This window comes from Dasypus novemcinctus, chromosome 7, assembly GCF_030445035.2.
Source record: "Dasypus novemcinctus isolate mDasNov1 chromosome 7, mDasNov1.1.hap2, whole genome shotgun sequence".
NCBI lineage: Eukaryota > Metazoa > Chordata > Mammalia > Cingulata > Dasypodidae > Dasypus > Dasypus novemcinctus.
In genome coordinates this window covers 103,512,850-103,584,938 of record NC_080679.1, presented here as the reverse complement: position 1 = coordinate 103,584,938, position 72,089 = coordinate 103,512,850, and positions in this window count along the sequence as shown.

The window sequence follows — 72,089 nt, the reverse complement described above, 5'->3', positions numbered from 1 at the left end:
CCTATTACCTTTGTTCATATTTCAAAGCATACCTGAAATCCCATCTCTTTCATGATGCCTATTATAATAGTCAATCAATATTGATGAATAGATTGCTATATTCAAACCCCTAGGTCTGGTTAATGTGTGTTTAATTATCTTTTCTCCCTAATTTCACAGGTAAAATATTCACAACAGTAATAGATCTTGTGCAACTACCAGCAGGAAGCTAACTAGATGATTGATTAACAACACATGGAGTCATTTTTCTACTCCCAACAAATATTATTCCTACTGGCAGAATATCTGTATTTCAACTAAGATAATCTAACTTAGCTGCCTATCTTACATCATTTCTATGATAGAAATTCATTGTCACAGTAATCAATTGTTTCACTATTTTTATACTGTTTAGTTTTATTCTGTACTACCATATCCTTTTCTCTCTTTTTAAAATTCAAAATTTTATCTAAGAATGAAAATTTGAAACCACAAATCCGATGTTAGGAGCTAGTAGCTGTGTTATGAAGTCTACAAAGAAAAAACAGTTTGACCAAATGAACTGAATTGATAAATTAGTGAATGTTATATCTCTCTACATCTATGTCTCTTCAAATATGTGTCTTATACATTTTAATGGAATGTAAGAGCTTAATCTCATTTCATTTTTTACCTATCCCCCTCCTGCTGCTTTTTCATGTGTGAAACGATTTTTCTCTCCCAGGTGTCTGATAAGGAGCATTGAACAATACTTGTCTTCTCTTTCTCATTTGTCAAGAAGCATGGATATTTTATTAAAAGAATAAATAAAAAAGGTCTTTTAAAAGGCAAATAAGGCATGACAAATCAATGAGAGACTTTTTGTTGTTGTTAAGTATTTCTTTCATCTTTATACCCTTGGAAATGGAATTAAGAATAAAATTTCAAGTTCATAGCTCAAAGTTACTTTGCTGTTTTTACTTTTGTTATTTCTAACAGAAATATTTTTAATGAAATGAAACCCACCCAATTAAAATATATAGAGAATTGGAAAAATAGACTTTGTCAGAATAAAAGGAGTTCATATTACCCAAAAACTATAGTAAAGAACTACATGGTGTGTAATTGATTGAAAATAAACATTTAGAAGTGGTCTTATGAGTGTGTGTATGTGTACATCTATATGTTAGGCAATGTTGTTTAGTGGATCAAGGAAAATTTGTGAGTAAATCATTATAATAAAAATTAAGAAAGTTAAGGCATTTCAGTATGATATAGTGAAATGAACAGAGGCTTTAATGAGTAAAGGTCTGTATATCAAAAGTTGTGCAATTATGTATAAGTCATTTACGCACTTACTGCTTTTCTATCTATTAATTGAGGACAGTGACATCTGCCTTCTATGCCTGATAATTACCAAAGAACGAGTGAAAACTCATGAGAAAACTTTTTATAAATAGTTGATAAATTGGGCACAATAATATTCTAGATATTATAATGCCAATGTTTTAAGTAGTAGAAATAATAATAAAATGATAATGATAATATAGTTAGCAATAATTGAGAGCTTGATTCACCTACTTATTAAGCCCTTTAAGTGTAATATTTCATTTCATTCTTACAGCAAACTTATGGTATATTTACTGTTATATTTCTTGTTTTAAGAGGAGGTAATTGTGGCTTAATGAATTAAATCATTCCCTCAAGTCACACAATGTGAAAGTTGCAAAGTCAGGGTTAGCCCTTCACTGGGTGACTGGCAAGACCAAGCCCCATACCATTGAGCTTACTGCCTCTTTCACACCTGCTTTAATCTCAGTTAGAACCTCTATCTGAAAAGTTCCCATTGCACTTTGCACATCTCATCCTCCAGAACTTTCCAAATTGGACTGTAATTATTTATATACCTATCTTTCTCCTCCACTAGACTGTGAGCAAGTTAAAAGCTGAGCTGAAGTCCATCCTGCCACCATCTTTGTAACCCCAGAACAGAGCCTTATGCCAAGCTCCTAGGACGGAATAGTAACTATTGGCTTAATGACTAGTTGAACACACTTCCATAAATATTTTTTAGTCAAACCCACATCAACAATAGGTAATGATGACTATCACATTATATGGGTAACCCAAATATGCATTAGAATCCTTATAAACATTTAATAGTTAAAAGAAAAAAAGAATCATTTCCCTCCTATTCTCAAATTAAACCACAACTTTAAAAACTTCAAATATTTTGGGTTGCCTTAAATTTTTTTGTACTTATTTTACTCACTAAATTAATGGATCTATTTGTGATTCGACTAGCTGTTATCTCCCTAATAACATTAAAAAAAAACCACTTATATGATACTTACTCTAGATTAAGTACTGCTCTTCCTGATTATAAATTTAATCCTCATAATTATCCAGAGAAGAAGTACTAATCTTATCCCTATTTCACAGAACAGTAATTCAGCAACTTGCCCAAGATCATACAGCTTGGTAGTACATGATTTAAATGCCTGCAATCTTGACTTCTGAAGCTGTGCTCTTGACCATGCTACTACCTTCTCTCTGTTTTTTGGTGTCCGACACTGTGTCAATTGCCTACTTGTGTGAATCTCACCCCAGGCTTCCTCCCAGCATTTTTTTTCTTTTTTTTGAGAAAACTTTCTCTACAATAGCATCCCTCCCCTTACTTTTTTTTTTTTTTTTGCTTTGGTTTATCAAGGTACAATTTACAGTTAATAAAATTAACCATGGCTCAGTGTTCAATCAATAAGTTTGACAAACATATACAGTTGTATAACCATCACCACAAACCAGAAATAAAACATTTCCACTATCCATAAATGTTCATATATGTCACTTGTCACTGATTCCTAACCTCAACCTCAGACCTTGGCAGCTGACCTGATTTCTGTCCCCATAATTTGCCTTTCCAAGAATATCACATTAATGGAATTATACAGTTCATAGCCTTTTGTTTCTGGATTTTTTCTAAAACAATGTTTTTGAGATTTATCCTTGCTGTTCCATGTATCAATAGTTTGTTACATTTTATCAGAGAATTTTAGAATTTTCAATTTAAGTGTTTATTAATAGTTGGAAGGCAGCTACAAAAAACAAGCAAATAAAGAACAACAGCAACAAAGCTAACTGAATATGCTTAATAGTGAAAGACTAAATGTTTTCTTTTTAATATTGAGATTAAGGGAAGAATGCTCACTTCTAACATTTCTATTCAAAATTGCAGTGGAGATTCTAACCATTGAAGTTAGGTATGAAAAAGAATTAAAAGGCATTGTAAGTTTACTTTTCAGTCAACATGATTGCCTATAAGAACATCATATAGAATCAACAAAAAATCTACTATAACGCATGACTTTAGCAAGATTGTAGGATACCAGTTCATTAAAAGTCAACTATTAATAAACACTTAAATTGAAAATTCTAAAAATGTCAAATTAAGATTGAAATTAAAATAATTAAAACATGAATTAGGGATAACTAACAAAATACATGCCAGTTTTGTAAGCTAAGAACCATTAAACTCTGCTGATAGACTTAAAGAAGACATAAATAAAGGACAAAATATATCATTCAGAGATCAGAGGCTAGATATTGTTTTAAGAAGTTAATTCTCCCCAAATTGGTCTACAGATTAAATTCAATACCATAAGTGGACAGTTTCTATAATCTATATGAAAATGCAAAGGACCCAGATGAGACAAACTATTTTGAAGAAGAAAAAGAAAATTGGAGAATTTATACAATTTACTGCAAAACTACAATAATAAAGACTGTGGTATTGGCTTAATAAATATAGCTATATAAGTCAATAGGACAACATAGAGAGTAAAACAATAGAGCTACATACATGTGGTGATTTGTGGCAAAGATACTAAATTATAAATTTATAACTTTTTATCAGAGTTCTAGAAAAATTAGACATTTATTATGTAAGAAAAGCAATCATCTACTCTTACATCATAGCACACATGAAAATGAAATCTTAATGGTTCAGAAACCTGTGTGCAAAAGTTAATTCTATAAAGCTTCAAGAAAAAATTCTAGGAAAATATCTTTGTGATCTTTGATTAGGCAAAGTTTTCTTACCTAGGATATAAAAACCACAAACCACAAAAGAATAAAAGAGGCTTTATCAAAGTTTAAAATGTCTGTACTTAAAAAGCATGGCTTAGAAAATGAAAAGACAAACTGGAAAAACATTTTTGCAAAACACCTATCTGACGAATGTCTTGCACCCAGATGACATAAGGAATCTTTATAATTCAATGTTATGTAAGTACACCACCCAATTTAAAAATACGGGAAGGTTTTTTCTTTCACTACTGAGAATTATGTAAATCATAGTTGACTTATACTTCAGACTCATACTATAACCTCAGAGCCCAAAAGTATATAAAAGGGGAGAAACATAATTTTCTGAATTCTCCATTCTGATTCTTGAACATTCAATCAGGATTTTCCATTCCCCTTTTCTGGACCTTGTTCTTTTAAAAGTAATCTCATCCAAAAATATATTTGGGGTGGTATAAAAATTTTATTTGTGTTTGCCTTCTCTATGTAATTCTAATTATTTCCCTGCTAGAAGGTACAAGTATTGCATGATTGGTTTATACATGGAATATAAAAAGTAAGATAGGTTTCCAGCTCTATATTTTAGGTTAGAACAGGAAAGCAACTGAGTTAACAATAATTTTAAACAATGTTTTAAATACCATGTTTCCTTCTTAGGAAGAGAATCAGAAATAGCCTTAAAAGTTTAGTATAAAATTATCTCAACAACTTAAAAATTTTAGAAATCTGAGTAAATGTTTCAAAAATTACTATGCACATGGTTCCATTTGACTTTAGTGTGCCTCAAAGATTTTCAATAATGCTTAGACACTCTTATGGTTCATTCCATTCCTCTAACTAAATCCTACTACATATGCTGTAACCATACTCTGGGATAGCTAAATTAATAAGGGAGTTGAATTTTTAAAATTCAGAATACAACTATTAGAAATATGAAAACATCATTTGGCTTAATGTTAACATTTATGTTTATTTATATTTTAAAAGTATATATATACATTTTCATAGATTATTGTCACACAAATCTTATGTACATACTGTGGGCTTTTTCAAAGAAAATGAGCAACCAAACCACTCAGAGATCAAACATGGAAGAGTAAATCTAGAGGATTAAAATGAAAATCTGGATTTCCCTTTATATTATTCAAAATAGATGAATTATCATTTTTAGCAATTAAGTTGGAAATATTACAAGTAAAATCGTACATTATTTTTTTCAGATGATTTCAAGGTTGTGTCATGAATATTTTGAGTATCTAAACTTTTCTTTCCTGATCACAGAAAGTGAAACAAAAGTTAAAAGTTATTCAGTATTACTCTCTGGGTCCATTGATTCAATAAAGAATTCTTGACCTATCTTTTGTGAGTCAGCACTCTGTTAGAAATTGGGGATTTAGCTGTGAACAAAGCAGTGTTATTACTGATTTCCAGACCTCACTTATACTTGTAGAAGAATATAAGCAATTATAATAAATTAAGATGGTCATCAGAAGTGCAAAGAATTTTGTAGATGACAGCATAGTAATACGATGTAGTCTAGGGAATTGGAAAAACCATATTAGTTGTTGAACATTTCATAAATTGCTATTCTAAAAGTTTCCAATAGTACACAGCACATAGGAAACACAACAAATATATGTAGCATGAAAATTAAATTATTTAATTTCCTGGAGCTCAATATACCAAAAAGTTCTGTTTAGACATTAAATATGATGGGTTTGCTACAATATTTACCTCAGTTTAGTGACTATGACTTTGAATTTTGGGAAAAAGAAGTGAAAAAAAAGATGCACTTTAGACAACTTTCTTAGCAGATAAAGGGGTGAAAAGGAGTCTTGTGAAGCATGCATAGAAAATGAGAAATTCCAAAGTACTTCTGTTCTCTGCTCTCTACTTCAAATACAGCCTTATTTAAAAGATGCCAAATTTCTCAGAATCAAAAAGTAACCATTTACATATGATAGGGAATACATGATGTCTGTAACTGCTGCAAATAAAGAATTAGAGGAATCCAGAATATGATAGCCAGGGTAAAAACTGCTTAGATTTATTATGGCACCCAGAGATCATTTAGGCAAAGGATTTACAAAATATTTCCCACCAATCACTGATGGTGTTAGAGGTTATATCATGAGGTTTCCATCTGACTTATCATGTTCATGAACAGAAAAATGATAATAGATTTTGATTACATACTGTGGTGGGTTGAAGTTGTGTATACTTCCAGAAAGACATGTTCTTAACTCTATTCCATTCCTGTAGTGTGTACCGACTGGAAGTAGGACATTTTGATGAGGCTACTTCAGTGAAGACTTGACCCACCTCAATCAAGATGGGTCTAATCTTCTTTCTGGAATGCTTTTTAAATGGAGTGAATACAGAGAGAGAGACAGATAGACAGAGAGATGGAACACACCATGGAAGCAAGAAACTGAAATCAATGAAACCAAGGAGAGAAGGGAGAGACAAGGAGACTCTGCTATGTGCTTTACTATGTGGCAAAGAAGCCAAGGATCTTGTGCAGCCAGTCTTTAGGAAGAAAGAATGGCCTTGCTAATGCCTTGATTTGGACATTTTCTGGGATTTTAATGGAAAGCAAGTTAATTCCCATTGTTTAAGCCAAACCATTTCAGGGTATTGCTTTGAACAACCTAGGAAACTAAAGCACCTTTTATAAATTTGAAAGTTAAGACTAATTTTGGTTTTTACAGAAACTTCTATATTTTTCAATAATTATTTTACTCTTAAAGAGTTTTCATGAACTAGTCAGTATGTCTCAACTAACAGGTAATAGGAAGAATATATTTTTACATAATAACACTCATTTGCATGCTGCAGTTATTAAATTTGCATTTTTGATTATTCATATTGAGCTTCATTGTGTCTTCAATTCATTAAAATTGGTCAACAATTCAAAAGTATTCATTAGAGCAAATAGTAATTAAATTGATTAATATCTGAAAATTTAAGTTTTTAAAAAATTGCTAATCAATTTGCTCCTTTTTGCCTTCGAAACCAATAAATCACCAATTATAAAAGTGACAAAGTCATTGAAGATTTTGCAGTGGTTTAAATAACATATAGAGACCTCACTGATAAATCAAACTATTTTTTCAGAAATTATTCACCAATTCAAAACATGAAATTGATTAACTTTACTCCATAAGCTGGAAATGAACACAAAACTATAGAGGCATCCTTCAAAATTATACTCATCTCATCAATAAGATGTGAAAATTCACTCTTCCTGAGAAGCAAAGCAAGCTGCCATTAATTTTTTATCAGATTATTATATTGCACATTGAATGATATCAATGTATTTTACAATAGATTACCAATTAAGAGCCAGTGTTTGTTTTAGCAAGTTGCTTTGTAACTGAACAAATTTTCTGATCTTCATATATGTATGAAGAGAAAGGCTCAAATATTTTTTACTGTTTATCTCAAATAACCATGCTGCAAGAGAAAAAATAATTATATACTTAAAAATTATTTTCTAAGCTTCAACACAGTTTTGAAATGGTTGTGTTGGGTTTGCTATTGAAAGAATATGCACATATGTGCATATCAGCTATATACATATGTGAATATCAATCCACATTATATTTTATGCCATAAAATGATTGTTCAATATTATTCCTCTTTCTCTTGATTTAGAGCCAAAGGGAATATTAAAAAGGTTGAGTGTGATTAAGTCAAAGATGCTGGGTCTTTTCTGCAAGCTGTCTAAAAACATTTGCCCCAAGAACTGTACTCTTACTTGTTTAAGTAATTAAAAATTTACTTAAAAGATAAACGAAAGTACCCTCCTCAACTTTCAAAATGAGGAAAAACCAACAAATTTCTTTATTACAAAGATAATGCCAGAAAATGAAAGCCGTTATGAGTGGCTGGAGCAATTGGTATATCTAGCAAAATTCAGTATATTGAACATATTGTTTCATGGTCAAAAGTTCATGACATAGGAACAAAATATTACATTTTTAAAGAGGATTTCTTATAAAGACCTAGTTTAGGAGCAAGTTACTAACAGAGTTTGTCACTTTCCAAAATTGATTTGTTTCTTCTCTCATGGATGTACTATTGAAAATAATCATAAGATACACTAAGCTCTTCTCAATAATCTAGGAAACTTCTCTGCTTCATAAAGGACATCTACCAAAATATCCTGCAGCTAATGTCATACTTAGTGGTGAGAAACTAGAAACATTGCTTCTAAAAACAAGAACAAGGAAAGGAAGTGTCTTCATTCCTATTCAATATTGTACTAGAAATACTAACAAATGCAATATGACAAGATAAGAAAATAAAATGCATAAAGACTTGAAAAGAAAAACAAAACTGCCTTTATTCACAGATAAAATGATTGTTCATATATAAAGTATCTAGAATGAAAAACAAAAATCTTGGAACTAATTAGCAATTGTAGCCAGAAGGCATTCAAGACACAAGATTAACACACATATGTCAATTTTTTTCCTATATAAAAAGCAAAGAATGATTGGAATTTGAAATTAAAAACACAACACCATTTACATTATAACCCACCAAAGAAGAAATAGGTATAAATCTAACAAAATATTTGCAAGATCTATATTAGGAAAACTATAAACTCTGATGAAAAACACCAAAGAGCTAATTAAATGGAAATATAGTTCCTGTTCATGAATAGGAAGTCTCAATATTATTAATATGCCTGTTTTTTCTAACTTGATTTATAGATTATGTGCAATCCCAATTAAAATCCAGCAAGCTATTATCTTCTTTTGACAAAATGATTCCAAAATTTATATGGAAAATCCAAAGACACAGAATAACCAACAAATATCAAAGAAAAACAGTCAGAGTACTGACACTATCCAAAGTCAAGACTTACTTTAAAATTCCATTAATCAAGTGTGGTACTAGTGAAAGAAAGATCTATTAATTAAGGAAACAGAATATCAAACCTAGAAATAGACCATGTACATATTGCCAAAAGATCAAAGGCAATTCAATGGAGAAAGACAGCTTTTTTTTCAATAAATTGTGCTGAAACAACTGGGCATCCATATGCAAAAATTAATATGGACACAGATATTAAACCTATCGTAAAAATTAACTCAAAACTGGTCAAAGACATAACTGTAAAACAAAAAGATAAAATTTCTAAAAGACAACATAGGAGAATATCTAGGGCACTGGGTTTGATCCTGACTTTTCAGGTATAATACCAAAAGCATAATCCCTGAAAGAAAACATTGATAATGTGGACTGCATTAAAATTGAAAATATATGCTCTATGAATGACACTGGTAAGAGAATGAAAAGACAAGCCACAGAGTGGGAGAAAATGTTTGCAAATCATATATCCAATGAAACACTTGTATCCAAAATATGCTATGAACACTTAAAATTCAACAGTAAGAAAACAGCCAAATTTTAAAATGGGCCAAATATCTGAATAGATAATTGGTAAAGAAGATATACAGAGGGCAAATAAGCATATGAAAAGATGCTCAACATCATATGTTATTGGAGAATTATTTCAAGTCAGAACAATGAGACACTACTACAAACTTAGAATAGCTAAAGTCTAAAATACTGACAATACCAGTTGCTGGTAAGGAGTATGGGCAATAGGAAATCATTGCTTAGGGGAATGCAAAATGATACAATCACTGTGAAAGACAATCTAACAAACGTATATAGTCTTACTATATGATCCAGCAATCATTCTCCTTGATATTTACCCAAAAGTGTTGAAAACAAAAACTTATGTCCAGGCAAAACCTCATGCATGAGTGTTTATAACATCCTTTTTGTATAATTGCCAAAAATTGGAAGGAACCAAGATATCTGGCAAAAAGGGAATGTGTCAACCAACTGTGGTAAATCCCTGTAATTGAATATCACTCAGTGATTTTTAAAATGGCCTATCATTTTATAAAAATAGACAGGAACCTTAAACCCACCCAATTATTAACACTTTATATTAGTATTATATATTTGTGATCATTCAGGAGAAAATGTTCTCATATTTGTCCTGTTAACCACACTCCAGCATCCACCACTGGATTCTCTATGATATATAGTCCCATGCTTTGCACAATCCATTCAAAGTGTACACTCAGTGGCTCTCATTTTCATCAGTCATGCTGTCATTATCTCAGTCAATTTTAGGCCATTCTTTACTTCAAAAGGAAAATAAAAAATTCCATACCCCTTTATACCTCCTATTGTTGTCCCCTAGTATTGGAAAAAATATCTTCTTGCCAGTACTGCAAAATATTACAAAATTATCATTAACTCTCATCTTTGTATCACCATATTATTAGCACTTTGTAAAAAAAAGAGCATTCTTTTATTTATACTATTAACCACAATCCTCATCCATCACCGAAATTACTGTTTTACATTCCCTAGACTATTCTCTAGTTTCCTTTCAAGTGACATTTACTTCCATAGACTATCCCTTTCAGTCACAATCACATTTGTAAATCAGCTGTGTTATAATGTGTTATTCTCAACTCTATTCATTTCCACTCTTACAATTAGCCTTACTAATAAAGTTACATACATTAAGCTATTAAGCATCATTTCCCATTCTCAACCCACTTTGTATTTTCTAATAACATATACCTTGAGTTTATCTCTGTAAGTTTACTCATTGTAATTGGTTCATATTAGTGAGGCCATACAATATTTATCCTTTTGTGTCTAGCTTATTTTACTCAAGGTAATAACCTCTAGGGTCATTCATGTTGTCATGTGCATTCTGATTTCATTTCTTCTTAGAGCTGAATAGTATTCCATTGTGTGTATATTACACGTTTTGTTTACTTCTTCATCAGGTGATGGACACTTGGGCTGGTTTCATATTTTAGCACTTGTGAATAATGCTGCTATGAACATCAGTATGCAAATGTCAGTTCACATCCTTGCTTTCAGTCCTTTTGAATATATTCCTAGTAACAGGATTGCCGGATCATACGGAAGTTCTAAATTAAGCTTCTTGAGGTACTGCCAAACTCTCTTTCACAGAGGCTACACCATTCTACATTCCCACCAACAGTGAAGGAGAGTTCCTTTTTCTCCACATCCTCTTCAGCACTATATTTTCTTTTTTTCTAATAATGTCCATTCTATTGGGTGTGAAATGGTATCTCATGGTAGTTTTGATCTGCATTTCTCTAATAGTTAGGGTTGAGGATTTTTTCATGTACTTTTTGGCCATTTGCATATCATCTTTGGAAAAATGTCCAGTTGTGTTTTTTGCCCATATATATATGTATTTTTTTTTTCCTGAGGTACCAGGACTGGGGATGGAACCCAGGACCTTGTATGTAGAAAGCTGGTGCTAAACCACTGAGCCACATCAGCTCCCCTGAGTTGGTTTTTTCATTTGTTTGTGTGTTATTTGCTTGTTTTTAGGAGGCACTGGGGACCAAACCTGGACTTTCCATGTGGGAAGCAGGCACTCAATTGCTTGAGCCACATCTGTTATGTTGCCCATCTTTTAATTGGGTTGCTTGTCTTTTTTGTCAGTGAGTTATATGATCTCTTCCTTTCCTATTTGGGTGTCTTTTATTTCTTAATTTGCCTAATTGCTCCAGTCAGAACTTCTAACACAATAGTGAATAACAGTGGTGACACTGGGCATCATTGTCTTTCTCCTGATCTCAGTGGGAAAGTTTTCAGACTTTCACAATTGAGTACATTGCTAGCTGTAGGTTTTCATAGATGCACTTTGCCATATTGAGAAAGTTTCCTTCTATTCCTATTTTTGGAATGCTTTTATCAGGAAAGAATGCTGCATTTTGTCAAATGCCTTTTCTGCATCAATCAAAAGGAACATGTGAATTTTCTTCTTCAATTTACTAATGTGGTTTTTTACATTAACTGATTTTCTTGTGTTAAATCACTCTTGCAAATATGGGGTAAAACCCATATTTGATCATGGTGTATAATTATTTTAATGTGCTTTTGGATTTGGTTTGCAAGTATTTCTTTGAGGATTTTTTCATTAAAGATATTGACTGATAATTTTCTTTGTTCATAGTATCTTTATCTAGTTTTTGTATTAGGGTGATGTTTCATAAAATGAATTTGGTGGCATTCTTTCCTGTTCAATTGTTTGGAAGAGCTTGAGTAAGATTGGTATTAGATCATCTTTGAATGATTGGCAGAATTCACCTGTGGGCTTTTTATCTTTGTGAAGTTTTTAATAGCTGTTTCAATCTCTTACATCCTTGTAGGTTTTTCTTCTATTTGCAGGAATTTGTCCATTACTGGTATGTTGTCTAATTTTTGGTGTACAGTTATTCATAGTATGCTTTTATGATCTCTCTTATTTCTGTGGGGTTAGTGGTAATGTCCCCCTTTTATTTCTTGATGATTCTCTCTATTGTTTTATTGTTCTCAATTTCATTTGTGCGCTCTGATCTTTATTACTTCTTTCCTTCATCATGGTTTGGGATTAATTTGCTGTTCTTCCTCTAGTAACTCCAGGTGTGCATTTAGGTATTTGTTTTTGACTCCTTTTTCAAAAATTTTAATTTTCCTTTCCTAATAAATCTGATAATCATGTTTTCAGTTTTTTTTTAAATGCTGTTGGAATTTTTATCAGGATTTTATTGAATATGTATATCAATTTGAGTAGAATTGACATCTTAATGATATTTAGTCTTCCAATCCATGAACATGGAGTGTTCTTCCAATTATTTAGGACTTTTAAAATTTCATTTAACACTGAGTTGTAGTTTTCTGAAAACAAATGCTTTAGATCATTGATAAAGATTATTCCTCAGTATTTGGGTTTTATTTTCACCACACTTTTGACACTGTTAGCTACTTTTATTGATATAATCTTCATTTCTAGACTCTCTTCCAGGTCTCCCTCTCCTATCTTTTCTTTGCAGGCTCTAGCACACTCTTTAATATTTTCTGAAAATCCAGTCTCTTGGTTAGAAATTCTCTCAGTTTCTGTTTATCTGTGACTATTCTAAACTCACCCTCATTTTTGAAAGACAATCTTGCTGGATATAAGATTCTGGACTGGAAGTTTTACTTTTGTAATGTCTTAAATATATCATGCCACTGTATTCTTGTCTCCATCGTTTCTGATGAGAAATAAGCACTTAATTATATTAGGTATCCCTTATACATTATGAATTGCTTTTTTCTTGCTATTCTCAGAATTCTCTGTCTTTGGCATTTGACATTCTGATTAGTATATGTCTTGGAGTTGGTCTCTTTGGATTTTTTTGGATGGAAGTACATTGTGCTTCTTGGACATGGATATCTATGTCCTCCAATAGGGTTGGGAAATTTTCTACCATTATTTCTTCATATATTCTTTCTGGTCCTTTTTCCTTTTCTTCTCCTTCTGGGAGACCAATGACATGTATTTTTGCTCATCTCTTGCTGTCATTCAATTCCCTGAGAACTTGTTCAATTTGTTTCCATTCTTTTCTTCATCTGTTCTTTTCTATGTTCACTTTCAGAGTCCATTTCTTCAAGCTCACAAATCCTTTCTTCTGCCTCCTCAAATCTGCTATTATATGATTCCATTGCATTTGTAATTTCATTTATTGCACCTTTCATTACCATGACATCTGCTATTTTATATGTATGCTTTCAAATTCTTCTTTGTGCTCATCTAGTTTCTTCTTAATATCCTTAATCTCTTTACCCATCTCATCGAATTTATTAAGGGATTTGTTTGAACATCTATTATTAGTTGTCACAACTCCTTTATGTCATCTGGAGGCTTATCTTATTCCTTTAACAGGGCCATATCTTCCTGTTTCTTGGTGTGGATTATAGTTTTTTGTTTGTGTCTTCACATCTGGCTTACTAGAGTATTTATTCTGGGTGCATTTTTTTTTTTTTTTTTCTGTTTAGTTTAGGGCTTCCTGCCCTTTCTTCCTTGCTGGTTGATAGTAGGAGCCAAAGATGTAGTTGGTTCTATAAGTTGTAGAGGCTCAAGCTGCCCTCAATGCCCCAGGGACCAATGAAGCTTCCCCCAACTTTCTCCTTTACAAGCGGTAAGGACAAAGTCACAGCTGTGTGGAATAATCCAAATCATGCAGGCCTAGACTGTAGTTGCCCAGAGATACTGATGTAGCTTCACAGCTCTCTTCCCCCATGCCTGGGGCAGGGATGAAGCTGCAGGCGTAGACAGCAATCTATGTAGTGTGGGTCCAAGATGACCGCAGTTGCCCAAGTAGACTTCTGATTATTTAGTTTGTGCCAGCCAAATGTACCTGCAGTTACCCAGATAGGCTGGTGCAGGGCTTGCCAGCTTCTTTCCTGTCAGAGGTGGGGATCAAGACTAGACTAAGGTTGTAGGCCGATGTGGGTGAAAGAAACCGGTCCCTACCATCACTGTGATTTTTGGTCAGCCAGGCTTCCCCTCAGGCTGGGGGTGGAGTTAAAATGGTGGCTACCAGCCTCTTTTTAACTTAGGCTCAAACTTTAGCTATTCTTAGGATTATACTTTAGTCTGCTGAATTTACTAATCAGTAGTTGAATTTGGTGCTCACCTGTCTCTTCCTCCCACATTTTGAGGAAGTGGACCTTCCAATTCCAGTAATAGAACAGCTCCTGAGGTAGTTTGTGTCTCCAGTGGAGGATGGGCACCAGCTTCCGTGGAATGCTCTACTTAAGAATCATCTCTGCAGATGGACAGTCTCCTCTTTCCATTCCTTCAAGAATGTTGTAGGATGCTCTTCTCATCTCCTGGAGCCCCCAAATAGGTGCTTCAGATAGCTCTGGGTGTTACTAAATGCCCTGTAGCAGTGCTGACTCTAGGAACTCCTTATTCTGCCTCCTTCTTACTGGTTGCCCCTCCTTTCTTTAATGTAAGCATTGGTGGCTATAAATTTCCTTCTCAGCACTACCTTTGCAGTGTCCCTGAGGTTTTGATAGGTTGTGTTCTCATTTTCATTCATCTCAAGATATTTACTGAATTTTCTTGCAATTTCTTCCTTGACCAACTTATTATTTAAGAGTATGTTGTTTAATTTCCTCCATATATTTATGAATTTTCCCTTGTCCGTCCATTATTGATTTCTAGCTTCATTCCATTATGAATAGAGAGAGTGTTTCGTAAAATTTCCATATTTTAAAATTGCTGACATCTCTGTTGTTACCCAACATATGGTCTATCCTGGAGAAGGATCCATGAGCACTTGAAAGAATGTATATCCTGCTGTATTGGAACTAAATCTCTGTTAGGTCTAATTCATTTATCATTTTGTTCAAGCTCTGTTTCTTTACTAATCCTCTGTTCAGAATTTCAATCCAATGCTGAGAGTGCTGTATTAAAGTCTCCAGCTATTATTATAGAAATGTCTATTTCTCTCTCCAATTTTGCCAGCGTGTGTGTGCCTCATGTCTCCTGGGGCACCCCTGTTAGGTGCATGGATACTTATTATAGTTATTTCTTCTTGGTGATTTGCCCCTTTTATTAATATATAATGACCTTCTTCATCCTTTATAACATTTTTGCATTTAAAATCTATTTTGTCTGATATTTGTATTGCTACTCCAGATGATTTTTGGTTACTATTTGCATTGAATATCTTTTTCCAACATTTCACTTTAACCTGGTTGTGTTCTTATTTCTGAGGTGAGTCTCTTGTAGACAGCAAATAGATGGCTCATATTTTTGTTTCTTTAAATCCATTCTATCAGTCTATGTCTTTTGATTGGGCATTTAAGCTGTTAACATTCAAAGTTATTACTACAAAGTCATTAATTTCTACATCCATTTTACCCTTTGGCTTTCTGTTGTCATATCTTACCATTGTCTGTCTTTTTACTCTTTAATTTACCCTTACTGATAATCTTCATTTCTATGCTGTTCTCCAAATATCTTACCCTTATGTTTCCCTTTCAGACTGCAGTGCTCCTTTTAGTGTCTCTTGCAAATCTGGTCTTTTGGCAAGCTATTCTATCAGTTTTTGTATGTCTATGAAGACTTTGAACTCACTCTCATTTTTTAAGGACAGTTTTGCCAGATACGGAATTCCTGGCTGACAGTTTTTCTCTTTCAGTACCTTAAATACATCATACCTCTGTCCTCCTGCCTTCATGGTTAATGGTGAGAGGTTGGCACTTAATCTTATTGATGTTCCCTTGTATGTGATGCTTTGTTTTTCTTTTGCTGCTTTCAGAATCCTCTCTTTGTCTCTAATATTTGTCATTCTGGATAGTAGGCATATCAGAGTAAGTTTATTCAGAATTGGTCTGTTTGGGGTGTGTTGTCCTTCTTGGATATTTATATTTACATCATTCATAAGGGTTGAGAGGTTTTCAGTTAATATTTCTCAAATATTCTTTCTGCCCCCTTTCCATTCTTTTCCCCTTCTGGGACACCAAAAAAGCATATGTTTTTGAGTTTTACATTGTCATTGAATCCTTTAAAATACTGTTCCATTTTTTCCATTCTTTTCTTATTCTATTCTCCTATTAAATTTACATGTTCTATCCTCATTATCACTAATTCTATTATTGATTGAAATCTGCAATTATACCTCAAAATTATTATTATTTTTTTTTAGGTATCAGGGCTGGGAATTGAACCCAGGACCTCATATGTCGGAAGCTGACACTCAAAGTTTGGCATATCAGCTGTCTATACCCATACAACCCTAAATGTGCCCAATCTCATTTTATGTATTTTTAATCTCATCCAGGTGTCTTTCATTCCCATAAACCCTGTTAGTTTTCTTTATAGGCTTTCAAATTGTTCTTTATGCTCACCAATTTCATCTCCATATACTTTATCTTTCAGTCATACTTTCCTTCAATTCTTTGAATTGATTTGGGAGATTTGTGTGATTATTATTGATCAGTTGTCTTAAATCCTGTATCTCTTCAAGATTTTGTATATTTGTTTTGTTTATTAGGCTAGGCATCTCTTTTTGTTTCCTAGTATGGCTTGTAAGTTTTTGCTGATGTTTAGGCATCTGCAAATGTTGGTGAATTTACTCTGCCAGTTAATCTCTCTCTTGCTTAGTGGTTTTTTGTTTGTTTTTGTTTTTGTTTTTACAGCTCTTCTATGATTTTTTGGTTCAACTTATTCTGAGTCTTTAAAATTGCCCAGCTTAAGTTATGAAAATGAGGTGAGGGACTCACTGATGGGGCTAGATTTTTTTTTTTCTAGGAGTTCAGGCTAAGGGAGACCTGAAGTAGTTTTCTTCCTTCCTGTTTCCCAGTCAGCCAGCAGATTTCAATCATTGGTGAACCTTTCCCTGGAGGTATTTCTTTCAACCTCTGCTTGATGGGGATACTTCTCTGGCCAGAACTGAGATTCAAAGGAGTTTCTGCTGGCCAAATTCACTGAACAGAAGCCACTCTCCACTCTCTGCCATACCCTCCCTCTTCCCAGGGAAGAAAATGTATGTTCTTTTCTTAGTTGGCTGCAGTGGGCCAGAGTTTTTATCTAGACTGCAAGCCTTGAAGGTGGGAGATGTGTGCCCTTCCTGGCCACCATGGGGGCTATCTAATAACTCATACTACTCATTTCAGGTTCTACCTCTCTCTGTCCCTTACCCTCTTCCTCTCTCTGTGACTTACCCTTCTGGGGGTCATAATGCACTGTCCTGGTTTTCTGACCCCTAAAATGGGTTCCTTAATCATCTTTTACCCCTTTTTCCATTGTTTTGTGTGTGTGTGTGTGTGTGTGTGTGAGACTTGGGCCCTGTCTGTCTACTCCATTGCCATCTTCCTAGAGCTCTCTCTATTCTGTTTTAAACACTGACATACATGCAACAGAATTCCCATTAACTTATGGCTATTTCACATCACACAAAAGTCAGTGTTCCCATGATTTGGAGCAAATAAATGATTGCCAATAAAATCCTACGACCTGTTCAAATCTTAATAAAAAGTCTTATTCCCCTTAACACTCATGTCCTCATTGAGCAAAAACCCAAGTTCTAAGTTCTTTCTGTTTGTTGTCTATATGCTTTCTACTGTGACTTTACTCTCTGAGGATCATTTTTTTAAGAGAGATTTTTAAAGTTAATAGCAGAAAGATATTCATTATATTAAAAACCATGCCACAATTGAGCTTTAACTTAAAGAATAAATGAAGAAATTTAATAGAAAGGGATCCTCTTCATAGAGTAAGGGATGTCACAATCAAGAAAATATGACTTTATTAACTAGGAAATAGAATGGGGGAAAAAAGGATGAAGCAAAATACTTTGATATGGTGAATAAAGTGTGTTGATTGGTTTTCATTTTATTCTGTATTTAAAAGACATTCCTTAGACTAAAAGGTGCATTATCTTCACATAGTATGATTTCAAATTGGTTTTTTGTTTTGTTTTCAAATTTAGAATTTTCCAAGTGATTTTTATTTTTAGTGACTATTACTTTTCCAGTTTCTTCACTTCATAGCCTCTACACAAAATAGTTTCCATAGATGCAATTAGGATTCTATGAAAGGGCATTTCATAATTTTATTTATGTAGTAATGTATTAACCTAGGCATCATTATGTTAATGGTAAATATAATAAGTACGGTTTAAATATGTTAGTTAACTTTGTCTCATCTATGAAACTTAATTATATATGATGTTGCACTGTCATTATCTACTTTTATCTTCTACTGCCCTTTTGAGCTTATAGACCTGATGTATTAGTCAGGTTTCTCTAGGGAAACAGAATCGACAGAAGATATCTGTAAATAGTATGAGATTTTATAAAATTCTCTTTTGCGACCATAGGTGCACAAGTCTAGATTCCACAGGCAGGCTGCAAACCAGGGGCTCCAATGAAGGTCAGATAAAGGTCCTTGGTGAACTCCAAGGAGACACTGATTGTCCAAAGATGAGCTTGAAAATTCTTTCTGAATGCTGAAGTCACTTCCCCTTTTAAGGATTAAACTGATTGGATAAAATGTCATAATTGCTGATGGCAATCTCCCTGGTTGATTATAGATATAACAGCCACCTATGAGGTAAACTCACTGATGACTAAGTTATATAAATGTCCTTGTATTACAGCTAGCTCAGTGCTTGCTTGACCAAACAACTGCACACAATTAGCTGGCTGAGTTAACACATTACCTAACCATCACAGTTCTCCCTTTGTCAACTTGGCAACCATACACATCACCTTAAAACATAATTAGTCTCTAAATAAAAACAATAACACACATGCAGATATATTTTTGCCTAACAATATTCAACTGTCCTGCATACAACTGGAAACACATTAATTCTTTACAGAATCTGTTACCATCTGTGAATAATATTCACTCTTAAACTTGACATCCTTAAATATTATGACATAAAACTAATACAACTTGTCATATGATAAGGGAAAAGGTTAGGGAAGAAAACAAATATATTTGTTTTATGTACATATATAATCATACTCATAACAAATCAAGGAAGAAAGATTCATGACTTTTATAGTCCTCATTTCTGTAACTGGTCATGTGGTCAAAGTTCATATTTATTACTACCTTCTTCCACTACCCATTACATGTTCCCATTACCCTCAGTAAGCATCTCACCTAGCCATGGATCTTTCATTCCTGAAGATTCTGGGCCATTGTTAGTCCTGCTTGGATTGGGTTGGTACAATTTTCCATTGTCTTTAATTGCAAGGCATGGCAGCACTAAGATATATGCTTAAGGATCTCCTGTATTCCATTCAAACTCCTTTTTACCCCCATTAGGTAGATGTAGTTCTATTTCCCTTTGATAGTCAGGATCAATCATCCCAGCCAGTACAGTAATTCTCTTCCTTTCCTGTTGATTCAGAGGCATGAGCAGCCCAGAGTGGCCCAGTGACAGTCTTAACTTCCAGTTCAATGGAATCATTATTGTATATCCTGGTGGCAGCACTCCTCCTTTTGGAGCTAAGACCTGTAGATCAGCAGAGCTTTAGGTTGTAAGGACAGGAATACAAATTTTCCTAGTAGATCACTAGGGGTAATAATGAGTGGTGCCACTCCCATTTCTACCCCTTGATTCTTGGACCCATGAATCTCAGCTAGGGGAGAAACAGTTCCGTAAAGTGGATGCTGATTTACAGCATACACAGCCCCCTGGAGAATGTTGCCCCAGCCCTACCAAGTATTGCCACCTAGTTGGCACCATAATTGAGTCTTCAAAAGGCCATTTCACCATTCTAGGAATCCAGCTGCTTCAGGATGATGGGGAACATGGTGAGACCAGTGAATTCATGGGTATGTGCCCATTCCTGCACATCCTTTGCTGTAAATGGGTTCCTTGATCAGAAACAAGGCTGTTTAGAATGCCATGGCAGTGGATAAGACAATCAGTAAATCCATGGATGGAAGTTTTGGGAGAAGCATTGTGTGTAGGAAACACAAACCCATATCCAGAGTATGTGTCTATTCCAATTAAAGCAAATTACTGCCTCTGCCATGATAGAAGTGGTCCAATGTAACCAACCTACCACCAGATAACAGGCTGATCACCTTGGGGAATGGTGCTATATTGGAGGCAGTAAATGGGTCTCTGCTGCTGGCAGTTTGGGCACTCAGAAGTGGCTGTAGCCAAGTCAGCCTGGGTGAGGGGAAGTTAATGTTGCTGAGCCCATGCATAACCTCCATTTCTACCTCCATGGCCAATTTGTTCATGAGCCCATTGGGCAATAATAGGAGTACTGGGAAAAGAGGTTGAGTGTTAGGCACAGAGGGGGTAATTTTATCCACTTGATTATTAAAATCTTCCCTGCTAAAGTCTTCCTCTGGTGAGAATTCACATGGGGCACAAATAGTTTTGTTTTTTGCCTGCTCAGAAAGGTCTATCCACGTACCTCTTTCCAGACCTCTTTGTCACCAATTTTCCAAACATGTTCCTTCAAAGTCCCTGAACATCCAGACAAACCTTAGGTGACAGCCCATGAATCAGTATACAAATACACCTCCTGCAATTTCTTCCTCTAAGCAACAAGAACAACCAAGTGCACTGATCAAAGTTCTGTCCACTGGGAAGATTTGCTCTCACCACTGTCCTTCAGGGATGTCCCAGGAAGGGGCTCAGTGTTGCAACTGTCCTCTATCAAATGTAAACCAGGTCTGAGTTTTCATCTCCTCAGCCTACTGATTGTAAGGGACTCAAGAGGCCCAAACTGTGGGCTGTGAAAGAGAAGCTAACATGGCAGGGTGATGACCATGGGCATTTGGGCTACTTCCTCATGTAAATTACTTGTGCCTTCAGGACCTGCTCAAGCCCTATCTTGTATATGCCACTTCCACTTTATTATGGAGTGCTGCTGTGCTTGCCCAACATTATAGTTTCATAAGTCAGATAATACCTAGGTCATGATAGGCAACTCAGGTCTCAGGTAACTTGATGACCCAAGATCCAGTAGCAGGCCAAAATCTGTTTCTCGAAAGGATAGTAGTTATCTGCAGAGGATGGCTTGGCTTTGCTCCAAAATCCTAAGGGTCTCAGTGAGATTCTCCAATAGGGACCTCCCAAAGGTTCCAGACAGCATCTCTATTTGCCACTGAAACTTCCAGCATCATTGGATCTGCTGGATCGTATAGCCCAAGTGCTATTGCAACTTGCACAAGTTGTGAACCTGCCACAGAACCTCCTTTTGTTCTGATCCCCAATAAAAACGAGCAGTTTTTCTGGTCACTCAGTAGGTGGCTGGAGTAGGACACTCAAATGAGGAATTTGTTGGCTCCAAAATCCAAAGAGACCAACTAAGTGTTGTGCCTCATTTTTGGTTGTAGGCCAGATGCAACAGCTTATCCTTCACTTTAGAAGGAATATCTTGACATGGCCCACACCTTGGATACCTAGAAATTTCACTGAGGTAGAATTTCACTGAGGTAGAAGGCCCCTGTATTTTTGTTGGATTTATCTCCCATCTTCTCATGCAAATGCCTTACCAATTAGTCTTTTCTAGTTTTTACTCGCTAGGTCCTGTCAACATATTATACTGATGGTATCATCAATATAATGGACCAGTGTGATATCTTGTGGGAGGAAGAGATGATCAGTGTTTCTGCAGACAAAGTTTTGACATAGGACTATAGAGTTGATATACCCCTGAGGCAGGACAGTGAATGTATACTTGCCAAATGAAAGCAAACTCTTTCTGGTGTTCCCTACTAATGGCAATTGAGAAAAAAGATTTGCCAGATCTAGCTGCATACCAAGTACCAGGGGATGTGTTGATTTGCTCAAGCAATGATATCACATCTAGGATAGCAGCTACAATTGGAGTTACCACTGCTTAAGTTTACAATAATCGCCTGTCATCCTCCAAGTTCCACCTGCTTTCTGTACAGGACAAATAGAGGCTTTGAATGGGGATGTGGTGGGAATCACCACCCCTGCATCCTTTGGATCCTTGATGGTGGCACTAATCTCAGCAATCCCTTCAGAATCTGGTATTACTTTTGATTTACTATTTTTCTAGGTAAGGAGCAGGTCTAGTGACTTTCACTTGGCCTTTCCTACCGCAATAGCCCTCACACCACAAGTCAGGGATCCAATGTAGGAATTCTGTCATTTAACTGAGTATGTCTGTTCCAATTATGCATTCTGGAACTGGGAAAATAACCACAGAATTGTTCCAAGGACCCAATGAACCCACTGTGAGATGGATCGGAACTAAAACTCCATCAATCACCTGACCTCCATAAGCCCCTACTCTGACTGGTTGACCACAGTGACATTTTGGAATTAATGTTACTTCTGAGCCAGTGTCTACTAATCCCCAAAACATCTGATCATTTCCTTCACCCTAATGAAAGGTTATTCTAGTAAAGGCCATAGGTCTCTTTGAGGAAATCTGGGAGGAAGATTAACAGTACACATTTTTGGCATTTCGACAGGGTCCTTCACCAAGGGGACCTGGCCTTCTCTTTATTCAAGGGGCTCTGAGTTTGTAAACTGTCTCAAGTCTGGGAATTGATTAAGGGGCCATGATTCTCTGGGTCTGTAATTTGAGTAAGGGTTTTGTTCACTCAATCTAGAACACTTCTGTTTATGCAGATTCAGAAGAAATTTAGTAGACTGCCCATCAGTTTCACTTCTAGGTATCCCATGATATATTAGCCAATGCAATATCTCTATGTGACTCAAACTATTTTGAGTTCTGGTTTGAATTTACCTTTCATTGCAGTAGCCAAACCCACCTTGTCTTTGATGATTAACTTCTGATACTTGACTTTTACCTGCCTGAGATCTGATAGTCCCATAATGTATAAGGACTCTAGTTCCAGTACAGCAGTTCCCAGAGTAATATCTGGACTATGGAGAAGAGCAATCACAGAGCTCTTCAGGGAAGATGGAGTTAGTCTTACAAATTTTTTCCTCAAAGTCCTGGTTAAAGGTGTGTCCTCTGGACCTTACTGGGATGAGTAGGCAGGTTTTAAAGGGCAAATCCATTCTATTAATATCATTCCAGTTTCCCTAATCCTTGGAATCCCCTCTTCTACTGTATACCAGGGCAAATTGGGCATCTCAACCTCAGACATGCTCAGCCATCTTTTGGCCCATGTTTCAATCAACCACCTAAACAAAATGTTAGAGCCCTTTCTAACAGCTCGAGCTACAGCATTGAATCCAGAATTTCTGCTTAGTGGGTTCATATCAATTAATTCAGCCTTATCCAATTTTATATTCCTTCCACCATTATCCCATACCCATAGTATCCATTCCCACACATATTCCCCTGATTGTGGTCTATAGAATTTGGAAAACTCATGCAGTTCTTTTAGAGTTTAGCATACTTCCTCATGGGTCACACTTTGTATTCTGCCTTTGGGGGCTTGTTGTGATTTTAGTCTAGTAATAGGTCTCAAAGAGGAGAGAGGTGGTGGGGGTGGGTAAGGAGAAGGATTAGAAATGCCTTGCAAAAAAAAAAAAAAAAGAAATGCCTTGCAAACTACTGACCTCAGGGCCTTCCTTTGCATTGTCATGGGGTAAAACAGGATTAATCTCTTTAGGCAGGGACTGGAAGGCAAATTCCTCAGGACAGGGTTGAGGATGAGCAGTGCATTCTAGAATTTGGCTGGTACCTGCCTCAGGGTTGGGAGGAGGTCCAGACTCCCAGGGGCAGGTCCGATACAGGCTTTAGTTTGGCTGGTATCTACCTCAAGGCTAACAGAAGGTCCAGATTTAGCTGGGCCCAGCTGGAGGCTGGGTGATACAAGGTTTGCACTGTGTGTTCTCCACAGAGCAGACCATCACAGGTTTATCTGGCAAAGTCTTAGCAGAATTTAGGGTTCTCAGTGTTCCAGTGAAATTTGTAGAAATTAGTGAATTAAGGTTATCAGGTTTTAAAATATGCTTATTTTCACATAACTTTTAAATCAATACTTTATCATTGCTTTTAAAATAAAAGCAAAAGTCAAATTAAATACCCCCTATTCTTTAATTTACATACCAAATCAGCTCTAAATGTAACTTTTTCTGTTTAAATACTTTACTGAGCCTTTCCTTTCTATTTTCACTGAAGCCACTTTGGTCTAAGTGTTCCTTCTTTTAATTAATGTTGTATAGCACCTGGAACAGTATATAATAAATAGATTTTTGTGATAAGTTGGCTTACTGTATCACCACTAACAGGTTTCTATCAAATCCTGTTTATAATGCACTGAAATATTTTTTGACAACTTTACTTTGCTCCATCTCCACATCCCTAAACAAGGTAACATTACCTTGGCTTAAAGTACTACATTGTCCATAACTGGAAACCTGACGTCTAAATTCATTCTCTACACAATAGTGAAAATAATTCTTTTTATAACACAATTCTAATAATTTCTCAAACTCTTCAGTATTTCCCCCCCTTTTTAAGATAAAGTACAGCATTCATGAAGTGATCTTATAAATTATTTCACCCAGTATCCCTCTATTTTCAGCTATGTGCCACTCTAACTCACAGAAGCCAAGGTACACTGCACTTATTTTGCTTCCTAAAAATTGTCAAGTTCCTCGAGAATAGAGTTTCACTAGAGTCATTGTATATGTAGCTATGCAGGCTAGTGTACTGTATAGTTATGGTAAGAATACCATGTAAATTGTGTTTCCACTGCCCACCCCCACTCTCTTACCCTGGAATTGTGTCTGTGGACATCATGAATGCTCAGATATTATATTCTCTACTGAGAATTTCTATGCTCAGATATACCACATCTTACTTATTCTTCACTTTTCAGCTTTAAGTGTCATTTACTCAGGTGCTTAATAACATTGCTGAAAGAATGAACCAGAAATCGTGGATAGAGCTTTTTGGTTAATAAAACACTTGTCATAGACACAATTTCATTAGCTTTTCTTAGCAACCCTATGTGATTAGCTACAATTTCTATTTTATCCACATTCACATGTGATAAATTAAGATTTAGCAAGTTCATAATGTCCCAGATCACTGAGAGTATGTGAAGGTAATGAAACATATTCTCTAAGTGCTCAATTTAAAGTCCTTGATTCTTTCCATCAAACCAAGATGTCTTTTGCTTGTTTTTATATAATATTATTCTCCAATTACATTTTTATAAAATTATTGCTCCCCAAACAAGATTATATGTTTCTTGAAAATAAACATCATGACTTTTCTTTCTTTAATTTATATTAATTCTGTTTAATGATTTAATCTTAATAATGCTATTATGTAATGAATTAGAATAAAATTCAATGCAAGGTATTTCCTTTATCCTTATATTTGATTGTTTTATTTAAAGACAATGATTATAATAATACTCCAACCCAATACGATGAACCTTGTAATGATAAAGGTCAAGCAGGATAACAAAAAGTGATTCTCTGAATATCTTTCAGAGAAATGAGCTATGTATTTTTATCAGACAGACAGCTTTTAAACATGTAACACTAATAAGTTAATTCAGTTTTAGTGAGTTAGTCAAAGATTCCATTTTCTGTTCAGTTCATATGTTGTGAGAGTGGTCTTCTAACTGTACAATTGAGAACACCAGATAATTTCTAGTACATGACCCAAAACTAATTTACAAATGACATGATGTGTCTTTCCCTTCATGTCATTTATGAATTGATTTTGGGTCATGTACTAGAAATGGTCCATGTGGCATTAAAACCAAAGTAGAGTACCACTCCATGGCTTTTGAGAGTGTAATTTATTTTTTGTTTGTCTGTTGTAGATAATGTCTTTAATATAAAATAAAGATGGACAAATTCTATTCTGAAACTGCATTATCACTACAGAAAAATGAATACCTTTTCCTTAAGGTCCTAAATTTGTTGCATCAGTGATTGGACCACTGGACCTAGTGTTTACAGCAAAACTGGATATTATATTTATATTTATGCTATTTTAGAAATGGGCATTGCAAAACATGTAAAGAATTCAGGAAGTTGTATTCTCTGCTTCTCAGCCAACTTTCATGTCAAGAATTCATTTAAAGAGGTTAGTCTTTCTACAGGATATCTATTGTAACCTAGCAATATTGCCATGTTGGTCACTGAGTGTGGTATAGGCATCCTGTTGTTCCCACAGTATCTCTATGTCTAACCTTTCCAATATGACTCTTTTCTTTCTGAAATAGCCACATTCTAATTGATTCTACTATTTCTATCACCACCAATTTCTCAGCTCTTCATTATGAACATGAAAAAATGAACATCGAGCTGCTTGCCACCCTATTTTAGTTCTATCAAGGACAAATGCTTTATTTGATGTATTGAAGCAAAGTATCTGTGGTAGAGTACTTACAACCAAAATGCAGCAGTTTAGCATTAAGTTTATAGATATTTAATCAAGCATCTTAATAAAAATATACTCTTGTTGACTAACAGGGACAAGATTCTGATCACCTATCTTTGAGGAAATGGAATGTTTGAGAAAATTATTTGGTGTCCTCCACTATTGTACCTGTCACTTCTTTTAATTAAAAATGCATTGATGCATGACTAACTTCTGCTTGGTGAGAAACACCCATTTTAGTTCAATTGCAGTAATGTACACATAGCCCAATGGAGGAAGCCTGTGTGATTACAGAACAAAGACAGCTTCTGCACAGTGAGCTTTTCACAACTCAATCTCGCACAGATGTAGATGCTGGAGCTCCAAATATCACAAATCTTTGTGGACACAATCAGCAAACATGACTTTACTCATCTCATCTAAATGCCTGTAATGAAGCTATTTAAATAATCTATGGGAAATTAAACATTAGGAGAAATGAATGCCAAATAAAATGAATAATTATCTTTTTTATTCCTTTGAGTATTGCATGTCAGTGTCACTAAGCCCATCCACTCTGCTATCCATAATGGCCAGTGGCTGAGATGCAATATTTGCATAATTCCAGTAGTTGTGATATGTGCTTATGAGTTAGGAATTGGAACTAAAAGATCCTTTTTATATTAATTGACTTTTCTTTAGTAATTTCACTTACAAAAATATCTAGCAACATAATCAAGCTGAAGAAATGAGAGACCAAAATTTGAGGCAGTGACTGTTCTTGAAATGTTTTTGAAATAATCATAAAGGATAGGCACTTTAAGAGTATTCAAAATCATATATTACAGTTAATGCTAATAAATTAATAAATTATTCCAGTTTTATAGTTAGTTCTTTCCATTCCTACAGTAGGCCAATAGAGATTTTAAAATTACATTTAATAATAGAGTAGCATAATTATCAAACCAATAATCATTTATTCATAAACTTCTATGAATATGTACTGTCTGTGTGTTATGTTAAACAGTGGGGAAAAGGTGATAAAAATTTGGGTTTTTAAATAAGACAGGCCTCACGTGCAACAACATGGATGAACCGTAAAGACATACTGTTGAATGAAATAAGCCAGATGCTAAAAGTCAAAAACTATATGATCTCACTAATATGAAATAATTAGAATAAGCCAATTCATAGAGTTAGAAACTAGATTACAGGATGCCAGGGACTGGGTTGAGGGGAGGGCATGGGGAGTTCAAGAGATAAGAACATTTCCTTTCAAACATACAGTGATAGAGCACCTGATTTGTGCCAAGCTATCTTCTTAGTTCTAGGAACCAGGAATTACAAAGATACTTCAATATTCTTGCCCATAAACCATGTAGGTGAACAGCACTGAAAATCTGTGGGACACTGTAGCATAGACTTCTTGAAATGTTACAATTTTGAAGGGAGCAGTTGAACAGTGCCTCCATTTTTATTCCTTGGCTTCTTTATGATATTCTTTCCATCATATCACAGTTAAATGCTTTCTGCCTATGTCCTTCTTAAAATCATTCGTTCATTTGTTAATAATTTTTTAAAGAATTAGGACATTTTAAAAATCACACTCCATAATAGCCGCACTATCAGAAATAAAATATAGAGGAAAAATCTTAAAAATTAATGTGTCTGAAGATGAAAACTAAAAGATATAACTGAGCAAAAAAGTAGATTGTATTCTTCATGGGAGACATTTTTTTAAACAAATCTATTTTATTGATACATATTTATAAAGCATACAATTCATCCAAAGTGTACAATCAATGGTATTTCATACAATCACATACCTATGCATTTATCACTTCAATCATTATTATTGCATTTTCATTATTTCAATAATAATACTAACGAACAAAAAGCAGACAAACAAACAAGAAAATTCCTCACTTCTCAATCTCTGTTTTCCCTGCTATACATAGCTGTTATTTCTGGCTATTCTTGCACAATTATTTATTTGTTTATTAAGCAATTATATCAAGATATAGCACATACTTTATGATCTATCCAAAAGTGTATAATCAATGGCTTTTGTGCATAATCACAATGATGTACATTCATCATTTCAAAAATTTTAGAACGATTTCATTACTCCAAAAAGAAAGACTCCTCACCACTTGGCATTCCTTTCTCATATCTAAATGCATCTTTATAAGTTGATTTATATTTACTTCTTATATAAATGGAATCATACAATATGTAGTACTCTATGATCTCCTTCAATTAGAGTAATTTTTTTGTCTGATATTAACATTTTGTAGTATTAACCTACATTTGTTCAGTTTCAAAGAAAAAACGGTATTATATGTAATTTTACCCATATTTCACATAATATATTTATATTTCACATACTATATTTAGTTCATAAGAGGGCAGTCATACAGTATTTGTCCTTTTGTGTCTGGCTTGCTTTACTCAATATAATGTCCTCCAGGTTCATCCATGTTGTCATGTGTTTCACAACTTCTTCTTCTTACCATTGCATAATATTCCATTTTGTGTATACTCCACAATTAGTTTATCCATTCATCAGTTGATGGACACCCTAGTTGTTTCCAACTTTTGGCTATCGTGAATAATGCTGTTATGAACATTGGTGTGCAGAATCTATTGGTGTCACTACTCTCAGTTCTCTGGGTATATACCTAACAATGGTATTGCCAGGTCACATGGTAAGTCTATATTCAACTTCCTTAGGAACTGCCAAACAGTTTCCTGTAGAGCTGTACCATTCTACATTCCTACCAACAGTGAATAACCACTCCTGTCCTCCACATCCTCTCCAACATGTACAATTTTCTGACTTTTTAACAGCAGCCTGTCTAATAAGCATAAAATGATAATTCATTGTAGTTTTGATTTGCATTTCTCTAATTTCTAGCGATTTTGAACATTTTTTCATTTATTTCTTTGCCATTTGTATTTCTTATTTGGACAATTATCTTTTCAAGTCTTTTGACCATTTTTTAATTGGATAATTTTTATTTTTATTGTTGAGTTGTATGGTTTTCTTATATTTCATGAATATTAAACCCTTATGTGATTGCCAAATATTTTCTCCCATTGAGTTGGCTGATTTTTCATCCTTTTGACAAAGTCCTTTGAGGTGCAAAAGTGTTGAATTTTGAGGCGTTCCATTTATTTATTTTTTCTTTTGTTGCTCATGCTTAGGGTATAAGGCTTAAGAAATACAGCCTACCACAAGATCTTGAAGATGTTTTCCAACATATTCTTCTAGGAGTTTTATGGTGGTTGTTTTTATATTTATGTCCTTGATCCATTTTGATTTAATTTTTGTATAAGGTGTGAGATAGTGGTCTTCTTCCTTTCTTTGGTATATGGCTATTCAGGTCTCCCAGCACCATTTGTTAAATAGACTCTTTTGGCCCAGATTTGTGGTCTTGACAGCCTTGTTAAAAATCACTTGACTGTAAATGTGAGGTCTGTCCTTGTGCCAGTACCATGTTGTATTTACCATTGAAGCTAATTAATATGCTTTAAAGTCAGGAAGTGAGAGTCCTCCAACTTTTTTTCTTTTTTAAGACAGTTTTGGCAATATAGGACCCCTTACTCTTTCAAATAAGTTTGATTTTTGGCCTTTTGATTTCTGCAAAAAGGCTGATGGGATCTTTATTGGGATTGCATTGAATTTGTAAATCAGTTTGGAGAACATTGACACTTTAGTATTTAGTCTTCCAATCCATGAACATGAAATGTCCTTACATATATTTAAGTCTTCTTTGTTTTCTTTCAGCAATGTTTTATATTATAGTTTTCTGAATACAGGTACTTTATGTTCTTAGTTAATTTATTCTTAAATAATGATTGTTTGAGTTTCTATTACAAATGGAATTTTTTTCTCATTTCCTTCTCAGATTGCACATCACTAATGTATAGAGCCTCTATTGATTTTTGCTTATTAATCTTATATCTTGATATTTTGATGAACTCATCTATTAATTCTAGTAACTTTGTTGTGGATTTTTCAGGATTTTCTAGATATAGGATCATGTCATCAGTGAATGATGAAAGTTTTAATTCATCTTTTCCTATTTGGTTGTTTTAAATTTATTTGACCAGCCTAATTGTCTAGCTAGAACCTCTACTTTTTAAATAATATTGATGGCAGTGGGCATCTTTGTCCTGTTCCTGATTGAAGTGGGAAAACTTTTGGTCTTTCACCATTGAGTACAATGCTAACTGTAGGTTTTTCATAAATGCACTATACCATCTTGAGAAAGCTTCCTTCTCTTGCTTTCTTTTGGAGTGTTTTTATCAAGAAAGGGTGCTGTATTTTGTCAAATGCCTTTTCTGCATCAATAGAGAGGATCGTATTGTTTTTATTCTTCAGTTTATCAATGTGGCTTATAATAATTGATTTTCTTGTGTTGAATCACCCTTGCATGCCAGGGATGAAACCCACTTAACTGTGGTGTATAATTCTTTTAATGTGCTTTTGGATTCAGTCTGCAAGTATTTTGTTGAGGATTTTTGCATTTGTGTTGTTTAATCTCCATATATTTTTTAATTTTCCCTTTTCCCATCCATTATTGATTTCTAGCTTCATTCAGCTATGATCAGAGAAAGTGTTTTGTATAATTTCAATCTTTTTAAATTCATTGAAGTACAATATATATGGTCTGTATTGGAGAAGGATTCATGAGCACTTGAAAAGAATGCCTATCCTGCTGCTTTGGGGTGCAATGCTCTATAGATGTTTGTTAGGTCTAGTTCAGTTATCATATTATTCAAACTCACTGTTTCTTTATTTATCCTCTGTCCAGATTTCTATGCAATACTGAAAGTGGTGTATTTAAGTCTCCAACTATTATTGCAGAGATATCTATTTCTCCATTCAGCTCTGCCAGTGTGTGCCTCAGGTATCTTGGAGCACTGAGGTTAGGTGCATAATTATTTAGAATAGTCATTTCTATACTGAATCGCCCCTTTTGTTAATATATAATTACCTCCTTCATCCTTTATAACAGTTTTGCATTTAAAATCTATTTTGTCTGATATTAGTATCATTATTCCAGCTCTTTTTTGGTTACTATTTGCATGGAATATCTTTTTTCCAACCTTTCACTTTTAATCTGGTTGTGTTCTCACATCTGAGGTGAGTCTCTTGTAGATAGCATATAGGTGGCTCATCTTTTTTTATCCATTCTATCTTTTGATTGAGGAGTTCAATCCATTAACATTAAATGTTATTACTGAGAAGGCATTACTTGTTTCATCCATTTTGACCTTTGGCTTTCTGTTGTTATATCATACTATTATCTATCTATTTACCCTTTAATTTACCCTATTAATATACTTAATTTCTACACTCTTGTCTAAGTGTCTCCAACTTGTTTTTCCTTTCAGGCTGCAGCACTCCTTTAGTATCTCTTGTAATCCTGGTATTTTGGTAACATATTCTATCAGTTTTTGTTTGTCTATGAAAATTTTGAACTTCCCTTCATTTAAAATTTTTTTATATCCCCCCCCCTGTCCCTTTTTGCATGCTGTCTGCTTTCTGTGTCCATTTGCTGCACTTTCTTCTGTGTTTTTGCTTGTCTCCCTTTCTTGTGTCACTTTGCTGAGTCAGCTCTCTGCGATGCTTGGGGGCCTGGTGGCACTCTGTAGTCCCTGTAGGCTGGGTGGCACTCCACAGTGCTTGCGGGCCAGGTGGCTCTCCACAGCAAGTGGGCAAGCCTGACTTCACAAGGATGCCCTGGGACATGAACTCAGGGCCTCCCATATGGTAGATGGAAACCCAACTGATTGAGCCACAGCCATGTCTCTCCTCTTCATTTTTGAAGAACAACTTTGCCAGATACAAAATTCATGGCTGGCAGCTTTTCTATTTCAGTACCTTAAATACATCATACGACTTTCTTCTCTCCTCTATGGTTTCTGATAGAGGTTGGCAATTAATCTTATCATGTTTCCCTTGTATGTGATACTTTCCTTTTCTCAGAATCTTTTCTTTATTGCCGATATTTGTCATTCTGATAGTAGGTACCTTGGGGTAGGTCATTCAGATTTATTTTGTTTGGGGTGTGTTGTCCTTCTTGGGTATTGATATTTATGTCTTTCTTAAGGGTAGGGTAGTTTACAATCATTATTTCCTCAAATATTCTTTCTTCCCCTTTTCCATTTTCTTTTCCTTCTGGGACACCGTTAATGCATATGATCCTTTGTGTTTCACACTGTCATTCAGTTCCCTTAGACCCTGTTTCATTTTTTCCATTCTCTTCTCTTTCTGTTCTCCTGTCTTTTCCAGTTCATATTTTGTCCTCAAAATCACTAATTGTCTTATAGCAATTCAAATATGTTCTTATGTGTCTCTAATGTATTTTTAATCTCATCTATTGTTTCTTTCATTCCCATAAGACCTGTTGCTTTTCTTTTCAGGTTTTCAAATAGTTCTTTATACTCTCCCAGTGTCTTCTTAATATTCATTATCTCCTTAGTCATATTTTCTTTCAATTCTTTAAATTGATTTAGGAGAGTTGTTTCATTATCATTGATTAATTGTCTTAAATTCTGTATTGCTTCAGGATATTTGGTTTGTTTCTTTGGCCGGGCCATCTCTTCCAGTTTCCTGGTATGGTTTGTAATTTTTTGCTGATGTTTAGGCATCTGAATATATTGGTGAATTTACTCTGATGACCAATTTCTCTCTCTTGCCTATTGTTATTATTTTTTCACAACTCTTCTTTGACATTTGCTTCAACATATTCTAAGTCTTTAAAATTACCTAAGTTACCAAAATTGTGCCAGGGTCTCACTAATGGGGTGTAGATCTTCTCCCAGAAGTTAGAGCACAGAGAAACCCAAGTGCAATTTTGTCCATGCAATTTCCAGTTTGGCCAAAAGATGGCACTTGCTGGCACCCCTTTCCAAAGAGATGTATCTCTTTTGGTTTTTCTTTGTTTTGGTCTGACCTGAGTCGAGATTTAAAGTGGGCTCCTCTGGCCGAATTTATTGAAAAAAAGCCCTCTGACTCCCCATCCCTTCTCCTTTGTAACAACTGACAGGGAGAATGATGTCTGCTCTCCTCTCAGTCAGCTGCAATAAACTAGGGATTTTATCCCAGCTTAATAATTTTGGAGTGGGGGAAAGGAGCCCATCCCTGTGGCTGGGAGATTTAGTAACTCACAGTTTGTTGTTTCATGTTCTTTGTCTCTCTGTCCCTCACCCTCTTGGGATTTGTGAAGCACTATTCTGGTCTGGTCTGCTGACCCCCAAAGCAGCTCCCTCAGGCAGCTTTTGGCTTCTTCTTTGTTTCTGGGAGAGAGCTGAGCCTTGTCAGTCTAGTCTCATGCCATCTTCCCATAGTCCTCTCAATAATTTATTTTTTAATTAAACACTTATTTTCTGCTAAGTTATAACTAATTTCTGCTAAGTTATAATTAATGTAGAGTCATGAAAAACAAAAAGAAAGAAAAGCTTTGCTCTCATGGAGCACAGTTTTTCTCTTTCTTGTAAATCTATGATGTGCAGAGCAGGATGGCTGTTCCATAGTACTTATATCTAATGATATATAAATGCTGTGAGTGGTCCAAATCAAATAAACAGTGATTTTGAAGATGTTGCTTTATTTCCCATTCCCTTTCACTATGAGTGTTTAGAATTAATAAGCTCCTTATTTTTTCTCTGATTATGTCAACCCAATTTCTTCAGCTGTGGTTTTCCTAAGTGGGAGAGTAAAATTTTCACTTATCCATTCATTCAAAAGCAACATGCTGAAATTTGCTAACATGACCTTGACTAGGATTCTTTGCTCACTTTTATGTAAGGCAAGTTAAGAGGAGAGGTGGTTCCTCTGGTAATAGGATAAACTAAGCAGAATAAGCAGCCATTTTCTTTCTCTGTTTCCTGACCCCAGGACTCCTGGGAGAATTAAAATTTTAAAAAGAGTAGGAAGAGGAGGAGAGGAATGAAAAGGAGGAGGATAAATAAATTAAAGTAAAACACTAAAAATATTTGGCTTCTACTGAAATGGTATCCATGAATATCTAATTTTGAGTGTTATGTGGAAGAGATGAGTAAAGCTTCCCAAACTGATGCTTATGTGGTTGTCATGCTTATTGGCTTGGGTTATCTGCTTTTGTATTAATCAGCCAAAATGGAGGTGATGCAAAACACCAGAAATTGGTTTGTTTTTATAAAAGGTATTATTTGGTGGTAGAAACTTACATTTACCAGGCCATAAAGCATAAGTTACTTCTCTCACTGAAGTCTATTGCCATGTGTCGGAGCAAGTAGGCTGCCAACATCTGCCAGGTTTCAGGCTTCCTTCTTTTCTCTCTTCCCAGGTTTTGCTTTTCTCCAGGCTCAGGTCCTTCGTTTTCTCCACAAGGTCAGCTGTAGACTATGAGGCACTCTAGGCTTTGTCTCTTTCGAAAAGGCCCACTGTACACTATCAGGTGAAGAGCTCTATCACTCGCCCCGGAGTTCTAGTCTCTCTGAGCTCAGCTGCTCTGCTCCTCTGTGTGCTTACTTACCAGGCTCCAGTTAAAAAAAACTCTAGCATCAAAACTCCAGCCTCAAAATTCCAACTAACTGGTTTGCTCTGCTGTGTAGTTTTATCTGTGAATGCCCTCCCACCAAGAGGGCAGGGACTCAATGTCCTACTGACATGGTCCAATCAAAGCCCTCATCATCAAAGCCCTAATCATAATTTAAACACACCCAGGTACAGACCTCTTTACAAACATAATCTAATATCTATTTTGGAATTCATAAACCATATAAAACAGCTACATCTTTCTCTCTCTCTCTCTCTTTTTTTTTTTTTTTTGGGCTACAACTTTCAAAACAATTTTTCTGCCTGGTGTTTTATTAAAAAATTATAATTTCAACAAGAATTTCCTTGGTCACATTAAAGTAACATCATCAGGGTAATCAGGTTCTTCATTAAGATAATTAGGATTAAGCTTAGCTTCCTTACAAAACCAGAGTAGTTACAGGAGGATGCTTCAAGTTTGATCCTATTGATGCACTTCCCAGAAGTGAAGAATGACCTCTTTAAACACATATGGAACTGATTTTGTTTGTAACTCCTGTGTCCAATATTATTCATTTTCACTTATACAACTCTTCAGTTAAAGGGAAAAAGCATGTGTGACTGGTGAACTTTCAGTATAGTGTATTGGAAGAGATTTATTGCTAGCAAGAGTTGAGTCCTAGGAACGCTGAGAGCCAGAGGGCAATGCAGATGCAGGCAGAAGGATTCAATCACAGTTTCAGGTGCTTTCCTTAAATATGCAGTTGATGACTAGGGCATCCCCATAGAAGGCATCTGTTCAACATCTTGGGAGAACATGTGGCATTCAGAAGGACACACTTAGGTTAAGAAGTATTACTGAGCAGCCCCTAGACTCCTTCTTGCTTCATTCATTTCATTTATTTCTCATTTCTACTCTTTTAGCAACTGCAGTTCCCTTCCATCTTCCCAGCTTATATAAAACTTGCCAGCATTTTAGTAAGATTCCTAGGTCTCTAAGCGCACATTGAGATAGTTTTGCTCCAATGTAGATTCAAGCAAACAATCAGTTTCCCTAAAGTCTCAGACAGATGTCTTAAAATGAGCCAAGGAGTTGCTTATTGTTCCAATATTCAGGTTGTGAACCTGAGGCCTTTTCATTAAAAATAAATAAATAAATGCAGATAACATTGAACGGATCATTTATGTACATCTGTTACAAAAAAATGTTAGGACATAGGCCTCTTAAATTCTGCTTCCCAAATAAAGACCCTTCTGAGAAACTGTTACAGCACCAAGAAATTGTAACTCAAATGTTGCTCGGTGGAAAGCAAAATGTATACTTCACTAAATTCTTCATTCAGGAATTATGCACCAAAAGAAAATACTTGCAGTAAATTCTACAAATGAGAAATTGGTGATGCACATACATCTATGGATATAATACCAAAGTAGAGTTATATACTTTAGGAATATAGTTATAATATATAAGCATACTACTAATATATATCATATAAATGCATACATATGAATATATAATATATAATTCCTGATAGGTTTATTGTATAATATTTAAGGCCAGCTTATTAAATCATATGCAGTGGTCATAGAACAAGTAGTATAATCTTAAATACCTGCTAACTTGCATTTTTACAGCCAACACTCTTATCTAATAAAAATAGGACTATCTGGTTACTTTCTCACCAATTCTTAAATTTTTAAAGATAATTTACCCTAACAAATTTCACTGATCTGTAACAGAGCAAAAGATTTTGTTTTAATCCCTTGAGTAATATAAATATTCATATTTGTGGTGGTTTATAGTGGCATAGTCCCCAGAAAATAATGTTCATAAGTTTAAATCGTTCCCATGGGTATGGGCCATTGTAAATGGACCTTTTGATGAGATTGCTTCAGTTAAGATAATGTGACCTAGGTCAATCAGGATGGGTCTTAATCCATTACTGAACTCCTGCATAAATAGAGTAAAATTCAGGCAGTCTGAGAGAAAGCCACAGGGAGAAAGTGGCTGGTCATCAATGGAACCCAGAAGAGAAGAGAGAGATGAGGAGATACCACCATGTGCCTTGCCATGTGACTGAGGAACGCAGGATCTGGCAGCCATCCCCAGAACACCAGTCTTAAGGAAAAAAGCATTGCCTTGGTGACACTTTGATTTGAAATTTTTCCCAGTGACAAACCATGAGCGAATAAATTATTATTATTTCACCCAAACTATTTCATGGGATCTGTTTAAGCAACTTTCAAAACTAAAACAACATTACCTTCACTAAAGAGAGTGAATGGTTTTACTTAGTTAAAACTCTGCTGTCAACTTTATCAATGAACCTTGCATGTATAAAATGTTTCTCTTCCATTTAATTGGGTGTGAGTCAAAACACACCATTTAAAATAGTTTTTCCAATGAGTTATTTGGAAACACTCAAAAAAGAAATACTGTGAGCAATTTATTGTTGACTGTCTTCAGGTTAAGGCAATCTTTTGTGTGTGCATCTATTACTCTCTCTGCTGTCTCTACCTATTACTTACACAAGCAATGGTGAATTGGGAGCATAGTATTTTGATAATCTGATATAAACATTCTTTTTCTTCAGTATAAAGATCACAAAGATGTTGCATCTAAACACATTCAGGAATTATCACCTACAACCAAGTAACAAATAGAGTAACACATAGAGCTAAGACTTGAGTTTTTAACCTTCAAACTCATGTATTAATTGCCAGGGCTCTACATTGCTGCCCTGTTAATGAGATCCAATTCTCCATGGTTCAAATCTTGCTCAAAATGAAAAGCTTTACAGTACTAACTGGTTTGGGCATATGTAAATGTGATCTCTAGTTGTCAGCCTGTCTTTCAATTTTAGTTCAATAATAAGTCAGTCTTTCCACAAGCTTTTGTGACTTTCTTGTTTCTGTCACTTCTCACTTGTTACCCAGAAGGAATCCATCCTGCTGCAGTGGGTAAAGCATTCTTTATCTGTCTCAAAACAGCTTTCCCTATTATTTTCATTTTCCAACCTCTTTCTAAATACATCCAAGCATCTACTCAGCCATTTCCAAAAGATATGCATTGGGGGAAAACCTTCATTGAACCAGTAATGGTTGCAGTCAATGTCTTGCTTCTGAGAATTTGCAGGTTCAAAACCTCATGGTATACATGGAGAGTTTAGATGATAATTTTTCAATATTCCTTCCTGTACATTTATCAAAAATGAATTTCATCTGCCACTGGGCTGCCCAATTCTCCAATATGATTAGAGCCATCTGGAGTATTTCCCAAACCTCATTAGTTTTTAACTAACCAAAATATTTTAGTGTTGTCAGAATATTTCACCACCACCTTGTTTATGTTGCCTTCCTCATCATTAGCAAATGCACTGGAAAATATAGGTCCCACCTACCCTCTTTCAACTTCCACATTGAGGAATACACATGTATTATCAGCCTTTATTCTTAATCTCTTAGCTACTTTTTCACAAATTCATTCACTCACATGTCCTGTTTCCTTACCATGAAACCACTTACACACTAGCAAGCACTGTCCAATATTCTGTTGAATTAGTATGATGGTAAAGGAACAAAATTTCATTTCCTACCATCTTTTTGGCAATTAAAAATCAAGGAGTAAAAAACCCTGTAGAAAGACAAAGAGAAAAGTGGGGAAATATTTACCAAATAATACTTGGCGATGTTTTACGAAGTCAACTATGTACGATTTCTCATGCCAGACAGCACAAACAACTTATAACATCCTTTTTACCTCTAAGAGGAGCAGGATTTTCTATAAGGTCTTTAAGCTTCTACTTAGTTAGAATTTTGTTTTATGTCTAAATTAAGACCTTTAACCTGTGTCTATATTCTTTCAGTATATTTGTGATAATGTTATGCCAGAATATTATCATATTAACTATTGAATTTTTATAAAATATTAAAATTTTTAAATAGAACGTAAACTATTAAAGTCTATCAAATTAAAACATAGATTATTATTTACCAAATATATGTGATCTATATTAGATACTTATGTATCTATTTATCTATCACTAGCAAAATACCATAAGAGGAGAGGTGATAATTAGGCAGTTAATTCAATCACTACTTAATTTCATTGAACCAGTTTTGGAGAGATGAAATTTGTGACATAACTTAAATAAATATTTTGGTCCTTTTGTTTTCCAAAATTTATTTTCAAAATTAATCAATATTATAGTATTTTTATTCTGTGTTTTAAAAGTACATTATTATTATATTATCATTTTCCTCACACTACATTTTTGTATATTTTTGGAAACTCCTATACTTGGCTAATAAGATGCAAAGTTCTGCAAAGATTGTATCATTCCAAATGCAGTTAAGGGTTCATGCCTTTGTTTATCTTGCACCTCTTTGATACCTAAGCTGTACCTACACTCCTGTATAATAGGATGACCTGAAAATCAAATGCTCAGACATTTGTTCCATTTTTATATTCCAGTTAGTAAACCATTTTGTTTTTTAGATAAAAATGTTAATTTTGTATCACTAACTCTTTTGTACATGTTCTTTACTGCCACTCATTATTTTAGAAATGGCATCCAAAGCCATGTAAAAACATGTGTAAGTAAAAACAGGTATATTGCAAAATCTAAAACAAATACAACCTAAAAATTGATGAAAGTGGCTCTTCTCTATAAACAACAGGCATCCAATAAAAACAAGAAATAAAAAATAAAAGTAAAGAATGCAAAGAGCAAGGTCCTGAGAGAAGGTTTCCTGGCTTAGAAGTCTAAATATAATTTCACAGGATTTACGAAAGGAGAGCTTTACAAGGTGCTAATAATATGCCAGTTATTGACATGCACAGTTTAGTCGGATTTTTCCATTTTCATATGAAGTCTGATTTACAGCACATCCAATATGCATTGCTAACCATTGTCTCTACCTCCTTAATTATAAATCTTTGTAATTACAAAAGTCAACCTTTACAATGATTAATTTACATGAATTTAATTTAATCAATTCTTCTGAAATGGAATACTTAGAATTCCTGAAACAACTTTGTTTGTACTTTAAAAAGTGGTATCATAATAATGAGCATTCATAAATTCCTTTTCCCACCTTAACATAGTTCCAATAATTTAATGTATCCTTTAGCACTTGCTTTTCCTGATAAATGAATGTATCATGTTACTTGCCCTAGACCAGATGGAAGTATCTCAGTAATCTAGATAAATGGTATTTCTTAGATTACAGAGAAATTGAGAAGTCTTTCTTTTAAAAACACCACAAAAGACTAAAATTATATAAATTCACACTTTGAATTAAGGTGCCCATGTTCAAGTATCTTTATAATAATTCATATATTATTAATTTATAAACTGTCATAATAATTCATATATTGCTGGGGTATTGCAAGGACCAAATATCTATATGGTCCTTATGTTTTGCCAAGCTACCCTAAAACTTCTTTTTCTCATGTAAGTGTCCCTGAGAATTTGGGTGACATTATTGGGTGAGACCTTTATTGACTGGAATCCAGCTAACAAAAATCTACATCCAAGGAACTTCCATGCAATCTACTTCTCACGTTATTGTGAGAAAGGTCACATGGTAATATACAAAACATCATAGCCTTTTTTTTACAATATACTTATGTAGCTAAATCACATATATCTTCTTCATAGTTTATGCTGAACATTATAAAATTTCAATTATATTTTAGAATATATAGTTAATATGAAGACAACATATCCATGTAACTCAATGGTGACGATTACTATTCATATTAGTGATAAATATAATAACAAAGAGATGAAAAACATAGAAAACATATAGAAGGAGCTTTCTTTCATTGGCCACATTAGAGACAACTTGTCATCAAATACATGTTAACAGAAATGGGTTAAAATATTAATTAAGCAAAGTACCCAACGTTTCTTAATTATACAAAAAAAACCTAAGTAATTGAAGTGGAGGGTTTGGGATGGCAGGGTATTCTCTAGCAGACTACTGTCTACTAAGATATGTAGAAGGAATACTAGAATTAGGAAACAATCAATTTACCACACACATAAAAATGATTACTCGAAATAAGAATTGCCAATGGATGTTAGAATTATTGGGAAAAGACTGTAGGAGAACAGGATATTCACACAATATCTCAACATACCACCGTACAGAGTACATATTAATGTATGTGAAGAGAAAATAATTTGTAAATACTGAAATCTCATGGGCTACTTAAACCAAATGGTTGAACTGAACAACCACATTAATGAAACAGACTAACATCATATGGACTTCTGTTGTGATACTGGGAAGAACATAACATCAATTCAGTAACAGATTCAAATCTTTTTCTTTGGATTGACAATTGCATAACAGAGCCCAAGAAATTTATCAGAGAGGGAATGGCTAGCTAGCTTAATTTATCATGCACATTTTGTGTTGATAGCATGTATACAGTCTCATTCACAATGTAAAGGAGAAATAAAACCCCTCTCTAATTAATATCTGACTATTATCACTGAAAGGTTTAGTAAATTATTTAGATATAGCTGAATATGCAGATATTCCCTATGAGAAAATAATGCATCCAGTGTGATTCACACTTTCAGTTTCAGTAGGATTTTATTTTTTAAGAAGTCTCAAATATACAATGAATTAGACCATTATATGAATTTTAAAATTTGATTTCCTTCTCACAAATTAGATTTCCTACTCCATCATAAGCAGTAAATGAGTGCTAGGAGGCTTACCTGTTTGTCTTGTCATCTCCACACTGTTTGCATATAACCTTTACACTAATCTGATAAATTAATCAGTGTAATGGACAGATACGTTTCCTTGTTTCTCAAAGACACTAACTGGAGACAACTATAATCACATAATATACATTTACTATGGGAAGAAAAAAACTGCACGGTTTCAGAATAAGATCTTCAAGAAGACTCCACTTTGGAGTCTTTTATTATTATCTTTTTTTAAAGATGCATACATCACACAAAATGTTATATTAAAAAATATGAGAGTTTCTCATATACTCCCACTCCCCATCCCGCCTCCCACTTTTCCCACATCAACAACCTCTTTCATCAGTGTGGCACATTCATTGCATTTGATGAATACATTTTGGAGCACTGCTGCACATCATGGATTATAGTTTACATTGTAGTTTACACTCTCTCCTAGTCCATTCAGTGGGTTATGGCAGGATATATGATGTCCTGCATCTGTCCCTGCAATATCATTCAGGACAACTCCAAGTCCCAAAAATGTCCCCATGTCACGCCTCTTCTTCCCTCTCTCTGCCCTCAGCAACTTTGTTTAATTGGGAAAAAAAGTCTCCCTTTTCTGAGGCTGCCTCAATGCTTTTGCAACTTAAACATAGAAGGATTTTTTTTCATTGCCCAAAAGACCATATAACCCCATGAAAACCAGGTTTATGATGGCCTCCAGTAACAGCACTATGCATGGCGCCTCTATAATTTTATTTGATCCAGAAAAAACAGCTTAAGTTCTATAATGGACATTCCCTTCAAATTCCCTTTCTTTGCAGGCTCACACATGTATTGTTTTATATATGCCAATGTCAGCGTTTGTGATACAATGCTGCCAAAAATGCCCTTTGATGAATGCTAATAAATTCAAATGCCTAATATTACCCTGTAGATATTAAGGTTGGGTGGGGGTAATGGTGGGAAAGAACAAAGCAAAGTCTGAATAAATTAGAGTCTACATTTGACATTGAAATCTGGGACAAAATATTCAGGGCTTCAAAAGATGGAACCTGTCCAGTCAGAATACCCCCTTTCCCCCTGCCCATGTTAATCAATGAGGTCGCTTAATATAAAGTCTTTATAGTGCATACCAGCAAATATAGAAGCATACATTACTACATAATAATCTACAGTTAATGGACATGGAGGTTTTAGCAAAATTCCATGATATGTTGGAATGCATATTATAGCTATGTTTCACACAAATGAAATTTGTAGCACATGATCTTGGGATTCTGAAATATTCATCTATTCCAGCTATAGAACTCTGTCAAGGCTTTGCTCTTGATGAGCAGGATAGAACTTTCCACTCTCTAATTGCTATCAACTAATTATAAAAGTGATTATAAATCATTGTTCAAGTGAAAATGATTTCCATACTACATCACTATATCACTAGTAACTTGGTGAGTGCCAATTGTGATCACTCCTGAGGCATTTCCTTTCAAAATCTTCTGGTGTTTTTTCCGGGATTAATTTGAAATATCTGTCTAAGAAATTGAGGATGCCATATATCAGTTTTAAGTATCTATGCATATCCTTTATCAAACTAGCCATGACAAGACAGAGTTAACTTATATAGAGTGCCACTATAATTTTTCATCCAAAAATGGATGCTTTTGAAAATGAAAGGATATACTATATGGATAGCACGCCCAGAAAACCAGGACTATCCTGGGAGAAAACTGGGACCTATGGTTGCTCAGTTTAACAACTGAAAACATTTAAATGGATCAAAAATATAATTCTATCAAATGCTGGTTCTAAGTCTCTAAGATTTATTTTCTTATATATCATGATACCACCTCAACTTAAAATGTCTAATATGTTACTTGCACACAAATTAGACTTCTTTCCTGACTTTCCTACTTTTGTCAATGTGAACATCATTCTCTCAGTAATCATTTTCTATAGAGAAATATGATCTAATCTGTCATTGGTAATCTTCCTCAGTCTGGTTGTAATTTGCATTTTATTTATTAGACAAACAGTTTTATAGTGTATTCTTTATATGCCAGATCCCATAGGCATTTTCAAATAAATCACATTTGATACTGATAGATTTCTTAATTTTCCAATTGAATTTGTTTAGAATTATATCTCATTGTGGTCTTAACTAGAAATTGCCTGAATATGCTTCTTTTCCTGTTTATTGGCCAGTTGTGTTTTCTCTTCTGTGAAATATCTGTTTGTGTCTTTTATCATTTTCAGAGTGGGTGTTTCACATTTCCATATCAATTTCAACTACATTTTATGTTATAGGTATTAATTATTTTTCAGTAGTGTATAAAATATTATCCACATTGTTGTTTGTGTTTTCACTTTCTACATGATGACTCTGGTTGAACAGAAGTTCATAAATATAAGGATGTCAAATTCATCATTCTTTTCATTTATGGCTCTTTTGTTTCTGGATGTGTTGTTTACAAAATTCTTTCCTATCCAGAAGTAATAGAAAAATTCATCCATATTTTCTACTTTAAAGAATATATCTTTACAATTAGTTCTCAATCTGCATAGTAATGTATGTCAATTTGGAGAAAGTTGAGATCTTTACAATATTGAGATAATCTACCCATTATCTTGATACAACAAACCATTTGTTCCTCTTTTTTGTGCCTTCTAATATAGTTCCATAAAATTTTCCATAGAAGTCTTAACATAGCTATTAATATATTTATTTATAGAAATTCAGTTTTCTGTTAATATTGTTAATCATACTTATATCAAGTATGTATTTTTTTTTGTAGCTGATGAATAGAAATGCAATGGATTTTTTGTATATTTATTTATTTATTTTAGGAATTACTGAGGATTGAACCCAGAACCTCATACACTTGTACATGGGAAGCAAGCAGTCAATCACTTGAGCTACATCTGCATCCCATGGTGTATGTTTATCTTAAAGGTATCTAGATTAATAATAATTTAACTGTAGATTATTTTGAGATGTATATGTAAACAATTAAAGCATTCTGTTGCATTTCTTTTCTAATCATTTGCCCGTATTTATTGAATTTCTTTTTTTCTTTTTACCATTTTCAGTTTCCTGTGCAGGCTAGGGCCTTTAGTACACCATTGAATAAAAGAGGTGATGATGGCCATTTGTTTAAAAAAATCATATTTCTTATTTTAGGAAAAAAGCTTCAAATATTTTTAATTAAAAATCATGTTTGCTGTGAGTTTTTGGTAGAAACATTTACTGGGTTACTTTGCCAAGAGATATAATGATAAATAAGTGTAGAATATTATTAGATATATTTTCTGCTACTTGGGAATTTATCATATGGTGTTGATCATACATTTCTTTTTCTTTAATCTTTTTATATGGTAAATAATCTTTATGAATTTTCTATGTTAATCCAAACTTTAAATCCTGGGATAAATGGATAATTATTTTTATTCACTGTAGGATTTGTGAATATAAAGACGTTTGATCTATATTTCACAGAAAGATTGATCTGTAAATTGGTTTTCTCATGCTATTGTTGGGTAGATTTGGCATTAAAGGTTATACTGGCTTAATAGATTATTATTATGAAGTATCCCCTCTTGTTTGTTGTATATAATTGACATTACCTGTTCATTGAAATTGTGTAGAATTTGCCTCTAAAATCATCTACACCAGGTGTTTTCCCACATAATTTTTAAAAGTATTTATTTTTTAGTTGTAAGAACATTGATGTGCTTTTTATCATTTTTTTGTAATTTAGTTTTGGTAAATTTTAGTTTTTCATGTATATGATCATTTCATATAAGTTTTCAAAATAATTGGAGTATATTAACAAATGCTGTTCTCAACTGTATTGTACGACTTATGTTTTCATTTTGTGACTCTAAAATTGTTTATGTCAGTGTTGTCTCTCTTTTTAAAAAATAGATTTGTAGATGGTTTGCTTATGTTACTAGGTTCTTGGAAGCATGAACTTCTGGCATTTTTACCTTACCTTTGTTTTCTGTTTTTAAAATATTGAATGTCATCTTTATTTTACCTTCTATCCTTAATTTTTTGCATTTTACCCTCAAATTTTTTATATAATAAATTTTATTTTTAAAGAGGTTTGAGATTACAGAAAAATTATATCGAAAGTATAAGAGACTCCCATGTACCCCCTCCCTATGTCTTCTCCTATTAATAACATTTTACAATTATGCAGGACATTTGTTACAATTGATGAAAAAACATTGAAGCATTGTTACTAACCAAGGTCCATAGATTACACTGTGGTTTACACTTAACTTCAGTGCCCTAAAAATGCCCCATGTTCCACGTATTATTCCCTACCCCTCCCCTCAGAACTTCCGGTAACCACAATATTTTTATAATAATGTTACATGTTCTTCCATTACTACAATCTACATAAATTTACTTTGTCTATGATTTCATTTCTTCCTTATATTTGTTCATTCCTTACTCTTGAGGTTTTGGGGATGGTGATGCCCTCTTTGCCTCAGATTGAGAGCGGGGTTAGATTTTATGGGACAGATGGAAGGAAATGTTTTGCTTGTAGTTGCAGGTGCTCTTTGTTTTTGGAGATAGGCGTTATCCATCATCCTCATTTTGTTAGTTGTCCTGGGAGAGTCGGATGATCTGGAGAGTGGGCGTTGGCTGCAATGTTGCTGAGATTCAGGGCTCAACCAGAAAATGAACAGGCAAGAGATTTAAGTGCCTGACATATATATTCAACTCGTTAACTGCCACTGTGAATTTTTTTGCATTTTTAGTTTACTAACTTCTCAAGTAGGATGTTAACTCATTTCATTTTCAGACTTTCTTATATTCTAATCCATTTTTAAACTTTTTTTTAAGGAGGTATCCGAGGTTGAACCCGTAACATGGGAAGCAGGCACTCAACCACTAAGCAACACTGGCTCCCCATTCTAATCCATTTTAATGCTGTCACTTTCCATTAAATATCCTTTTTGTTCAATTCCCCGAGTCATGAAAAGTAGCAATTTCATTATAATTTATTATGAAGCAATTTTTGTTAAACACATTCCTAAGAATTTCTGGTCACAATGCTATTGTAAATGGTATTGTTTCATATTACATTTTTCATGTGTTCACTGTTGATTTCTGTTTATTCAATGTGTTTTTTGCATCTAAGTATTTTAGATTACTTTGATAATTTCTTTATTTTTGTTCCATGAGTTCAGACATATTTAAATTGGCAAGTATTTGGATATTTTTAATTTATATTTTCATGGCTTCTACCTTAATTGCATTTTGTAATATTTATATTTTTTGTTTTCCTCACTTGAGGATTGCTATATGATTAGGTCACATAGTATTTTACACATACTTGATCTCTAACTGTTGCAAACAACATGGTCATTTTTCTGTTTCACTTTCTAATTGTTCTTTTATATATATATATATATATATATACACACACACACACACACACATACATTTATAAGTCACTTTTGAATATTAAATGTTTGAACAACATATTTAATAAAATGGATTGAATATGCACACTATTCCCAAATGCTCATAAACATGTGTGTATTAATTCAATCTAGCTTATTAAGTAAATTGTTCAAATATTCTGTAATTATTTTAGTCTCAACTCCTCCATGTAGATACTGTAAATAGCATAAATGTGAGGTTTTGGTAAATTACCATATGACAGTCAATATCTTAAAAATAACATGTTAGTTACATTTCAATTTATTGAAATTAATAGTATGTGTGAATTAGATTCTAATATTATTCTTTCTATTCATCATTTCTATATTTCTTTATATATCTATTGTTTCTCATTTATTTGCCTTTTCTTGATGTTTGTTTGCTTATGTTTTTTTTCTCTTCCCACTTGCTTCTCCCTACTGATTTAGGAATAGCAAACTCTATTCTTTTAATCATATAGTGGTTGCTCTTGAATTTGGCCATGTATTTTCTTTTTTATTTTTTTAGATTTTTTACTAATTTTTATTTATTTATTTCTCTCCCCCTCTCCCCCATTTGTCTGCTCTCTGTGTCCATTCACTGCGTGTTCTTCTGTGACAGTTTCTATCCTTATCAGCAGCACGGGAATCTGTATTTCTTTTTGTTGCATCAGCTCTCTGTGTGTACTGCACCATTCCTGGGCAGGCTGCACTTTCTTTCACACTGGGTGGCTCTCCTTATGGGGTGCACTCCTTGCATGTGGGGCTCCCCTACACGGGGGGGGTCACCCCTGAATGGCACAGCACTCCTTTCGCGCATCATGGCACGTGGGCCAGCTCCACACAGGTCAAGGGGGCCCGGGGTTTGAACCGCGGACCTCTCATGTGGTAGATGGATGCCCTAACCACTGGGCCAAGTCCCGTTTCCCTGCATTTTCATTCTAATGAAGTCTAATGACAATTTCTTTTTGCCTTCCTTAGTAATGCAATAATGTAAAAGATCAGAGTGCCTCCTTCTAACTCACATGCTCTTTATATCCAGTATTTTAACTTATCTTTAAAATTTCAACACCACATTGTTATTTTTATCATTTAATGAAGACAATTTGTGTTTATATATTTGCTTACCAATTTATTTGCTCTTTTTGCATCCAAGATTACTCTTCCAAAAAGTTTTTACCTTTTCCTTAAATTCTTTAGAAATTCCTTTAGTGCAAATTTCTTGATAGTAATCTCTCTGTTTAATTTATCTCAATATACGCTCACTGAACCTAACTTTATAAGAGATATGCTTGCTAGGTGCACAATTATTATTATTGATGTAATTGTTGTTTGTTACTTGAAGATATTTTCCCCTCTCCCTTCACATTTTTGCTGTTGAGTCTGCTTTCAATCCAATAAATTTTTCTTACATAAGATTGTATTTTCTAATGATATTAAAAAGGGGGTACATGGGGACCTCATATTTTTTAATGTAATATTAAAAAATGATTAAAAAATAAATTAAAAAAAAAGATTGTATTTTCTAATCTAATTTGCCTGTTTTAAACTTTTTCTCTGCTTTGGTAAATGACAATTTCACTACAATGCACTTTGTATGAAATTCTTTTTATTTATCCAGCTAGAAATAGTTGTACTTCTGAAATCTGCAGATTCATGTATTTAAAAATATATATATTGCATCTGGAAAATCCACAGGCATTACTTCTTCAAATATTGTCTCTCCTGAATTCTATTTCCTTATTTTACAACTTTAATTAAATTAAATAACTACTAATACATTACCCTTTTTAATATGTTTTAATTTTTCTGTAATATCTATCACGGTTTCCATCTTCTTTTTTCTCTGTGTTTTATTCTCAGTAAGTGTTCAGGTATATTTTCAGATCCCTCATTGTTTTGAGCTTTCTATACTTTTCTATTTATTTGATCCACATCTAGTTACAAATCCAGGTACAAGACAAATAATTACATATATAAGTAGATATATTTTTCCTTTCTAAAAGTTATATTTGCTTCAAGTTTCCTGATAGTTTCCCATTCCATTACTACCCATGTATTTTTTAAATATTTTATAATAGCAATTCTAAATTCTGAAATTATTTCAACAACAAATGAGTGTGGGATTCTTCATCTGTTTTTTGTTTGTTTCTACCACCTCTAACTCAAGGGCTTGGTGGCTTCTGTCTGTGAGCTTACATTTGCTTGACTTAAGTTTATAATATTATAATGGCCCTAAACTGGGAGACCTTTATTCTGTAAAATATTTGCATTTTCTCTCTTGAAGTCTTTTCAGCCCCTTTAAATGTCCTGACTAATAGTTGAGTTTCTGGTTCGTCAAAGTCTCCTTTCTACTAGTCTGATGTATAGTACTGATATCAGATCTCTACTTTAATAGGCATTTGCCCTCTGGGAAACTACCTTTCCTTTTCCTGCTCCCAGGTTTTTTGAGGGCACTTAGTTGAATCCCTCTTTTATGGGAACATCCTTGAGATATTTCTTCCTTCTTAACAACCTAGAAACACATTCAAAAAGTAAATTTATTTAGACCTAGTAATCATGCAGAATATGATTTTCCTGTGCTGTCTTCGTCTTATTGCCAGATAGAGTTCTGCCCCTACATATCTGCATTATTTTTCAGACTTATATAATTAGTAATTTTATCATATACATATAATACGCTGTCCCATTACTTTGTAATAGTGATGTGGGCTACATGGTTTCTGTTTTTGTGATTGCATATATTAGTTACTCTATAATTATTTATTAACTTTAGTCTTTGATTACAGTCTATCAGGGAAGGAGATTGAGTATCTCCTTTTGGTAAAGGTATTGAAATTTAGAGCCAACTAATCCCTTTCAAGGAAGCATGAAAGTTAAATTAGGTATCATATGAAAGCTCCTTAGAGGTCAATTATTTTATTCACTTCTGTCTCCATGACATCTGAGGAATGGTTCTTATAAAGGAGTCACTTAATAAATGTTTATTGAATGAATGTAAGTAAACAAAGGATGGAAGAATGGAAAGAAAGAAAAAGAAAACAAGGAAGAAAAAAGGTATAAAGGGAGAAAAGGACAGGAGGAAGTAAGGGCTTGGCATAGTCCTCAAGAAATAAAATCTTTATTTGATATAATATATGGATTATCTAATAAAATTAATAATATTGATTTCTAAGTTAGTTGCTCAGAAGCAGAAGTTAAAATGAACAGATAACATTTATTAATTTTATTGCATAATGATGCATAATCCCCTTTGGACCTACTTGTGGATTATGTTGGTTGCAAGTAAACTAAAGCTTTCGTATTAATAAATGCAAGTTTGAGTAAATATTCAAAACATTCTCATGATTAACTGCTATTCCCACTGGTTATTATATTAAGTACACTTGGAATAATGCTGTAGTAATGGAAAAAGTAGTAAATCACCAGACTTCTATTTTTGCAAATCTATAACCTGTCATTTTGATCTCCTTATTCTCCTTAAAGCTTTGATCAAACAAATCTCAAAAATATACACACACACACATACACACACACATATATATATATACTGGCAATTCTTTAGGGCCAGTAGAAACTTGTTTGTAAGCTCTCATTCTTAATTATAAATATATTGAGGGCAAAAACAATTCTTAGTACAGTGCCTTATGTATGATAATCAATTACTACAATTCCTATTTCAATTCAATTCAAATTGTAATTAACTCTTCTATTTAATCAATTAAGGAACACTGCTAAATATTCCTTTAAAAGACCATTTATATTTATTGACTCCCAAAGAAATAATTATAAATATATTATTAGTCTTAAATAAATCTTTCTATATATTGTTTTTAAAAACAGGGATTCCCATTAAAATGATTATAATAATCACCACAATTTTAAAATGCTTTTTAGCATGTACTAATATCATTTGTTTCTCATAACAGCTCTGTGAATTGAGCAGGCATCACCAGCGTTCTACATTTTACTTGTTAAAGTAACATATTCAGAAAAGTTCAATCGTGTTCACAGCCATATACCTCCTTTAGCCCCCATAGAATCAGAATGAGGATTTAAATTCAGGTCTTCTAAATCTAAACCCATTATACCTTCCACAAAATATGCTTATTATATTTCTCCTGTGAACTTCAATAAACTTAAAGAAATGAGTATTTCCCGACATTATGATAATCACTATATAAATACTTTTTCAAAATACGTATTGTCTTGAAAATTTCTTAAAGGCATATACTTATTGATACATTTTTGCCAGTTATAGCTTCTATATTTACTACTACAATAGAGGAATTTTGTATAGTACAATTATGCAAGACAATTAAGAATTCAAATGTTTATAAAAAATTTATGAAATCTAATAAACTTTATTTTCTTGTTTCTCATTAGCAAAATCTGAGTATTTTTCTTCACTAAAGTTACAAAGTCTGGAAAAATATTGCCTTCCATCTTCTCTTTTAATTTGTTTCAAGCATTTTGTCTTTTAGGGGCTTTTCTGGAGTTTTGTTTCTATGGGAGCACTTTGGATTATAATTTATGAGATAGGTTGAATCAGATAATAATGTATGCCATTTATACTTTATCATACTCACATAGTTTTATGGGTGTGTACCTTAGAGGCACAGAGGCAAATTTTTATTAACACATGTTTATACATAATTGACCAATTGGGAAGTGGAAAGAAGTAATGGCTGTGATTTACACAGACTAAGAAATGTCTTAGAGCACCTCACCCTGTCTGGAGCCCCTACTGTGACAGATGAGCCAATGCCTGTGGGGGATGACAGCATGCTATTTATGGCATTTCCTTCTGAGACAATTAAGTAACATATGCCAAGACCATAGGGATTATCTTTGAGCTACACAGTGTGGAACTCTATCTGAAGAGAAATATAATATTTTACAAATTTGACAAACCGTAAGAAAGTCTAAACTGATTCACCCATTTTAATAAATGTAGTAACTTTTCAGTGCTTTTATGAGATTTATTTCCTGGTAAAAGTATTTTATAAAAAAGTAACATGTTATATATATATGTCTTATTCAGAAAATTAATTTTGTTGGGGTACAATGTTCATAATAAACTCTTACGGGCTACTTATTTTAACAGCAGCCTTCCTTTCCCATGTTCAACCCAAACCAAATGGAAAAGATGGTTAACTGAAGAAATAAAAACTGATTTCTTAACAGTAGTACTGTACTACTGCACTATTACCTAGTTTGTTACAGTATGGAAAACAAAATAGGTTGAGTGGGACTGATGAGGGATAAGGAGGGTAGGGTTTGGATAGTGACAAAATTGTCTTTGGTGATTTAGTGCTAGGTTTATTTGGAACATTTGTGTAGTCCAGGCTATGGCCTCCAAAATATTTAAGTTTATTTTTCTCATTTTATTGCTGAAGTCATCAAGGACTAGCGAGATTTATCTAAATAATTCAAGTTCTAATTGAAAATCAAATAGAAATTACAAATAAGGCATTAGAGAATGATGGGATTAGAAGGTCCATTAAGGATCAGTGAAATAACTGGCATTTGGCTTAATTGTAGATTTCCATAACTCAGCTCACTTCCTTGGCACAATGCAGTAACTCAAGAAATATTTGTTAAATGAGTGAATGGAGAGAAGTAGTGTTTCTGTGCCTTATTTCAGATTTCTTGCCCAACTCAACTAGATTTATGGACTGATTTCCCTGTGCTCCTGAATTTTTTTGGTGTGTGGGCCCAGGTTTTATAGGCAATGATGACTTTCTGTTAGAGAGTAAGATGCATAGGGAGTTGTCAATGTAATTTCCATCATGATCAATTTTTTTTTTTTTACTAGAAAATTTGAAGGTACACAGAACAATTGTGGGTAAACTGCAGGATTCCCATACACCAACCCACCGCCAACACTTTGCATTGATATGGAACATGTGTTACAATTGATGACAGCAAATTTTTATCACCAATAATTAAAGTCCATGCCTTAGCTTAGGGTTCACTATCTGTGTTGTGTAGTTTCAGGGATTTATTTTTAATTTTTATTTTGTTACCATATATATAATCTAACATTTCCCCTTTTAATCATATTCAGATATATAGTTCAATGCTCATTGTGTATGCAATGTTGTACCAGCATTACCACCATCCATTACCAAAATATTTCCATCATTCCAAATAGGAACTCTTTATATTTTAAACCTTAACTTCCCATTTCATGTTCCCACCTCACGCCTGCTAACCTATTGTGGCAGTTTGATGTCATTGATGAATTACAAAAGGAAATATTATGTTTGTAAACTGGTCTGTTCCTCTGAGCATGATACCCTTCGATTTTATTAAATTCAGAGGTTTCACTTTTACTTGATAAATTAAGAGATTAGGGTTTTGATTCTGCTGCATCAGTAGAACGTTGAGTCCCGACCTCTTGGTGTGTGGACACTCACACAGAAAATGACAGGGCAAAGGAAAGGGCTTAGTTTTGATGTTGGAGGCCTGGGAGAGAGCTGAGCCATTCACCTGATAGTTTACAGCTGGTCTTGTGTAGAAAGCAGAGCAGCTGGGTCCAGAAAAAGATGAGCCCAGGGAAGAAAGACGAGCCTAATGCCAGCTTCTATCTGAGATTGGAAGAAGCTGGGACCATGGAGCCTTAAGAGGAAGAGGAAGGCTGAACCCTAGCAGACACCAGCAGCCATCTTGTTCCCACATGTGGCAACAGACTTTGGTGAGGGAAGTAACTTACTCTTTATGGCCTTCTGACTGTAAGCATCTAACCCAAAAGTACCCTTTATAAAAGCCAATAGATTTTTGGTACTTTGCATCAGTACCCCTTTGGCTTATACACCTATACTCTAGATTCTGACTCTACAAGTTTTCTTATTCTAATTGTATCAAATCAGTGAGCTCATACAATATTTGCCCTTACGTTATCTGACTTATTTCACTCAATAGGATATCTTCAACATTCACCAATGTTGTTGCATGTATCAGGTTGTTTCATCATTAAAAATTATTCCATTGTATGCATATGCCACCTTTTATTTATCCATTAATGGACACTAGGGTTACTTCCATTTTTGGCAATTGTGGATAATGTCAGTATGAACATTGGTGTGAAAATATCTGTTTGAGTCACTGCTTTCAAAATTTCTGGGTATATACCTAGTTGTGGGATTACCAGTCATATGGTAGTTCTATTCTTGGTTTTCTGAGGAGCAGCCAAAATGTCATCTACAGAGGCTGTACCATTTTACATTGCCACCAGCAATGAATGTCTTCCTATTTCTGTGTGTCCTCCCCAACACTTATTATTTTCCTTTTTTTAAAATAGCAGCCATTCTAATTGGTGCAAAGTAGTATCTCATTGTGGTTTTGATTTGCATTTTGCTGATGGCAATGTTAGTGAGCATCTTTTCATGTGCTTTCTGGACATTTGTATATTTTCTTTGGAGAGCTTTCTGTTTAAGTCTTTTTCCCATTTTTAAATTGGGTTGTCTTTTTATTGTTAATTTGAAGGATTTCTCTCTATATTCTGGATATTAAACATTTACTGGAAATGTGATTTCCAAATATTTTCTTCCATCCTGTAAGCAGTCATTTTATTTTCATGGTATATAAAGTCCTTTGATATACAGAAATTTTTAATTTTGCTGCAGTTCCATTTATGCATTTTTATTTTGTTGCCTGTAAAGGCTAAAAACCATTGCCTACAAAAGAAGCTTAAGAAACTTCACTATGGTTTCTTCTAGAATTTTGATAGTTCTAGTTCTTATATTAAGATCTTTGATCCATTTTGTGTAATTTTTGTACATGGTATGATGTAAGGGTCCACGGAATTTTTGCATATGGAGATTTAGTTTTCCCAGCACCATTTGTTGAAGAGACTATTCTTTCCCAATTGAGTGGTCTTTGCCAACTTTTAAAAAATGAGAATCAGTTGGCTATAAATGTGAGGATTGATTTCTGAGCTCTCAGTTTGATTCCATTGGTCTGTATGTCTGACCTTGTGTTGGTACAATGCTGTTTTGATTATGTGGCTTTGTAATAAGATTTAAGATCAGAAAGTGTGAATCCTTCTTTCTTTCCTCCCTCCCTCCCTCCCTCCCTTCCTTCATTCCTTCCTTCCTCCCTCCCTCTTCCCTCCCTCCCTCCCTCCCTCCCTTCCTTCCTTCCTTCCCTCCCTCCCTTTAGATATTCAGGACAACTTACCCTTCCACATAAATTTGATGATTTGCTTTTCCATTTCTTCAAAAAAGTTGTTGGAATTTTGATTGAAATTGCATTGGATCTGTATATTGCTTTGGGTACTATTGACAGCCTAATGATGTTTAGTCTTCCAACCCATGAGCACAGAATGTCCTTCCATTTAGTTAGGTCTTCTTTGATTTCTTTTAGCAACGTTTTGTAGTTTTCTTTTTACAGGAACTTTATGTCCTACAAACGATTTATTCCTAGATATTTGATTCTTTTAGTTGCACTGTAAAATGATTTTTTATTTAATTTCTTTTTCTGATTGTTCATTGCTTGTATACAGAAAGGCTACTGATTTGGAGGTTATGATCTTGTACCTGCCACTTTGTTGAATCCATTTATTAGTTCTGGGAGCTTTGTTGTGGGTTTTTCAGGATTTTCTACGTAAAGGATTATATCATCTGCAAATAGGGAAAGTTTCACTTCTTCCTTTCCCATTTGGAAGCCTTTTAGTTCTTTTCTTTCCTAATTGCTCTGTCAAGAACTTCCAGTACAATATTGTGTAACGGTGGTGATAATAGACAACCTTGTCTTGTTCCTGATCTTGGAAGAAACTGTGTTCAGTCTTTTACCATTAAGCAGGATTTCAGCTGTGTACTTTTCATGTATGTCCTTTATCATTCTGTGGAATGTTCCTTCTGTTCCTAGTGTTCTAAGTGTATTTATAATGAAAGGGTGCTATATTGCTGCAAATGCCTTTTCTATACCACTTGAGGTAATCATGTAATTTTTCCCTCATTGTGTTAATGTGGTGTATTACATTAATTGATTTTCTTAAGTTGAAACACTCTTGCATACCTGGGATTAATCCCACTTAATCATGGCATATAATTCTTTTAAGGTGCTCTTGTAATTGGTTTGCTAGTATTTTGTTGAGGACTTTTGCACCTATATTCATAAGAGATGTTGATCTGAGGATTTTAATGATATCTTTATCTGGCTTTGGTATAAGGGTGATATTGGTATTGTAGAATAAGTCAGGGAATGTGCCCTGCTCTTCAATTTGTTGGAAGAGTGTCAGCAGAATTGGATAAGACTTCTTGGAATGTCTGGGAGAATTCCACTGTGAAGATTTCTGATCCTTGGCTTTTCTTTGTTGGGAGGTTTTTAATTACTGAATCAATCTCTTGACTAGTATTTGGGTTTATTGAGATCTTCCATTTTTTTTTAAGATGTATTTATTTATTTATTTCTCTCCCCTCCCCCCCACCCCACCCCAGTTGTCTGCTCTCTGTTTCTATTTGCTGCCTCTTCTTCTTTGTCTGCTTCTGTTGTTGTCAGCGACACGGGAACCTGTGTTTCTTTTTGTTGCATCATCTTGTTGCATCAGCTCTCCCTGTGTGTGGCACCATTCCTGGGCAGGCTGTACTTTCTTTCACGCTGGGTGACTCTCCTTATGGGGTGCACTCCTTGCACGTGGGGTTCCCTACGCGGGGGACATCCCTGCATGGCACGGCACTACTTGCACGCATCAGCACTGTGCATGGGCCAGCTCCACACTGGTCAAGGAGGCCCGGGGTTTGAACCGCAGACCTCCCACGTGGTAGACGGACGCCCTAACCACTGGGCCAAGTCTGCCGCCCTTCTATTTCTTTTTGAGTCAATGTAGGTAGTTTGTGTGTTTCTGAGAATTTGTCCATTTTATCTATGTTATCTAATTTATTGGCTTATGGTTGTTCATAACTATACTCTTATACCTCTATTTATTTCAGCAGGGTTGGTAGTAATGTCCCCCTTTTCATTTCTGATTTTCATTATTTATAGCCACTCGGTTTTTTCTTTATCAGTCAAGCTAAGGATCTGTCAAATTTATTGATCCTTTCAAAGAATCAACTTTTGGTTTATTCTGTTGTTTTTTTTTTTTCCCTAGTTCATTTATTTCCTCTCTAATCTTTATTTCCCTCCTTCTGCTTGCTTTGGGTTTAGTTTGCTCTTCTTTTTTCTAGTTTTTCTCATTTTGAGATTAGTTTTTTTTATTTAAAGCCTTTCTTCTTTTTAATGTAAGCATTTAAACCTATAAATTTTCCTCTCAGCCCTCACTGTATCCCATAAGCTTTGGTAAGTTGTATTTTCATTTGCCTCAGGATATTACCTAATTTCACTTCTGATTTCCTATGTATACCATTGGTTCTATGTGCGGAGCCACCCACTGTGAAATATATTTACAGCCTCCAACAACATGGCGGATTTCACAACTACCTCAGCCCTGCCCCGCCATTTCCTTCTTCTTCTTCCTCTTTGTTTCTTTGTTCTCCCCTTCCCGCCACAACTCTGGTGACCACAGTGATACACATGCTCAAGATGCGAAATCTGCAGACCCGGCACGAACTTTCAGCCAATCCCCTCCTTGGACGTCTGCCACCCATAAAACCAGCCTATCACCCATGGACACGTTACTTTCCCTCAGTATAAATTCCCATGTTCTACCCCCAATAAACGAGACTTGATCAGAATCCTGTCTTGTCTCCATTCTTTCTCGTCCCCTGCCTCTACCCCCGCTTCTTCCCACAGGTCTCTGGACTCGCCCCCGCCGGTTTCGTACAGTTCTACATACTTGTGAATATTTCATTTCTCCCTTTGTTTTTGATTTCTAGCTTTATTACACTGAGGTCAGAAAATACACATTTTATGATTTCAAAATTTTGGAGATTATTGAGACTTCTTATATGACCCAACATATGGGTCTGCCATGGATTATGATCCACATACACTCAAGAAGAATGTGTACACTTAGTTAAGTGTAGTGTTCTAGATACATCTGTTTGGTCTGCTTGGTTTAGTATATCACTCAAGTCTTGTACTTCCTTTTTGTTCTTTTGACGAGCTATTGTGTCCATTACTGAGAGTGCTGTATTAAAGTCTCCTACTATTAATATAGAACCATGAATTTCTCCCTCAAATCTGTAAATATTTGCTTCATATATTAATGTTCTCTGCTGTTAAGTTCATATACAATTTATAATTGCTATATCATCCTGTTGAATTGTTTCCTTTATCAGTATATAACTGTTTTGTTTTTGTCCTTCCTGTTTTTTGACTTAAAGTCTGTTTTGTCTTCTAATAGTTATTCCAGATCCCTTTTCATTACTATTTGCATGGTATATTTTTTTCCAGTCTGTCACTCCCAAATTATTGTATCATTAAAATGAGTCTCTTGCAGGCAACATATATTGGAACTTGCTTTTTTATCCATTCTGCCAATCTCTGCCTTTGTCTGGAGAACTTAATCCATTTACATTTAAAGTCATTACTGACAATTTTCTGCCATTTTGTTATATAGCCTTTATAAGTTTTATACCTTTTTTGTCCCTCACTTCTGTTAATGTCTAATTTTATAATTATTTGCTTTTTTTGTGTTGTACTCTATTGAGTGACTTCTCATTTCTATATGGATATATTTTTCATTTGTTTTCCTTGTGGCCACTTTGAGGTTACAATTTAATATCCTAAATATATAAAAAATCATACTTGGCTTGACACTAACTATTTTAGTTTTCTAAAGGCTATCAATGTAAAACACCAGAAATGAGTTGGCTTTCATAGTGGGAATTTGTTAAGGTAAAATTTTACAGTTCCTAGGTTGTGAAAATGCCCAAATCAAGGCATCATCAGAGATGCTGTCTAACCTAAGATTGGCTGCTGACAGATCCCAAACTCCTGCTACATGGTACAACAAAATGTTGGCCTGTTTCTGCTTTCTCTTCCAGGCTCATTTCCTCTCCGAGCTCAGCTGTGGGCAATCAGACATATGACTCTTCTGTCTCCAGGCTATGTTTCTTCAGTTTCAGACTGCTGATGATTTCAGCCTCCAGCCTCTCTCTCAGCCTTGGGATTTCTCTGTCTTTCTGCAGCTCTAAGGGATCCAGGAGTCCTCTCTTACATGGCAGGGTAAAATGGCAACTCTCTTTCTCTGTGTCTCTCTGCATGTTTCTCCCATTTATATAGGACTCCAGCAAGAGGACCAAGACCAATTCTGGGTCACACCTCACTGAAATACTCCAATCAAAGGCCCCAAACTTAATTCAGTCCAATCAAATGTTCTCACACCCACAGGAATGGATTAACACGATCTTTATTGAATTCACAAAAAGCTTTAAACTGTCATACCAACTTAACTTCAGTAGCATTTACATATACATTCCTTATTTCCCTCTATTGTTCCACCATTCTTTTATACTTATTACCACTTTTATCTTTTTAAATTTGATATCCAAGAAGAAAGATTTATCATTACTTTTTATGCATTTATATTTTGGCATCTATAAGAAGAAAGAAATGGAGTTACATAACAAACAATGCAACACAATTATACTGGCATTTAGAATTACCCAAATGGTTACCTTAACCACAGGCTTTTATTTTTAATGCTATTTTGAAGTACTGTCTAGTGTTCTATCATTTCAGTCTGAAGAAATTTAATTATTTAAACCCACTGCATTCTGGCCTTCATGCTTCTGATGAGAAATCAGTACTCAATCTATTTGGGACACACTTGTATGTAACATGTTGCTTTTCTCCTGCAACTTTCAAAATCCTTTCCTTGTGCTTTGCATTCAATAATGTCATCAGTATATAACAAGGTATATTTTTCTTCATGGTTATCTTATTTGTTGTTCTCTGAGTTTCTTGGATGAACCTATTCATGTCTTTTTCTAAGTTTGGGAAATTCTCCATAATTTTTTTTTTTTTTGAATATTCCTTCTGTACCTTTATCTTTTTCTTCTCTTTCTGGGACTACCATAATACATATGTTGGTGCACTTGATGATGTCCCAGGGTGTCTTTGACTATTTTCTCTTTTAATATTTCTTTTTTCTTTCTGTCCCCAAGCCTGACTCATTTCAAATGTCTTGTTTTCAAGTTCACTGATTCTTCTGTCAACTACAATCTGCTCTTCAAACCCTCCTGGGGATCTTTCATTTCAGTTACTGTGGTCCTCAACTCTGTTAGTTCTGTTTGACTCCCTTTTAAAATTCCTGTCTCTTTAGTTCAATTCTCAAAGTGCTTATCCATTGTTTACCTGATATCTTTGAGTTCTTTCTATGTATTTTCCTTCATCTCCTTGAGCATATTTAAAATCGTTTTTTAAAGCTTTTTTCCCACTATGTCCACATTCTTGTCTTTGTTGGTATTTTATGTGTTTTTAGCCTCTTTTCTTTGGATGGACCATCATTCCCTGCTTATGTTTGTTTTGTACTCTTCTTTTTATCTGTATATTTTAGTTTTTTAAAATGTTAACTCTAGGATTTATTCACTGAGATGTCTGTTTCTTGTTGTTGTTGTTGTTGACTGGTGGTGATATGATGGAGACTTTCTTGTGCTATAAGCACTTCTATAAGGAAGGTCTACCCAAGGCAAATGCAGTGTGCAGGGTTTCCCCTGTCTTTCTGGGCCTCTGTCTTGTCCTGGGAGTTTGTTTATTAGTTGTTTTGGAGTTCCCCTTTTTACAAAAGTTTGGTTTTTCCCGGTTTCCCAGGTGTTTGAAGCCAGCAGGCCTTTGTCCCAGACTGTCTGCCCTAAGAGTTTCTTACATTCCTTTCATTGTCTCATGCTGCTTTTGCCTGGAGGACAAATTCTGGGATTAAGGGCATTGGAGAGCACTTTCCCAAGTCAGTCTTTTCCACCCAAAACAGGGCCAGGACCCACAAAGGGGATACCGACCAGCTCCAAAGTGGATCAGGAAGGGCACCAGGAGCTTCCCCAATTACTCCCCAAACTTGAACGTCCTGGCCTGCCCAGCAAAAAAGCCCTTCAGTTAACTACACACCACAGCCCTGGGGAAGCACTGCACTTTAAATCTCCAATACCTCTGCCCTTGTTTGGGGTGGGTTGAAACAATGGCTACTGCCACTTTGTCTGGAGTAGGTTGAAACAACAGCTGCCTGCAAAGCTGAGTCCCCAGCCATCTGAACTCACTAGTCAAAAGCGGTGATCAGTGATCAGCCATGTCCACCCCTGTTCTTGGGGAAGAAGATTTTTTATATCTCTTTCTGTCAACAGTGAATTAGTCTGGAACTGGACTTCACAGTGGCCAGCTGTGAGAGTGGGAGTTGAGCACCATTAGCCACTGTGGGAAGAGAATGATTTATAATTCCTGAATGTAATTTATCAACCCTATTCTCCTGCTTTTCCCTGGATGCTGTACAGAGTTCTTCTGGCTTCCAGAGTTTCAAAACACTTGTTTCTGATAGTTCCTGCCTACTTAACAGTTGTGTTGATAGAAGGACTGAGTCCTGTAGCTCCCTACTCTGCCTATTCCCCAAAAGTTCTTTCATAGTCTATTTTTAAAAGACCTCTATAAAGATCAGTTTCTGGAACTTGGGAGGAAGGGAGGAAGGGAGGAAGAGAGGAAGGAATGAAGATAGGAAAAGAGGGAGGGAGGGAAAAAGAGGGAATGGAAGGAAAGAAAATGATCCACTTCAATAGACATTGATAAACTTTACTGGCTCCCAAGAATTTATCATATGCTCTCTTAAATGGTGCTACAGTTTAAAAGAATTACTTTATGACATATTTTCAGCCATAAGGATGCATTCATTGCATCATTCCTTATAATGCCATAGTGAAATTTCTATTTTGTCAATGGAATGGAAACTCTCAGAGATCATGAGACTGAGAGATAAGTCAAACTCCATAGACCTTTTAGTGGGGCTTTGCTGTATTTTTAATAAATTGTCTATAAGAATACACTTACATAGTATTATGCTATTATAAATGTTTCATATATATCTCATTTAATATCTTTTCTGACTTCTTTGGCAGTAATATATGCTAGAATCTATGTAAGTCCTAAAATCTATCAAAGAAGGGAGAAGAAGCTAATTCCCATTGCTTTGTAATGTTCAAAAATTCAAACAGCATTCATTCTTTTTTCCTCTGTCCCTTCTCTTTTCCTTCATTTTGCCTTTCTTTCTTTCTTCTCTCTTTCCTTCTACACATGTTTATTGAGTTTCTTCTATGAGCCAGACACTGCAATAAGCAATGCTCTCTTTAATGCTGGGCAGCTTTGGGCAACTTTTCCTAGTTCCCAAAGTCTACATATATGAACTCACAAATTCTTATGATGCCGCACTCCCAAACATTTTTATGTAAAGGAATGAGACAGAGTAGCATGAATATATTTATTGGCTTAGCTTTATCTTTGTTGATTTTCATTTTTATATCTTAGCCTATCTTCTGGGTGGGTTGGGGATAAATAAAAAATAGAGGTAGCCTAGCTTTAATAATTCTACTATGAGCACTTTATTATGAGTCAGTTGCTCTAAGGAATTTGTCTTTTATTAATACACAATATCCATATGAAAAGAAAAAGTGAAGCGTGATTATGCTAAAGGTCACAATTTGTTGAAAATGGTTATGTCAAGCAGTAAGGTTAAGAGCATAATAGTACCTGTTTCAGTGATGCCAGCACAGGATCTTTTACAAATATTGTTTCCTGAGTGTTGCCCTTCATATATTAGCCACTAGGTAAGTGAATTTCCATCAATTATTTATAATTAGATGCACTTCCTTCCAATTAACAAAGGCTGACAATGATGTAGTCTTGTAACATGGGATTTTATTGTCCCAGCATTTTTCTCTCTTCATTTTCACTGTTTTTCAATGAAAATTTTCCTTATTTCCAATAATTTACTTGTGTTAATAAGAATTGATTGCCTGAAAAATAATGACCCAGTGAAAAGCCTAGATATAGTACTAGGAAATCCTTTGGGTTGAGATTTAGTCAGTAAGTTTGGCTATTTTTTGGAAGGATATTGGAGGTTTTCAAGGTTTTAGGAGGCTGGAGAAACAGTGTTAAGAAACAGTCCCAGAAAAATGTCATGTCCAAAAACTAAGACGTGGAGGCTCAGGCACCATCACTTAGAGTAGCCAGGCTAAAAAAGGTGCTTGCATTAATTAACCACCCCTTTGACTTTGAGTCACTTGTTCTAGAAACAAAACCCCACTAAGGGAATTCAATTAGCTGAACCTCAACCAGGGGCAAGTACCCTGTCTACCAATAGGGGACAGTAATAAGATATTCCTCCTTTCAGCCTCCACACTACTGTGGCAAGGACTAGAAGCAGTGCCAATCCTTAAAAGAAGAAGAGGTTTGCGTGTTAGCAACAAAAGATTCTATTTAGCAGCATCTATAGAAATTATGAATAATTTGAAGTGATAGTAAGCTTAGTGTAATTTACAGAGTGCAACTAAAAGAGACAGGAAAGGGACTCTGGAAGTAGTAGAAATTGGAGATAGCTAAGAGATCATAGAATTCCAAGTCACAGAGTCTTTGAGCTGGAAGTAGCTGAAGCGAGCCTGTCATTTACCATAATAATTTTGTTAATGAAAAATCTGAAGTTTGGGATGAAGTTTTTTAAAACTTGTCACCTAATTGTAGTTTCAGGGCAGAACTTTATTCCCGTTTCATGGTGCCCCTTCCAATGCTTATTCACATTTCTGTAGTATACCAAGCTCATCATAAGGGAAAGAAATCCTCCCAGGGCCTGTCCTCATTCAGTGAAGCCAGTGCTTCTGTGGTTTTACTCATTGAGTCTTCAAGGATTCCTTTCAAGCCGTAACCAAAAGAGATCTACTGATTACTATCAATAAAGTGCTGGGGGCGGGGAATGCACATAACGGATGGGTTTGCACACAAATTCAAATATTAATCATTATTAATAAATTGACCATTTAATAAGTAGATAGTAAACTATTAGTGAAAATAAACACATAATTTCTGAGTTGTAATTCTATTTCCTTCAAAGGAATATTCAAAATGTAATCTCTTTCATGAGGTTTTCTTTATTCCTCTAAATGGACATAATATTTTCTTTTCCTAGCAATAGCATTCTCTTCCTAGCTCATGTGTCTTGAGTTCAGGAAATATATTTTACTTATGAGTGACCATTTGCATATGTAATTATTATCTTTATCTATCTATCTGTCTTGCATGTGGGTAAATATTTCAACATTCTTCCCTAACACATCTACCACCTATGAAAAAAACAAATAGTGGATGATCATGGAACATTTGCAAAGATCCAGCATTCTAAAATAAAGGGACATGTAGTATTGAGAAAATTATTTATTTTTTTGTCCAACAATTTAAGGAAAACATTAAAACACATATAATGGTGAATGGTAGATCCTCCCCTACTGTTTATGGGCATGTAAATTACTACAACCACTTTAAAGGGAGATTTGCCAAACTTTAATGCAATTATAAATATGCTTATGTCTTGACCCAGCAATTCAATTTCTAGGAATTCATCCCACAGAAATTCTGAGACCAGCACACAAATATAAAAATACAAGAGATTTACTAGGACATTATTTGTAATGTCAAAATATTGGAAACTAACCAAATGTCCAGCATTAGGGTAATGGCTTAATAAATGTGATATATTCCTATAATGAAATAATATGCAGCTTCTAAAAGAAATTAAATAGATTTCAATGTACTGATATGGAAAATTGGTCAAGTTATATTCTGAACAAAACAAGTTAACAGTATATATAACTTTATTATATCCATCTATATGGCTATATATATAAGGGAAATATTTTGTAAGACTATATGCAAAACTTAAAAAGAAATTTTATTTGATGAAAGAGTTAATTGATTATATCTCTTTATTTACATTTCTGTATTTTGTGAACACTTTCAAACATAAGCATAGTACCCTTAACCATCAGAAAATTTAAAAGTAAAAATGTAGCACAGATAATTGCTTGGACAGATGTATAGATTATTGTAAAGTATGTATATAAATAAAAAATTAATGTGTAAAGTGGCACGATCATATTAAGGACATAGGTACAATAAGCCTCTGATTTGGGTTAAAAATCTTACTTAAAAAAAATTAACAAGATATAATCAAAATTTAACAGTAATTAGTACTGAGGGGAATTATTGATTTTTATGTTCTCTGTGTTTTTCAATATTTGTACAATAAACCTGTATTTTCTATAACTAGAAAAAATACATAAGAGCCTATAATTTATAAACAATTTAGCTATTATGATGTTTGCTATATAAATATTTTTATTTCAGTTGATTAAAATAATGACATTGAGATTTTAGAGAAAAGTTCAAGTACTTTTGCTCCAATAATAATTTTTAAATATTCTTTCAACAAATACCTATTTTAAATACCTATTTACTCATAATATAAGCAAAGACATTTATAAAGAGCAAATCTCAATATGACTATCAGATAATGAAGGTACCTGAATTTAGATTGTTGATTTATTTGAAGAACTTGAAAATTACACTCAACAGTTGGACAAAATGTCTCTGAAGGAGGAACAAAGAGTGGGAAGGTAAATGTATTGAAAAAGGTAATGGTGAACTGACTCAAATGATAAAAGAAAAAATAGGTATCATTACCACTGGATATATTATACACATTTGCTTGAGTAGCAATAACTAGCTACCAGGCATTGATAAAAAAAATATTACAAGATTTAGTTGTCTCTTCCTTATAGCAATACTAAGAGTAGCAATAACTATGTACCAGGCATTGTTCAAAGAGTATTACAAATAGTTCCTTATAACAACCTAGTTTTCACAGATGAAGAAATTTAGGCACTGTGAAATTAAATAAATTTCCCAAGGTCGTAATTCAAAATAATACATATTATTGATTGAATCAGTAGAAGAACACGATATCCAGTCAATGCAAAGAAGTAAAAGTAAAGGAATTTATTAAAATGTAGATTCTATAAATGTTCTGTATGTAACTATGATGGATCATAGGACAAAATCTACACTTGAGGTCACTTAAGTTATCCTGTGACTCTTTTCAATTCCCATGCTACAAGCTTATATATCAGCACAAGCACAAGTCCCATCACCCGTTTAAGGAGCAGCAAGCCACAGAAATTTTGTTCCCCAGATTCATGTGAAAAACATGAGCTTTTTCTCCAGGTATTCTCCCAGATGAGTGAGAGAGAATCATAAGCAACTAGAGACACCATAATACCTCTAAAGAGAAACAATTAAAGAAAAGCAAGCGCTGTGGAGGAAGGAATTACTTTAAATCCTCTAATATTCAGATAAAGCCATCCTTACTTCGGAAGCCGGGGAAAGACATACGCTGTTGGCTATCTCCACACCTAAATACCCCAAAGGAAAGCCTGCAGGTCATGATGCCCATCTCCTCCTTACACAGAGCCTGCAGACTTGCATCTGTTTATGGGGTAGTATTCTTTGGAAACGCGTCAATAAACTACTAAGGCAACCAACACCCAACTACCCATGATAACCAGTTGATTTCACCATTTGTAACTATAAATATGGAATAAACAACAAACCTCTTGGAAGATCAAAATGAGCATCTAGAAGAGGAGACTTGTGTGTCAGGGAATATTCAGTCATTAAAAACAAACAAATAATTGGCATCTTTAGACATATGTGAGGCCTCATATATTGAGGCCATTTATTTTAAAATATGAGCGGGCTAATATGAAAAGGAAACATTCAAAAAGCAAGAAAGTTACTCTAAAACACAGATTATAAGAAAATCTCAATAATAGAATGAACTTACTTGACAACATAAATTGTCACATGAAAGGGTTCCTTAAGTGTTGAGCAGTATGAATTTTAAAATATATACTCAGACATATGAAATTTCTAAAATTATTAAACTCTTTCTGAGAAAGAAAATATAGGAATAAGGATCAGATTTCTTTTTAAGTAGATGCTGAAAGACAATATCTTGAAATAAGACAAAATCTAATGGCATAGTTATTTAAACTGAAAAACCCCATGTTTCTTCTGAGGGCTACAGAGATCCACAGGTTCAATGGTCATGACAGATGAAGTTCAGTGTCATGTCAGTTGGCCCTGCTTTGGAATTTGTGTTCCTAAGTGTGATGGGTTTGAACTCAGACGCGATCTTTGTTCACAAGCCTCTCCTGTTACTTTTACCAGACATGTGGTTGGCGCTGGGGTTTGGTGTATGCTCAGGGGACCTGACTCTCTGGACTGTCCATGTGATACCCAGGCCCTGAGCCTCAACAGATCTGCAATTCCCACCCTCTGGTTTAATGAACTTACTCCAGCCAGCTAACAGGGAGGTGAAGAAGGTCAACCACCACACCAGGGAGCCAAGAGTGCCTACAACTGCAAGCAGGAAAATTGCATCCATCACCCATGTAGAATCTAAGCCCCCTCTTGATATAGTGGGGGATTGGACATAACCATCCCAGGGTCCACAGGATGGAGGAATAGTGTATAGATTACAGTGGACTTACTGATATTCCATTCTGGATCTATGGTGATTAGTAATGGAAGAAAATGTAGCATTAATGTGGAGAAAATGGCCACAGTAGCTGCTGAGGGTAGGGAGAAGGAAGAAGAGATATGATGTGGGGGCATTTTCAGGACTTGGAGTTGTCCTGGGTGGTACTGCAGGGACAGTTGCTGGACATTGTAGGTCCTGCCATGGCCCACTGGGTGGACTGGGTGAGAGTGTAAATTACATTGTAGACCACTATCCATGTGGTACAGTAGTGCTCCAAAATGTATTCACCAAATGCAATGAATGTGCCACATTGATGAAAGAGGTTGTTGATGTGGGAGGATTGGGGTGAGGGGGGTGGGAGGTATATGGGGACCTCATATTTTTTGAATGTAACATTAAAAAAAAAATGAATAGGCAAAATAAAATACATTTTCATCAAGATTATTTCCTTCAGAGTTTCTCTGGAAGAACTCTTTAGGATGCACTGCACTAAAGTGAAAAATGAATAAAATGTGAAATTAAGGAAGGAAAACCCAGAGCTATAAGTAAAGTATTGGATGATTTCAGTTTTTACAACAAACAATACCGTGAACAATTGTCTCTTCTACAGACAGATTAGAGCAATGTATTTGCCACACACAAATAAAAGACTAATAATCTTACTATGTAAAGAGTTGATTAAAATTAATATGAAAAAGACTACACAATAAGTGTATTTTTCAATGGTTAACAGGCAATGTGCTTGGTGAAGTATACGAATGGCTAATCTACTCAATAAGAAATACACACACTATAAATAAATGAATATATGCTAAGACTCAATAGGTCAAAAAGTAATATGAATAAGAACAATATAATTTTATAGTTTTCATGACATTAGAAAAAAATATATACTTATGATAATATCCTATGAATGGAAAAGAACACTCAAGAAAAAATTCATTGGTTCTCCCAAATATCTACCAAAATTAAAAATATACATACCCTCAACCTTGGAATTACACTTCTATGCAATTAAGATCAAAAGTACACATGCATGTACAAGTATATTGACTTCTGCATTGATATTAATATCTAAGAATTAGATGTCACCAAAGCATCTATTATGTTAAATTGATGATGTTTCATTAATACAAGAGAATAATCCACATAAGTTGAAATAAGATCATTTTGTACTAAAATGAAAACATCTTTAAAACGTCATTAAGTGAATGAAAGCAATTTAAAACCTAATTTTACTTTATGATGCCATGTAAAATAAAAAAAAACATAGACATAGTTCTAAATTTACTAGATCCTATCAACTAGGATTCAGATCAGTTTCTTTACACAGAAAATATAAATAACATTTGTTTAAGCAACATAGGGACTTATTATTCTGCTGTATAGAAAGAAATGTGGGTATCCTGCTTTTTTTAGTTAGCTTTTTTGCCTCCTTCAGGGTGTTTGTGTTGTCACTGTGTTTGCATGGCACACTGCTGCCCGTCCCCCACCTAAGCATTTTGACAGAGCTCAAGGCAGGAACAAGGGAAAGTCATGGATAAAGGGGAGTATGTCTCCTGAGTGGGTTCCACCATTAAGGAGCTTCTCCAAAGCACATCATCATTGGCCAGATATTGCACAAGACAATTCTTTCTGCAAGGAAGCTGGGGGAAGATTACTATTATTTTCTCTGGTCTTAGATATTGGCTAATAAGTACATAATCTGCAGTCTTTCCACATATAGGGTGTAAGAAAATAAAGTTCTGGGCACTCACAAACAATGACCATTAGTTGCATCTATGAAAGCACTGGGTTGTTGGGTTTAGAGAAAAGAAATGGGATAACAAGTGTCAAAATATCAGGAAAGGTGGTCAAACTTTCTATTCAGTATATATTTCTTTTTGAAATACTTAGCAACAAGAATATATTTTTGTACTTTTACTTGTACAAAAGAAATAACTCTTAATATTTTGCAGAAATATAAAGGCTATAGAAAAAAAACTTAAAGAGGAATTTATAATCATACAAAATTCCACTACACTTTGATAGACTGTTCCATATATAATTTTAACATTGTACTACATACACATCCATAATGCACATGCTAGATTTTATTTATAGTGAATGCAAAGTTAGTTTAAGCTTTTGAAAGAGATGATTTTTAGAGACTCTTGATGGCAGATAGCATCTGCCACTTGGTAGTCTTCTCCAGTTTAAAAAAAAAACAAAAAACCTCTATTTTCAATATGAGTTTTAAAGATGCAGAGATGTATTATTCAAGTCCCTTAAAATAAAAATAATTACTATGTTGTTCTAAGCAGTTTTGCTTTGGAGGAGGATTCAATATTCATTGGTTTGGTATATGCATACAGAATACCTCAATTGTGTTAAATTTAGTTAATATTTCAGTAATTTGTGATTACAGTAAACATTTTTCAAAGCTAAATCTTATACTATCAAAATAAGTGCCAGTGATTAAAAAGAATAGTTTCACTATTTAAATTTATACTCTCAGCTGAAAGAAATAGGTGGGTGCAATTTTAACAGATTGTCATAAATATCCATGATCATCTTAATGTGCTATTCTCCCCAACATTGGCATTTCTCTCCAGCTTGGTCTCTTCCCCTTGGTGCCAGTATGGAGGGTGTGATGATAAAAGTATTTCAAGGTGTTACGGAGTCACTGTAGACTGTTCTTTTTCTTCCTTCCTATATTGTTCTCTTAAGGCAAGCGTGAAAGATTTGTTTATAAAGTTTTCTCTATCTCTGAACAAAATCCTCTTAACCACCTAAAGTCATTTGAATGATGGATATAATGTAAAAATAAGAAAATGGAATTGGAAAGATGCACTAAGCCCTGTCCATCTATCTTCTTAATCATCCTTGGCCCAAAACAAACATCAACCAGTAGTAAGGAAGGGAATGTCAGCACTTAGCACAAGGATGGTCTTTATATTGTTAACGTAGCAGGTGGATATAAAAGCAAAGGGAATTTGGAAAGACCATGTATCTGGCCATGTGAGGAGCAAACAGTCTTCGAGGATATGGTTGATGAGAACTAGGTATGAATAATAATTTTATACCACTACTAGGCAATATGTGCCACAGACTGGGCAGTTAATAAGAATTTGCTATATTATTTAATTGTAAATTATTTAAATGTTTTAGCTTTTGGATTCTTCAGGTAGGAGCTCTGTGTATACATGAGTGCGTGAACTGTTCAGGTAGGAGAATTATGGGACCTAAGTCATGTCTTTATGTTGTGGTCATATTTCAAAAAATAAATAAATAGAAGCTTTAGCCATACAAAATACTCAGAAATTTATAATAATCTTAGGAAACTTTGCATAATCATAGGAAACTTTACCTATATTCACATGGGAATCCCCTAAATTTGACAATAAACTTTTCTTTACATAACAGTATATAATTGAAACAAATAGAAAATATAAAGAAAATAGTCACTGAGCCTGATTCCTGCAATTATTGTTTCATTTATTGATATTAAGTTTATTTATATGTTCAGTGGAATATAGTTTTGCTGCAAAGATATTTGCAAGTGTTTTGATTAGGCAAATTGTAACTGCTTTAAAAAGCATATGGTCCTAAGAAGAATTTTGAATAGGTATTTTAACAAATCATATTTTTACGGCATAGTAGATTTTATTTAAAAAATCATATTTTTACAAGTGTTCAATATTTTGAAGAGGAATCTGGGAGAATGAAAAGTATGATCTTTGTCTTTCATTAATAATTGTCTCACTCATGATTATAAAAATATATTTAATAATTTCACGATTACAAAAACATTACCAAAAAGAATTAATTCTTTTTTTGTTATAGAAAAAGAATTAGAATTAATTCTTTAGAATTAGAGAGTGTCTTCAATATCTATTGTAAAGATTCCGTTAATGCTTTTTATCTCATAGGTGAGAAAATGACATACTTTGCCAATACCATATCTTTAACATGAGTACAATTACATCAATATTATTATAATTAATGATTACATCATGCTTTAGAAGGAAAGTACAGAGAAGGTTGGTATTAACATGCACAGCACATCATAGTGATATCAATACTCATTTTACTGTTAAGATTTTTTTTAAGCTAATAGCTGTCAAAAATACCCATTATAGGCTAGTCTGTAATTTGTAGAAGTCAAGTAATACATTTTTTCTGAAGGTATAATGGATGCTCCATGGAGCAATTATTTTAGAAAGACAACTTCATCTCAGCTGTCTCATGCCAGCAGAACTATTTAAGA